Raw genomic sequence first — 72,089 nt, 5'->3', positions numbered from 1 at the left:
AGGCTGAAGAATAACGCTAGTGCCAGTACAGGAGAGGCAGAAAAAAGCGGTCGCCAAGGGTGCAATGGAAGGGAGGACGGCCGAGATATCGCTTTTGGCTGCATAGATTTGTGCCAAATTAAAGTGACCGGTTGATAACTGTGTGAGATCTCAAAACCTATGATTGTTGAATTTGTTCATGAACTGACATACTTTCAAGCTTTTTACAAATGTTGACAGCCCTTGAGATTTTCTTTTAATCCACCATCACACAATTGATTGAAGACTTCCCCATTTTAGCAGTGGCTGACATTCCTATTAATGTATTTAAAAGAAAGAGTGTTAAAATATATATGTATAAATGCCTGAGTACCAGACATGTAAAAAGAGCTCTTTAAAACACACATAAATACAATAAATATAAAAATAAAGTCTTTTCAGGCAAGCAATATCTTTATATATATATATATATTTTCTGTACTTTAAAAGAGTTACGGATGAAGCAAACACAGCGAAAACTGTATCTGAGTTTCAGCAAAGTTTTCAAGGTATTGCTATTGAACTTTACTGATTTATTTGAAAATTGACTTGAACTTCTATACTGTCAGACTGGAAATTCGCCGAAAGACCATAAACAAAAGGGCAATAAGAAAGACTGCATTTTTGTCACAGCTGTCATATGAGTCATGGATTTTCATGTGCTTTCAAAGTATCCGTGACTTTTGATATTTAGAGATTTTGCATGTGGGCTGGTAAACGTGATGGTTAAAGAGCTGAACCAATTTCTCTGAAAACCTTGAGTTCTGCCAAGTTAAACCCTAGACTGCACGGGAGGCTAATAGAGAGCAGGAGCTCAGCAACAACACTGTGGTTACACAAAGGATCAGACCAGTGAATTCTCACTGAGAGCTTTAATTCCTCCAGGGATAGAGAGATTTCTCTTTCCCCACAACATTTGCAGTTAGGTTGAATTTGCAAAGGCCAGCTCTGGCAAAACAAGGACTGAAACTAAATGGCTTCTCGCAGCAAAACGTAGCATATTAATTACTGGAGGAGGGAGAAAGAAAAAAGAAAAGAAAGGGAAAAAAAGACACGTTACCTATAACAAAAAAAGCAGTTCTTCACCTGCCTCCCTGCATCTGTCACGTCTCTCTCATGACACTTCCGTAAAATTGTAACCGTACTGAGTCAGACCAAAGATTTGTCTGGCTCAGTACCCTGTCTCCAACGCTGGCCAAAAGCAGATGCCCAGGGAAAATTATAAGCAAAAGATACAGCGATACTTCCTTGGAACACTCTTCCAACTTCCAGCAATTTGCAGTTTAGGGACTTTCTGGTTTTGTATTTAATAGTCTTAGTAGATTTTTCTGCCATGAATTTGCCCACACACTTTTTGAAGCTGTGTAATTTTTTCTTGAAGTTACTGTCACTGAAGATTAATCAGAGAATTCAGTACTAAACAATGATACTAAGTAAATACTCAAAAAGCACAGGCAAACTTGCCAAAGGAGTCGCCCTTGGTCCTGTGGTGAACGTTCCTTAAAAAAAAGGAATGGGGAGAAAGAAATCTTTCTATTGCTCCATCAGTTGCCTGGTCACACAACCAGTATGAAAAGGTGGTTGAGTATCTCAGGATACTCTAGACCTAATTATACACCAGAACTTCTATATATACAAAATATATGAATGAGAAATAAAGATGGAAAAAGAGTGTTTACAGTAAGAGATGCTGATAATAGCTATTACAGCATGGTGAGAGATTTCAGACAGACAGATGATGCTTTCCTTAAAAAGCAATGATCAGTCTATTCATCCTTTTCCAACTGCACTTGTTCAAGTAGAAGATGAGTTTTGCAAAAGGTCACCGAGTTTTCTTCCCTGCATTTCTTTTATTTTTTTTTTTTTAATTCAGCCAGGACACCCAAGGCTTCATTGATTCAGCCAAAAGTCTTAGGACCTGTTGTTTCTCCTTTGCCTTCTGTGCTATAAACAAAATAGCAGGAGCTGGGGTATGCTTGATCAAGCATACACTTTTGAAAACTCCAACTCTGAAAGGCCTTACGACAATAAATCAGTAATTTATCATAAGACTGATAAAAAAGGCCCTGTATCTTCCTCATAAAGCTCTCCCATTTTGTCAGAAGTGGAGTCCTGTGCATATGCATCTGTACATAAAAGTGTCATGTTTTCTGCTCTGACATGCCAAGTTCCCTGCGGTAGAGATTATGTGCTCCCCTAGCAAACATCTCAACTCTGATGTCAAACCAGTTAGAAACAAAATAAGATTAATTTTATTTTTTTTTTTTAAGGCAACATTTCATCTTCATAAACACAGGTAAGGAAAAAATCATGGCAATCAAAACAAAAAGCTGCAGAAAAGATTCTTATGGGCATTGGAGGAAATCTATTGTATAGGCCTTTAAAACCAGACTGATTACACTGAGCAAATTAAAATTCTGCATTGAAACTTAGTTTTTGAAAATGCCAGGGCAATTACATGCCCTTGATTTGCATGCACAATTATAGCATTCATGCATACAAAGGAATATTTGTAAGGGGAATTATTATAATGACAGACCAAAATAAAGCACGCGGTTGGGCACTGGGTATTATGAAAAAGCCAACCTCACACAGCTTCCTTATTCCCTGTATCTATTAGTCACTGTGGATACAACAAAACTCAGAAGTAATCATGTGCATTGAGCCAGACCTGTGGTGTGGAAGATGTCAACTGAAATTATTGCAATTCAATAAATTCGAAGTCCACTAAAAGTGGGGTCTTACACCAACAGGTAGTGCTGCCAGCTCTGCATATCTAAACTGCACTTTTCATACTAGGCTTTGGAAAGCCCTGCTGTCTTGCAGATGATGTTTCCTTGGGCTCCAGAACCCCACGGGCCTGAGACTGCAGCGTTGTGGTCCAGCTGGAAACCCATCATGGAGTAGTTTTGTCCAGCTTTGCCTGCCTCTGCCTTTCAAAAATCATTAGTTAAAATAAAGAAAGGATCTTCTTTTTTTTTAATGCTGCTTTCTGAATCTATTATTTATCTTTTGATCTGAATTACAATACATTAGTTTTCTGTTCCATATACAAATGCCTGAGACCCATATAGTGTCTTTAGTGCCTATATGATAGACAACCCCCCCCTGCTTCCCATTTAGTTTCTGCTCTTAAGGCTACTTCCCTTTAATGTTTTCTGGGTTTGTGTGGGGTGTGTTTTTTTAAAGTCCATATTTTCTATCTCATTTTCTATCAGTTCTTATTAGGTTAATTTTTACTTCTAACGTCCTTGATCACATCCCTTGAAGAGGAAAGATTTTTTCAATGACTCCTGCTTCAGTCTCATAAACCGTAGTGGCCCATGGGAATTCCACAGTGCCATCTACTGCAAGGTGCTAGAATAACTGATAATGCAGCACTTTTTTTTCCAGTTGATCTTACCTTCCTAACTTGTTCCGAGCTCTCTTTTCCTTCTGCACAGATCCCAGCACATTTTGTTACCATGCCAGTTTCTCTGGCTTTCTTTTGTGCTGTACTTGTGGTCATAGCATTGCACTACTTATTTCCAACCCTAATTTTACCATTCACATTATTTTTTTTTTTGTGGGTAGGTGTGGTAGAGCCACGTTGGTTTCTGAGGCATGACTATCCCCCCTTGCCAGATCACTGGCATCATCTTTCCTTCAAGAAGACCTCGAGAAAATTCCCTTCAGAGTCTGCCCATGATGATTGTTCACTGGCTAGAGGACGAGGTGAGAGATTCAAACCAAACAAAGCACTAACATCCTTCCGGAGGGAGCCAAATGTGCTGTCTCTGCAGCTTCTGCTGCCCTTGGAAGGAAGAGATCAGGAGAGAAAAATACACCGTTGCTCAGTTTGAGAGCAATAGAGCAGAGCCTGTGTTGACTGACAATTCGAGCATGGCCTGGCACAGCTCATTGCTTAGCAAGGATCAAAGCAACTAAGGTTCACAAGAGCAATACTTTTTCCTTTGACGCTGTGAGTTGTTCCATTAAGGTAAAATTTGGAAGCTCAACACTTAAGTGGGATATAAGTGGGCTGTGGAGGCCTTGGGTTAACACTCTGTGATGGTCTGATTTTCTGGCTTTGGTTTTGGCTCAGGGAAACTTTAGGGCGCAGTGAAACACAGTAAGAAATGTTTATCATTTAACACGATCACCAGCTGACAACGTAAACCCATATTTGGAATAAAGGTTTCTTCAGTATCGCAACAGTTTATTAGCTTTAATATGTGTTAGAATAAAAACAATATTAAAAAAATGAATATTTGATGCCATCAGACTCTACTACATGCAGGCAATTATTCTATCCTGCGTAGTTCTGCTGATGGGTAGATCGAGGGGGCTTCATCTTTGACCATGGAGTATGTAGCCAGAGAGGCACTTACCTAGCCCTTGCCTAGAGTCTGGCTAGATTGTATTAAACTGAATGGTCTTGACTGCAGCCACCAGTAACTGTAGTCTAAAAACCCCTGTAGAATAACAAAAAAGGAAAAGGAATGGAATGGAATGGAGAAAATATTAGGCTGCAAATCACAATATCCCTCCAAGCCAAAGTAAGGCATGTTTATTCCCCAGACCAGTTCTCACCTCAGATTTGATTGATTACTGTCACATTCTGACAAGATTTGAGAGGTAATAATGAATTACGCATATTATGCAAACACGGAAAAGAGAATGAAATATCATTATCTATTTATATGTGTCTTTAAATTATAGGCTTTTGTGTATGCTGGTCATATACAAATGTTTGAACATTAGTGTACGTTCAACAATTCCAGGCAGGAAGATTGCCTTCATTACTATAAATAGATCTGTAGCCTGTTAAGCACCGGCACAGTCATTAACAAGTTATGTTTATTCCCTGATCAGAAAATACATCTACCTAGCTATGCCAAAAAGACATCGATATTTCTAAAATTAGGTAGGGGAGGTCAGTAATCTTTTAATAGCACTGCTAAAAATTGGCATCCTAATTAAGTTATGAATTACAAAACGCTTTTCAAGCTGGAGCTACTTGCTCAAGGACTAAATAGATATATAAGGAGAAGTTCCTCACTGAGTCAATTCCTTTCTATATAAGTAATGCCCAGGAATCTTGAGTATGGATTGATCCCAGCTACGTAAGTGTCTCGAGAGCTGGTTAGCTGGTTAATAGGTGATCTAAGGAAAGGGTAATTGTAAGTGTGGTTTTACTTTATTTCTGGTGTCTGTTTTGTTAATCTTGGAGTAAGAAGAAATTCATTCTTTACTTTCGCTTGGGGTTTTTTTTGTTTGTTCCATGGAAAGGGCAGTCAGCAAACCACTGAGGAATTTCAGCAGAATTAGAGTATTCCTCAACAGGGGGGACAGGACCATAGCCGTAATGAAATACATTTCCAAGGAGTACTCGAAGTACTGAGGTGGTTCCTCGCTAAGCAGTATGGAGGCAAGTCTGGCAGTGCTGCTCTTAAGAATTGCTGTGGGAGTGGGGGCCTTACCAGGCTGCCCACACAGCGGGACAGCAGCTTCAGCACCTGAGGCTTGACGGTCACTCGGAGTTTTCTAGCACACACAGAGGAAACTGGACAGCGTGATGCTTTTTACCACAGTCCTAAACTGTTTTTTAAAGCATTTACAAAAATTACAGCGTCCTACCCCAAAACAAAGGATCCCCTTGGAGTGATGATGGTCCACCCCTGCAATTCACTCTAAATGACCAGAAAGGCAACTCAGGCTTCCTCCTCTGCAGAGGAGTGCAACTCTGCATTGGGTCGGGGGCTATTTTCCCATGCAGAAACGACCCCCTGGGCATTATAACATATGCTCAGTTCATATTTACCTGATCTATTAGAGGCAAAAGCAGTTCTGACAAGAACAGTAATTACAAGAATGTAATGTTCATTTCTACAGAAGGCACGGTGTCTGCATGTCTGGGAAGGGCCCAAGATGCTTACAGCATTTCTATTTTCCATGCTGTGGTGAATTTGGAACCTTTACACAGCTTAAGACAGAATAAATTTCACTCCAGCACAAATCTCTTGATCATTTCTCCTTCAAATGTGGGAAAACAACACTGAGAATGTGGAAAGTGTAGAGCACATCATAAATCCATGGACACAGGAACTCAGAAAGCTGCATAAGGCACATAAGGTCTGCTATAAAGGAAGCACTGTGCTTTCATATTATTTTCTGTTTAAAATCTACATGTGTGGTTTGGGACAAAGGTCTTTTAGTGTGGAAGAAAGAAGGTTCAGTGTTTTTCTTCTTTTTTTTTTTTTTTTTTTCCTAAAGAGAGGTACGTCTCTGGAGAGACAGTGGAGAGATGTGCTCCGGTCTCTAGCACACACTGCTGCAGAAAAGGTGAAATTTTTGAAACCACAGAAATAATACTGAGGAGAACTCAGCACCCAGGATATAGTTCATGTCTGAATAACCAACAGGTGTTTAAGCAAAGATACAAGTTTGCATGCTGGCTGTCATCTGGTGAGTTTCATTATGGGTTTCTGATCCTAAAATTGGGGTGTCTTGAGGAAGTCTTCCTCTGCCACCTGACCCTATCAGAAAGCATACAAGTTCTTTCCCCTCTCTCTTCTCAGGAAGGCAGAGTGATCCCAACAGACTCACTCTGTAGCTGCTTCTATCTCAGTAGCAGTGCTAGAAATGCCACCTGCATATTCCTACTGCTGCTTTGGAAGACAGATCTCTGACACTGAAGAAGAGTTTATATATCTGTGTTGCCTGGTTTCTTAGGGCATCTGACTCTCTGTTTCACAGAGCCTGGGGAACCTTCAGGTTTCCTTTTTGCGTCTTCATATGCTCAGCATGCCTGCCCTTTTCCTTGTCACAGATGAAATGCAGAATTAAAATCCCCAAAGGACTTTAAGTACACATAACCTGGACAATCTAAAAACAAATTGCAGATGAGTCATCTAATGGAAAAAGTCAAATCATCAACATCAGCTGTCACAATGAATGCTATCAACTCTGGTTTTGCTAGCATATGCTCTGTATTAGGGAGAGACATAGAACCTGAATTTTGGAATTCACATTCACTATGCCTATCAATGGCAGCAGAATTTAGGTGGGGCTCATCTCCTCTCACTTTCAACCTTGACGCAGCAGATTTCATTCTGTAGCCAAATGAGTCACGCCGAGCTCCCTTGATAAATAGTGAAAAGGAAGTGGCACCTTTAGAGCCCTGTTTTGGGTGTCTACCTTCAGATGGGATAGATTATGCTCTAGGCATCATGGATTATACTGATTTGATCCTGACTGTAAATGGAGGCCAGTGTGATCTGTTCAGATATGGTCTTCGACACTGCAGCCAGGTACACCCGGATGAGCTCGCCGTTTCATACTTGAAGCAAGGGAGACGTAGTTCTCATGGTGCTGCTGGCTGCAGACTCGCACTACTTCTACTAACTTTGTGGTAAAAACTAAATGAGAGGTAACTGGAGTTTCACGCATGATGAAGGCCAAGTTTTGCCCTCATTCACACCAGTCAAACCTCAGAGATGTTTCCCATGGAACAATCACCAATGGAAAAAAGTGGTCATGCAGTGGAAATGTAGTGGGACAACATTATGCTGGCAGGTTTCTAGCACCTTTCCTGAAAACATACGTCAGGATATATTCTCACCTACCCTGTGAAACTGCCAAAGGAGTATGAGTAGAACAGTTACAACCACAGTGTGGGGTGACTGAGCTGGAACATCGGAGACCCCACAGACCTCCACAAAGACAAAAGAGCCTGAAGCTCAGGTTGTTTTAGGAGCAATCTGGCCTGACTTCTTTGAAAGAAATCCTAAGCTTCACATTATCTGTGGCATCTTAAAACTTCTTTTCTTAATTCTGCCTAGCTTTCATTATATTACATTTTCCTCCTTTCCTTATATAAATTCACTTTTTGCTCATTCAAAGAAGTATTTCAAAAACTACACACCTAACAAGCTAGATTTCTAATCCAAATAAATCTGTACAATATACAGTATACATATTTGTTTGTAAATTTTTGTTAAATTGCTTGTTGGAAAGGAAAAGTAAGATAATATTTTCCTTATGGGAGGCTTGTTTAGGCACAATGAATTTCAAAAGTTATTATTATTGCTTTAGGAAAAAATGATTTTTGCTTGTGGCACAGACATACAGAAATGCCAGAGTGCAACTAGAACTAAAACTACGTGAAAGATTAATCAAATTCATGGACATCACAAAGACTGTGTCACTGTTCTTTATGCAGATATTCTACAGCACTGCAAATTGCAGAGCAGTGAGGTAGCTTGTATTTGGCTACTGCTGCTCCCGTGGGCTGCTGTGGGAGAACAATCGTTCTTCTCTGCTCCATAAACGTGGGTTTTGACAAATTGGGGGACTGTAGAAAATCCAGGTTCCCTATTCAGAGAGGTTTGTCCGTGCTGTCATTCATGCCTGATCATTTACGATTCAGAGTTACAGCCATCCCAACAGCATCTCCCATTGTGAGGGGATCTCCCTCAGTAGGGTCCACAGAGGATCGATGAGAAGCCCTCACAAACCTGGGATTTTGATACCAGTAGCAGCCATTGTACTACCTGATTCCAGGCACCTAGTTCCCCTGGGGTCCTTCGACAGCTGCTGCTGGAGATAGTTATGTCCCCCTTGCATCAGCCTCAGGAGAATCCTTGTCACCCTTGTCTATACAAGGAGTCCAGGGACACAGCTAACTCAGCCAGCTTGGCTCAGTTCCTAAAACTGGATGCTAAAACTGGATTCTCCTAAATAATTTCATGTGACTTCTCAGCAAGGAGAGGAATAAAAGCTGTTGCACACCAATTTTCTGGCGATCTACAAGGATCTGACTGTTCACCATAGTGACATTTCATCTCTGTTTCAAGAGGTTTGTAGCAGAGAATGATCCAGGAAGGCAAGACCTCACCCCAAATTCTACACGTCTCTGGATTCTGAAAAAAAGCACAGTGGTGGTGCAGATACCAGGATTAAATGGATTTATTCATCCTTGCTGATATTGGATTGGAAAGCACTTGTAGAAACCTTAAAGTTCACCAGTAAGATGATGGTGATGTTCAACTACAGGTAAAAAGCTATAGCCACAGAGCAGCTAATGAAAGCAGTAAGAGTACTTGGGCTATCAATCTCTTTATAATACCTGTGTCTACACACAGAAATTCGCCTACACATGTGCAGTACCTTCTGTGACAAAGTATCTTTAATCCTGCAGAAAGTCAACACGGGAGTCTGTGTCAGACAAATGTCATGGTCACACACGCATTCTAAATGCTAATGCAAGCTTTTACTGCATTGTGTGTAAAGAGGGAAACAAACAGATAGCATATTTAAAATTCTGCCTTAAAATCCAGGCAGATTCCAGCAGGCACCACAAACCTGTGTTAGCACTGCAAGCTGCAGGAGACAGGGGGTTGTATTGAAAAATTTTGTTCTACCATACCATGTAATAAACAGCTCTTTAAAAAACCTCTTCTGGTTACTGGCAGTGTAGGTAGGAGAGCTAACCTCCCACCTACTGGAACTCTCTCAAATCCATGGAAAGAATATCAGGATTTTACTTTGGAACTGGCTTTAAAAGCGTGCATATCTTACATAAAAATCAAAGAAGTTGCCTTTCTGTGAAACAAGAGTATATATATTGTCAAACTTTTCTGAATAGGGGTCCTTATTTTTCATTGAAATCATGCCCATCAAATATCTGAAGACATTTGTTCCCGTGATGAACTTTGTTATCCCTAGAATCCACAGTTAACCCCTACTGAGAATTGCTATATTTCCTATAAATTCTTAAAAGTAAATATATTTTTTCCTAAAACTGTTACCAGGTTATCATAGTCGACTGCCCTCTGCGGTTTTCCAAGGAATCTTTGGGATCCTGTATGGAAAAGTACGGTGTGTTACATATGGAAACATGTTTGCAGTACGTACTGGGCTTGGAAACTTCCATGGCTTGGAAACTTCATGACACTGAAGGATTTATTCTATCATCAATAGAAATATTAGATCTTTCTGAGAATCTTTCATGGATGTAGGCTCTTTGGATCTATAAAGAGAGTGAATTTTCATCTCAAACAAGTGTCCAGCATTAAAATCTCCATCTTGAAAGGACAGAGTGAGTTTTAATAGGCATTTCAGTGCCAAGACATGTCAGTCAAATTATTATTGGCTCTAGCTGCACTCTCACAAGCTGTTACATTCTTTACCTGCAGCAGAGTGGCACTCAAAAAGGTGCAAAATTCTTCTTTGCTTTTGAAAACACCAATGAAAGTTAAAAAAAAAACAACAAAAACAAACCAACAACCCAAACCCTCCAATCTAATTCACGCAACTGAAAACCACTGATCTTCATACAAGAAGGGTAGACCCACAAACTTCAGTAGGAGTATCCTTTGAGAGATAGAATTAAGTCCACAAAGCCAAAATATTTAATAATTAATGTGAAATCCATAAAAATATCTAATTCCTGACATAAACTGAAAGGAACATGAATTCTAGCCTTATTACTCCTGTTACCACACATGCAAGTGTGTGCATGCAGTATAGCGTTACATAAAGTTGCACAAGTTACAATAGTCTCATGCTTGCTTTTATCCCAGTTCCCAATTTTTTAAATCATAACTGCATCTTGCAAATCAAATCAATCTCACTGAAGTTTTACATGGTTCATATACTCCCAGGATGGGAATTTTCTTTAGAGAAAATGAATTACATTGAGAAGACGGGGGAAAGGGAGAGAAAGAGAGGGAAGGGGAAATCAGAATTGCTATTTGTAGATCACAATGTTTTGAAATGTGATCTGCCCTTTAGTCTAAGATTTCCCAGCTGCCCTGTCTTCTTTTTTTTTTTTTCCACTCCTTTTTCTGTTTTGTGAGGGAAGTGTTGAGACGGGAGGGAAAATCGTATGTACACAAAATAGCTTTGTCTAGAATCTCTGAAAGTGTATTAGGCCTTGCAGAAAAGAAGTCCTATATGAATTTGGGGAGTGGAGGCTAGGGGGTGTTTTGTGGGGAATCACACTGCTATGTAATTACAGATCTTGTATACGTATAAACAAACTCCACCTTAAGATCAGCAGAGAAAAGACTTGCTTACTTGTCTAATGGCCAAGAAAAATTAAACTAGAGCAGGCTATAAATAGAATGAAGAGGAAAACAGAAAAAAAAGCCCTGATGGCTGAGGGAAAACGTTCTTCCTTGCAAAAGGGTTAAAGCTCTGCTTACAAGTTTGCTAGACATGGTATAAGCCCCTTTTTCTTCAGACTTTGTAAGAGCCATCATGACACAGATCTTTCCTGTCGAGCTTCTAGATCACCCCTTGGGCATGCCTCCAAATGAGTGTCAAAAAGTTTCATTTCAAGACAAGGCTCAAAGTGCATTTCGGATAACTTGAAACGAGAAAGGCAAGAAATTCCACAAACAAAAACCCGCAACCATTCCTTGCCTGTGCCCTTTTTTCCAGGTCAGAAAAGTACAGCCTGTTACAGTTCCCAATCTTCCACAGCTCCAAACTCAGCTCACTGTGCTGACCCACGCTTGCTGTGACAGTCTCTAAGGGGTGATCTGCCACCTGAGAACTTCCAGACACAACTACATCATCTGCTCACAGCTCTCCCGACATAGAGCTGGAGCTGGAGCCAGGCGGCAGGAAGCACCTGTAAGTATTTTACATCCACCCGGGACAACACCTCCCAACTCGCAGACTTCTCATCTGGCCGAATACAGTCGGGGACCTACCCCCTCCTCCTCAGGTAGCCAGAACCCTGGCCAGGGTGCTCGTAAGCGGCCACAGCTCATGAGATGAAGGCATTTCCTCTCCGCCATAAAATGCATCATTTACTATCATAGCCTTTTTCTCCATCGGGAACGGCTGGCAACGGATATTTGCTCCTCTCACCCTTCCTCCTCTTCTCCCTCCCTTTTTCCACCACCCCCGCAGATGCTAAGCCCCGGGAGGTTTCACAGGAAGGAAGAAGGAGGTTGTACGTTGTCTGAGAAGGGTTTATAAGCTGCCCTTCTGGCACAGAACTAGAATCAGGACATTGTTTAGCTGCATGTTTGAAGTAGAGGAATAGGCACAAGGAAGCTGGATGCCATTGGGTGGTTCACAACAAGTAAATTAGTCTACAGTACATTAACGAGCACATCACCACAGCTGCTATTCTCTCTCCCTTCCTCTCGGACTTTGACTACGCCAGGTAATATTCTCACAGCTACAGCTCAATGCCAAATGTACTTTGGATTATTCCATGTTTACTGCATAACACAACCGTCTCTAGAGGCAGAGCTGGAGACAAGGCTACCTACACAGCTGAGGTCCGTTCTGGAAGTCAAGTCATCTAGTCAAGATAGGAGACAGAAGCAAAGGCTACCAACACTGTAGCTCCACCCAGAGACAGGATCAGAACCAGAGCTACAACACAGGCCTGGTGTCCCTCCTGGAAATCCAGTCAGCAACTCAGGACAGCAAGATACAGGCACATCTGCAACATCTCTCAGGCACTCGGGGGCCCCAGGACTGAACTTGATGGAGCTCGTGGACCAATGGGCAGGGGCTGCATGGATGGAGGCCCTGGGTAAGGCTGGTCAGGGCAACCAAGGGCTTTTGGTGCACTCTAATTACAGGTGACCACTGTAATTTGGCAACAGAGCCTGTAACACGAGGGAATTACCGTCCTTTAGTAATCTAGTAGTGCTCTGTCCCATCGCTCAACTCACCTCAGCACACAGAGTCTTAAAGGGATGGTCCCTCAAGGGATTGGTAAGGTCAGTAGATCCATACATTAAATTTCCAGATAGTAGTTGTCATGCAGATAGGTAGTGCTTGTCCAGCTACCTCCACCCCAGAATCCAGTAGGGCACATGAGAGAACCTAGCATCCCTACATAGACACTCAGATCAATAGGGAGGTACAGCATATTTCATGGCATCTCCAACACCTTGCCCTCTTTAACAATAAAGCTGTGAATGGAGTACAGAAATTTGCGGAAGTCTGGGAATAAAAGAAGCATTTAAATTTGGTTCCTCAACCCTTTATCCTGGTCTTCGAGATCAGCATATTTAACACCTTGACTGGCTGGCTCCTTGGAGCCAACTGGAGGAAAAGCATCACTTGCTTTTGTTTGGGTTCAGCTAGACCTCTTAGAAACATTTGTGGTTACATTAATCATTCAAAGAAGTGAGAGTGTTCTTTTTTTAAAACTCCGCGAGATAAGACCATCAGATGCTCCTGCAAGCCTATCTGAAGACACCGTATCTCTGCCTGAAGAGAGCCACTCTTAACCCTGTTTTCTGATGTAACAACTTTACCAACAGTACTGTCTCTCTGCTCTCCTGCAGCCTAAACATAGTTTTGCAGTCTAAATCCAAAGTTCCACTTCGGTACAACCAGGCATTTAAAGTTTTAATCTTAATCTTCATGTCTGAGAACAAAACTTGCCATTTCCAGTCAGAACCACCCTTGCTGTGAAGTGTTCCATTTTATAAACCCCAGTCCTTGAGGGCAAACAGCTAATTGTTCAAATGGTGTTGTGCAAATATTCTAGAGGTGAACAATCCCCCAAACACCTGCTGCTGTAGTTAATGCCTGTGCATTTACTTCTAGCCATAACATGCATACGTATAATCTATGTCTGTGAAGAGACATTACAGGAAAAGTTTGAAAAAGGCAGGAATGTTCAAGCCACCTCCTTCTAGCTTTTCTTTACCAAAAAGACAGAAAAAGCATGTGCAGATAAGTGTGATCTCAGACCAAATGGTGAGAGGATTTAATTCCTTTTAATATATTTGCATGTCAGAAGACACACATACATAATGGAGGGCTTCTGTTTTGTATGGAAAAATGGCCATGCAGTGACTGGACGGTAAATCACTTCCCAGCCTTGACAATTTTCTGCGAACAAGATTTAATGTAAGGCAGCCCACTGGCTGTGCTGCTTGCCTCCTGCACGGGCTGTAGAATCCCTCAGAAGCAGGGGGTGTCAAAACCAGCGTGGCAGCCCCTGCTCCACAGTAGGGCTAGTGACCGTTCCCATTTGCTGTCCTCCCCTCTGGCACCAACTTACTCACGTGCCCCACACCCTGTGAAAGCATCCCACAGGTGGCTTGGAGCAATAAGCCAGAGCAGAAACCAGTTCTTTCACAAGCTGAGATGGCAGTTTATGCCCAGAAGCAAAAGAACTGATAAACCTCATAATACTTTAACCTCACAAGTTAACTGCAGGTATTATTCCTATTCAAGTGCTTAATCCTATCCTGACTCTCAAACTGTTTGCCTCCATGTCCCACAGCAACAAATTCCACAGGTTGATTAGATGCCACTTTAAAGTTTACTGCCTTTCAAGTGCTTTAAACATGTAGTCTTCATTTTACACTGTTGATCCAACATGAAGAGATAAATGGAAGTGTCCGGTTAATTACAACCCAGTCAGCTCTCATCCTAGTAGAGTGAGAGCTGGCCAGGTAACCAAGAGCTCCTAGTGGCAAGGATGTTCTTAAACCGAGGAGGTAAGGGTTGAGGTTCCAACCACCTTCGATGGATGTGAGAAATGACAAGCAATGTGAGGCCAGGTTTTGTGAAGTAGCCTATCCTTGTTCCCAGAGAAATTTTATAACTCAGTTTAGTGGGAGCACAGTGATGTATTGGCAGAATCCTCACTTTAATTAGCACCTGAAATCCAGAAATTTAGTCCCTCTATCAAAAATAAGTTAGGATACTATCATAAATGTATTTTTCTGTCAGAGGCAAATCAGGTCTCACAATAACCAGTACAGCTGGACCTATTTGTCTAAGAAGGAGCATTGCAGTGGTGGTTTAAAAACTTAGAATCAGTATATCAAGTTCTTCATTACAACAACTCCTGCTCCTACTTTGCTCAGGTCAGGATGTTCACCTCGCATGAGTCTGCAGAAAAACACAAACATCCATTAGTATGCTTTTTAACATACATTTTAATGTCCAAAATATCAGTTCCATAAAACCGGAATTCTTAATGGGAACATGTTAATTTAGAACAACCTTGTCTCATGAAATCACTTCTAAATTTTGAATGGCATTTTCTGCAATGTTTAGTTTCAGTAATTTGACACTCACCTGGAATATAGATCAAAACCTTGTTTCATTGAAAAAATACTTATTTATTTAAATAAGTGGGGCTGCTCTGAGGCGACAGAAAGATTAAACTACAGCTCTTCCAATAGACTCACAGCCAGCAATCATCCAAGATAAACTGTAGGTATCTAAGCCTCAATAAAGCAGAACAAAGAACTCCAGTGGAGTGTTAGGCCTAGCCAGCCACTGTGTAGTCAGGACCTGCGGGGAGCCTGAAACAGATTAGAATTACACCATTTTAAAGCTTGGTAGAACTTCTTTTTTCCTTTGTGCAAAAAAAATTAACATAGAAATCCTCTCACCATGTGTCAGAGTTCAGACTGCTTGGGAAGGAAGAAAACTGAGGACCACACTGATACGAGACAGGAGAGAGACACACAAAGAGAGGCTGCCCAAATAACTTCAGTGTAGATGATAGCCTACTGATTGGGGCTGTCAGCTGGGATATAAAAAACTGGATTTAAACCTCTGCTAAGTCATTCTCTGCCAACGCACACAAGTGCCCTAAGTAGACCACTCTTAGCTGTCCCAAGGTGTCTTTGCACATGTGTGTGAAAATATTTTACAAGGTCTTTTAGCTTTCCTTGGCCTCGCCACTATACAAGTAAAGAACCTTTCTTGAACCTCAAACAATTTCATGGGATGAAGCACTCATCTTTCTGCTGCTGAAAGCTGTGCACTTTTAAAGTTCAACCTTCTGAAAGTTTTGACACAAGGAACTGGCTGTGTCAGTTCTGTAGGGGATTCTGCTATGCAAATGGGCACTGAAGTAATAAAATCATCAAAGCAATGCTAGCTATTCAACAATGAGCTGCCATTTGTTGCCAAAGAAACACTGTGTTGAATGAAATGCATTTAGAAAAACATTACTACAAAGGGAAAAGATGAGTAATCAACTTAGAGCAATGAGCCATAGAAGCTTGTTTTCTGAAATGTCTTCCGGACTGTCTCAAAACGTTAGACATGCTGACAGAGATACCAGAGAGGTTTTCTCTTACTTCTTATAGAGGTGGTTTCAATTTTAGATTCATCACCCCAAAACTATATCATCTTGGTCTACCTGTCAAGTTAAGTTTTTGAATGGAGGAGACTGAAAGTCTGAATGTCATGAGAGAACCTGAAAGAACTTCATTCCAACCAACACGCTCATGGTTATGCCTTTTTTTTTTTTTGTGTGTGTGTGAATGTCTTTCTCTAGTTCTTCCATATGACTTCCTCCCTCTTCCTTGAAGACAGAGAATCAAATCCTCCTCCTTGCACCATATAATACAGACAAAGAAACTCATATGAGTAGAGAAGGAAAATGACATTTCTGGAACAGAAGCTGAGCTCTCCAGAACAATCTCCAACCTTGAAGTCTCTTGTTTTATTAAATCCATAGACCTGAAATATAACATAGCCTAACTGACTTATGATGAGCCAAAAATTCAGCTTGCGCATAAGCAGCTTTCTTTACAGCATGCCACATTCTGCACTGAGGGTTGCAAAGTAATCTGCTGACAGTGTAGGCTAGTACAAAAGTAATACTTTTTCCAGCAGGAGCAAGAAGACAGCACAAAAGGAATTGTGCCTCCTTAAACCACGCATTTTTTTCCTTCAGGTGCTCCTGGAGTTACACAGCTTTGGTTTTGCGTAGGTTGAGAAAATATACTGGGAATCACATAGAAACACACTGTAGGCCCCATTAGCCTGCTGGGTGATTTTAATAACCTGCAAACCCTTGATTAGGAAAAAATTATCTCCTTACAAATGAAGTTAAGGAGATATACAAGCAAGTCTGGTCATATTGGCATTCCATACATCAGCATACAGATGTGATTTTGGTCATCTGCATGGAATAAATAAGTGTATGGGCAAATTGTCTATCCTGTACGGATAAGCAATGCCTACAGTGTCAACACCAAGAGGTCAAGAGACATGGAAGCTTGAATCCATCGTATTTGCCTTTTTTGTTTCAAGACTATAGGATGAGTTGCAAGTTTAACAAAGTACATTTTCAAGTAAAACATGGAGGCAAAGAGAAATCACAAGTGGGTATGAACTCCCACCTGGGCCTGGAGCTTTCTTCGTTAGCCAGTCAACAGACCGGGAAGGTAGAATAAAACAAACAAGACCTAATCCTCTTACCCTTTGTATCTTAACTGGCTGTGAAAATACAGACTGCAAAACACTCATCAAATATTAAAAACACTGACTCACAGCAAATCTTTTTCTTTCCTTTTCATTTTAATTTTTTTCATCTTGTTTCAAGCCTTCTTAGCTAATTTAGGTGTCAACCTACCTTGTAGAAATGCTGTCAGCTTTATGACATTGTTTCCATTGAGTGTGCACTTTTCCATTTTGGCGACTCTCCTTAATAAGAAGTGCCATCAGAATTAAAACACTTGAGGGTAGGATTATGTCTAAGTATATCCATTACGTTTGCTCAAGGAAAATAAACTGCTGTTGTCACTTGATAGGTACTTAATCTGTTACAACAGGATCTTTTTTTTTTTTTTTTTTCTGTAATTCTGCTTTTACTGACTGATGCATATTCTCCTATGACACTTTCCTGGAGAATTTTTCCTCTGGCCATATGTATTGGTCATCAGCAAAGAAAATAACATTCCAGGCATGCAGCTGGTTCTAACACATTGCAGGCACATCTGAGCCGTCACCAAGCCATCGTGTCTGTTCTGTAGTGCCATCATACCTCAAGGACCTGCTCTACCTGCTCCGAAGTAACCCAGATGCTAATCCAGACAGCTCAAAGGACAGATGAGTAGCCTATCAAAACGAAGCAAAACAAAAAGACACATTCATCTGACCAAATCTTATTGCCTAAATACTTTTGGTAGAGAGCATGCAAAAAGTCAAGCAATTCTAGATGTGACCTTTCTCCTGTACCTGGAGTGCATCTGAGTAAAAGGCTTTAGTATCACCTGCCGTTATGTACAACTACTAGTTGAATGCTACAGCCCAGGGAAAGGTTGTTGATAATATAGACACATTTGACAATGCCCAGAGAGGGATGACAGTTAGAATCATGGACCACAGGACAGCAGCAGGGCTAGATGGAGATCCACTATTCAGAGCTTTCACTGCTTTTATGTCACTCTCCAAAACCCTTCATTAGAGTTACCTTCATGCTTATCAGTGACGTGGGAAGTTTGCCGATATCCCGACAGTCCACTGAAAGCACTCCACTCCTTGCTCCTGTACTGAGCGGAGCCCAGCCCAAAATTCAGTTATGCCAAGCATCTCTGAATGGATTTAGGCAGCTGAGGGAGAGGTATTATTCCAATATTCTCATTACACTCACGCATACTTAGTGCTGCATGGTCAGCCTCAGGCATCCAAAAACTATGAGTAAGCACTCTGCTGCCACACAAAATGGCGAGATTTAGTTTCTCTGAAAACAGAAAACAATAACAGCGGGGTTTGTCCATGTACGGTTTTTAACTCCCACTGGATGCCTTGTGACATTTTGTTTTGCCAACTCCTGCAAATTTGTATAAAGTGATCTTTGGCCCCAGGATCCCCACATGAATTAATTATGAGCTCCTTCAGCCCCATGACAATTCTTCAGTGCCCAAAGAAATCTGCCCTTCGTGTCCACTACACATCTGTCGCTTCCACATCTGCAACAGATCTTCACCTTCTGACCAAACCTGGGAAGGGTAGTTTCCAGAAGATTTCTCTACATCACACTCAATGCTAAGGCAGAAGTAACTACTTGAGAGGTATTTTGTCCCATTTATTTCCTGGAATGGAAATTAAAGGAGGATGGTGAGGAGGGAAGAGAGAACCACAGTGTAAACTGACTCATTTTTCTGTATAGTGATGGACCCAGCTCAGCTGTCCTAAAATAGCGGGTAGTTTCTGTTCCACTCCCGTCCCAGGAAAATAACATTGGATGCTGTCTCTCCTTCAGATTCTTTGGTCGCCTGAGCAAAATGAATAGAGGAAGGGATGGCTTAGCCTCCTGCAGAAACCCGCACTGACTGCTCTTCCCCACAAGGCAGCCAGTCAGAAGCGTCCTGTGAAACAGCCAGCTGCAGGCTGCAGCTTGGCACGGCTACCTGACTGCTAGCAGCAGGGGTCAAAGCCGTATGATTAAGGTGAGAGGTTCACCAGCTGGCACCGCTGCTAGAATGAGCTCAGAGACCAGGGTGGCTCCAGATGGAAGTAGTTGCTGATGCTATTAATAAACCCTGTGCTTTCTGTCCAACCCTCCAGCTCCATTCTACTCCCCAAATATCCAACTAGACTAAAAAGTAGATTCGGGCTTCTTTGCACAACTCCAGCGACAGAAAGCGAGAGGAGCCAACCCTGCAGAATATTCTTGGCCCAAGGAGCTTTCCCGAATGGCCGAGGGAGGGCATCACGACCCAAGGCTCTCCCAGTCTGGGCATGACAGGCATGGCTGAGGAAGAGGCAAGTGCCTTGGGCTGATGCAAATTAATTTAGTCTTGTGGCTGCTCCAGTTCGCCCTGAGCCAAGCGGGGATCTGGCCTAGCTGGGAGTATCAGCATGTGGCATAAAGCCAGCTGTGCCATCCCCTTCCGTAGTGCTCCAGAGTTGGAATTCAGATTTTGTTTGGCTGGGTTGCTGTGCTCCAGCATTGCTAGGCCGGACATCTTTTTTAGATATTACTTTTTACATGTATGTTTTAAATAAATAGCCTGTATTTTAGGAGCACTTAGCCATAAGTATATAAACTGCTCTGAGGTTTACCCCATTGGAATTAGAATGAACCTAATTCATAATTCAGACATCAGGCTAGAAACAGCTCAGCTTCGCTCCACGGACCTATAGCTTGATGTCTGAACTGCCCACGAGACGCCCTCTAATCCCAATAGCTGTAACCTAACCTCAGAGTGGTTTCTAAACTTACTAAATAAATATACTTTTTAAAGAGGAATGCACCATATTTATTAGGGTTTTTGCTCCGTTCAGGCAGACTATCATTTTAGAGCTGTTCCTATGAGAGAGGCTGTGGAGAGACACAACTATATTCAAGAAAAATTTCAGAGCGTACTTCTTTTTTTTTTTGGAAAAAGGAAAAATCCAGCCGACTCTGTTTAACTGAATACAGAAAGTATCTGAAGATACAAATTCTTAAGCTATAGAGGGCTACCTCCCATAACCACTTACCCATGCAAGAACTCTTCTTGCATGGGTAGCCATACTGAATTCACTGTGACTGCCCACTTTGGAAGGTTACCAAAGAATGGGCCTAAGCTGTCTACTCTTGTGTTCATTCTTCAGTCAACATTTTTTTTGCATGCTCACACGCGGTACTCAAGTAAATAAAAAAAATATCTTCCCAGTTAAACTGGAGTGACCGCATTTGGTTTTTCATTAAAGTGTGCATTCAACCTTCACTCCCACTTTGTATCAAAGTCTTGTACTTTACCAAGAATTATTTTACAATCATCAATGTATGAAGACAGAAAAGCTGAATTTTCAAAATAACGTTTTTGTAAGAGGAAGGAACACATTAATAGCGTGAAAGTCTGGCTGTCTGATCAGATCATAGCTTTCAGATTTGATCTTCATTGATAATTTTTCAACTTCACTCAACACTTTGCATACTGGAAAAGGGCTGTGCAGCAGGGACTTTTCTGAATGCCTTAATACCACAAACTGTATCTGGTCAGTCTGTCTGCTCTCCATGTGTGCCTGGCTTCACAGCAAATAAATGCCAGAAATAGCATTCCTACAGGATTTCCAGTTCAAAAGCCACAAGAATGCTCTTTCTCATGGTATGGCACCATGCAATAAAATGGTGTCATCTGGAAAATTACAGTCTTGGAAACAAATGTTTTTCCCTCTTCACTGATTTAAATCATCTAAAAATAGATGGGTTGTCACATAACTTTTATATTTGTCAGGGGAGCCCCTCATTTCATCTTGTGACAGTACAAGAAACGTATCCCGTAACAAGACAGACGGATCTTCCTAGGGAATCCCCTAGGAATATCTTTTTTCTTTAATTGTACAAACTCTTCAGAAATAAAACCTGAAAATAATTCATCAAAGGTTGAGAAACCATTCAAGGTCACTCCAAGCAATGATTTCAGGGAGTATTTATACAGTACAAATTTAGGGGGAGAAGGAAGGAAATGTCACGGACTAAACTTCTCTTCAGTTCTTCTTTCTGTTTTCTTAAGTAAGACTTCTTAAAATTGACTCCATATAAAAACAGACTGTCACATTTGTTGTGTGAGAGAAACATCATCTTAATCTGTCTCCCTGATCAGCACAGCTGAGCCACTCTTGAATAATGTTTATCTTTTGACTTCAAAAAACAGGAAACCTAGCAGGTGAGAAGTCATGGAAGAATTTAACATAAGAAACCAAAGCTTCTCAATGTTCAACTGATCAAGGAAGAATCCTTTTGGTTTTTAACTAGGATAACAGCTCAATATTATTAGGATGGATTATTTATTGTTTAAGGAAGGTCACCAAACTATCAAATCCACTGGTATGTTCTTCCCTATCCATTATTTCTAACTTCCCTCCTCAAACTTCCCTTAAAAACAGCTTCTCAACACTTTTGTCACCATTTGAAGCCAGTGTAAGCACAGATGTTTATGAAGAGGTTTCAAAACATCACCTGCTCTCCCTAAAATCAACCAGTCATGGACCAGCAATAGTTCCAATCTCCATGTACTTGCTGACTTCTGCAGAAGCTCAAAGAAAAAGCCTGATCCCCATTTCGAGTGTGTCTTATTCCCATCTTTTTTTGACCATTTTTGCATGATCAGCAAAAAAAGCTTGAAATATAAACTACCTCATTACCAGTCTAGCTCTTTATTTCCATCTGACAGGATTCATGCTTTCACTATTAAGGGTTCAAGGGTTCAGGCCACACCGATGGTCTGAAGCTGCGCAGACACAGAAACTCTGGCAGTCTCTTGAATACTACATTTGCAATTCTATATATAATCTATATCACATCAAGGATCAGAGATTCCTTATAAGCAAAGTAAGCAATAAACTGCAGTGTCTGAATATGTCCTTGCAGTTTTCAGTGACTCACTTCTGAGAAATGTTAATGATGGAGAAAAGAAGAAGTTTACAGGTAGAGAGTAGAATATCAATTATCATGACTGGCATGCTAAATTTCAGGTAATGAAAGTGCATTGTAACAGTTAAAAAGAGTGTACATGAACTAAAGGCTGTATTGTTTTTCTTCTGCTGACGATCCTGTCATTACCCTCTTTCTACCCTACCAAACTGATACATGCAAGCAAAACTCCAATATACCTTACAAAACTTTTAGCCTCTCTTTCTCTTAGAAAAGGATGCTGGTTTTTTCATTCACACCTGGCTTTCTGATAGGAGCTCTATACTAGTTAGTAATAATATACACTACAAATTACCCTATAAACTCCAGAAGCAAAGGACATACTAAAAAGATTGATTTTTCTGAGTGGGAAAACCTGCCATTCCTCAGAGCAAAGGTCCTTTGCTGAAAGTGCTTCCTCACCCAGCCCCAATAATTAACATCTCCTGGACTGAAAAGAAAACACCTCTATTTGGCACACATAGAAGAGAGATTTGCATGCAAGCTTTTTTCCACATACTTTTGTTCAACAGCTGTATACAAGATCAGCCAGGACAGGCACATGACATGCTTTCACATGAAATACACATGTGAGCCATAAGCCTGCTAGAAATTCCCAGAACCACAACATTTCACTTGTCATAGTACTTGGCTTCATTCCTATGCCGATGGAGTATCAGCTTCAGAGCCTCACTAGGGAAAACAGGCATCTTATATTTTGGTTTCAGGCATTTGGTCACCCACATTAACAGCAATATTGTAGCCATGCTTTAACCATATATCATTATTTTTCTTCATCTTTACTTATGCTTTCTGAAAGGTTATCTGGTAATTATGAGCAGCAGACATATCCTTCTCTTACAGGTGACAGCAAAACAATGGCTGTTGACAGTTCCAACACAGGAAGAATTGCCCCAAAATCTGTATGGAAAGAAAGCTCTGATGACCAGATTTTAAAAAAGTAATTAAGCACCTGAATAAGCAGGCAGACACCTACCAGGATTTTTAAGTGACTAGAGTTTTAATCATCTAAAAGCTTTTAAAAATCTAGTTCCCTTTAAGAAATGGAAGATATCACTAAATAAACCTCAGAGCCTGGTTATTTTTCATGAATATTCTTTCTGTTTGACTATGTTCCTTCTCTGCAGACCATCTGTAATTGTGCCTCGGGGCATGTCCACTCATCTGGGAAAGCTTGAGGGCAATGAAGAATGAGCAAAAACTGTGTTGCCAAAAGCTTGTGAAGGTCAAAGCACTTTCACCACAGCTTCCCACCCTCCCAAGCCAAAACTCTAGAGTATTGGTGTGGCAGGACAACACTATTTGCAAAAGCAGTAGACTCAACTTCTCGGCCTCTCAGACCAGCATAGCTTTGGAGTAGAGGGCTAGGAATGACAGGGAGAAAAAGAAGAGACATTGAGCCATTCCCTGCTCCTTGACCTACAGCACGGAGCCCAGCCCCAGCTTACAAACTTGAAACCATCCACAGACTTTCATTGCCAGATACCACCTCATTTTTGAGCTCCTGCAAGGTTACCTCTTTCCTTTCTGCCTTTCAGTCACTGTCACCCAAGGGCTCACCATCCACGCAAGGCTGAAGTAGCAGCAGGACTGGTACCTAACTGATAGGAGGATGAAGCTCCAAGCTGACAGACAACATCAGCATCTCCTAGAGCGCAAAAAGGAAGAAACTGTGAGAAAGAAAAGAAGCTCTCTGCCACTCTGAGCTATTTTTATCACCAGAAGGAAATACCCACAGCAAAGTAAACATATCAGGTTGCATAAATCAGCACCAAAGAAGCTGTGTGTCCAGGTAGACCTTGAAGTGGATGGAATACCTTTGTGAGGGACCCTTCCATGAAGATCAAGAGTTGGATTCACTTGGGATTTTTCTGCTCAGAGCATGGAAGTATCTCAAATGTAGATGTTACATAGTGCCAGTCACAGAATGATATTGTGCTAGCTGGAATTTGTGAGCATTTCTGAGAGTAGCCACACACAAACATTTCTCCCAGTTGCAAACAGCTCCCTGCTAACAGACGTTAGCCTGAGGTCTTCCCACAGGGAAAAAAGGAACGTATGGTTTGCATTAGCATCAGGAAGGGAGATGCTGTTGTCCATATAAGTGTCTAAGCATTAAATGGTTAGACTGAGCTTGTATCTTTATTTTTATTCCAGGTCCACCATAATCAGCACAAGTCTCGCAGCACTGAATTGCCACTTCATTTCCTAATACAGGTTACTTTAACCATCATGACATGCCGTGACAGCACTGAGAACGCTCAAGCAGCTACTATTACTTGGAAAAAAATACATCAAAATGTATTTTAATTATGGGGTTTTTGCATCTATTTCACAAGAAAGGCTGTAGTCTGAGTTTTAGATTCTGTACAAACTAAGCATTCATATCGGAAGTATTGCTACTTCAGAAAATGCTGGACCCTATTTATTTGAAAGCAGGTCCCAGTCTACTCAAGAAAGTCAGTAGCGACCTTATCATAAGTCCCTATTGGATTGACATAATTTTGTCTTCATGCAGGCATTGTTGTTCAATAACTTGGTGCTTGCTACTGAATTTAAGATGAAATATATATTCAGCTCATGTCCACACACATCCTGCCAATGTGAAAAATCGTGTACTCTAGAAAAAAGCAGAAGGAAAGAGCATTAAGCAGCAGGAAGAATCCTGTACCAAAATAAATGTTTTGCTCATTAGGTTGTATTTTTGTTCATGTTACTGAAAAATGGAAACAGCAAAATGCAGCTTGTTGCAACACTTCCAAGCTTTCTGCGTAATTAGATCTCCTTGAAGAGAGGTATGCTAGTGAAGAAATGGTGAAATTTTCAGAAATCTGGAAATATGTTTAACCAGTGGTGGAGCTGTTTGTCTAAAGAATCTGAATTTATCAGAAATGTCAATCATTAGCTTATCATTTTGTAGATTTTAACTAATAATAACTGTTGCTATGGGCAGACAGAGTCCACCTCAGCTTTCAGTGATGACAGTGAAGGATTTGATGTCATTTAGTGAGAACATGACTGGGCCCTGAGGACCACATTGAGACGGTCTATAATCCACTTAAGTCCCTGTGCTCACTCAGTGGAGAAAGCCGAGCAGCTCTGAAGGAAGGCCTCTGAAGTATGGTTCAGAGGACTGAAGTCAGCTAAGGATGGAGACGTCGAAAAACAGCTGAGAGGAAAAACTAGGCACAGGCATTCGTGGGATTTAGGCTGCCTGATTATGCCCTTAGTGTGTAGGCACCTTGCCATTTAGTTTGCATGCATGTTTCTGCAGGCTGTTAGTTCTTGACAGAAGTCTTCTTTTAATTGTCTTCTTTTAAGGGTCAGGGACCTGTTTCGGAGCTGCAGTACCGGAGCTGTAGCCCTGCTCTTCCAGGTGCCTGTGTTGTCACTTGCTTCCTCACAGTTATAGAAAAGTTAAGCATTTTCCTAACTTAAAAACAAGAGAAGCGCGCACTCCCACACTCAGTGCAATGTCACTGACCACTTGAATGTTTTCTGAATATTTGCAATACACACTTTTTAAATTAAGAGTTCTTATAATTGCTTTTAATACATACTTGGATCCCTTCTTCTGTATATCTAAAAAAAGATCTTTTGGACTAAAAAATTGGGAACAAAGACAGACGAGGGAGGTTTTTAAAAGTAGAAAGCATAAAATGTAAACAAAATTTACATCACTGGAAAAAAAAGACAATTCTCTTAAGAACTGCAATGGAGACATTCATTGTTGGTCTCAGAACTCAACTGGCTAACCTTCAAGAAGGAAAAGAGACTCCAAATCTGGTAAAGTGACTCCTCATCCTGCATTCCCCCAACAAAATGCCCCCCTGAATTCAAAGGAATTTTTCCAAAGGAAGGAGCAGAGGAAGAGAAAGTTTGCCAGAGGTTACATAGGGAATTTGCAGCAGAGCCAGGAGTGGAGTTAGCTGCTTGCTAAGGAGTTCGATGCAGGTCCTATCCATTAGACCACAGCAATCTCCATATTTAGTTAGACCAAGAGTAAAAGCAGTCAAATAACATCCATCTCCTCACTTTCCTAAAGGCGCTGAGATTTCCAGATGAAAAATATAACATGTGCTCAAAACATTACTTGCCATTGTTTTCAGAGATGAAGCTGTGCCTGTTTCTGCCCCAGGTAAGGATTAAAAACACAGTACGCCATTGTTTCGGCTGCATTGTATTTTACCGCGTTTTACGCGTGCCTTTTTGCTGCGCTAGGTACACCTCCTGTCTTCTCCTCGCGCTGCCACAGATCTGTAATGGAAAGCAGAAGCCATAATCTGACAGCCTATGGCCCGCCTTAGCCTAATGATCTCCAGTGGCTTGTGCCACTAAATCTTTAGAGCCAGCCAATAGTAAATACTAGGGAGAGGGATTTAGGTAATAGAGGGATTAGGGAGAGGGATACTAGGCAATTTAAGGCTGCGTGAACATGGTCGCAAGTGATGATCTGAAAGAAAAAGTTAAAAAGTATGTCTCCCGCTGCGGTGAAGATAGCTGTTGAGTCCTGAACTCGTGCCATCACTTTGAAACAAAACTAAGTCAGTGACAGCAATAAAAAAGGGGTTAAAAAGAGCTAAGCTCTTCCAAACCTGTATGTAACTTTAAACCAAATATTAACAGAAAAAACCCCTGGCATTTAAGTTGGCACTTAACTCTAGTTAATGAGGAGTTCAGATTTCTATTCTAACCCTCTTTTTCTGTTGCTTGTAATTTTCTCAAATAAACTCCATTTTGGGCTGAAATTTTCCATGCTTGAGATTTTTTTTGGAAAGTTTATACAAAATCAGTTGAACAGTTTATTTATGTTAGTACTGAAAACAAAAAAAGCCACACAAAAAAATTTTCCGTGTATGTTCTGATCAGATATTTTCTGCTCAATGAACTCAAAATCAGCTACGGTAAGGAATTTCCAAATTTTGCTTGTATGTATCATTGATCTCAATAAGTTTAGGAAAAAAAACCAATACCAAACAAACACAAAATCCTCAAGCCAAATCTGGACATTAACAAATTTAGTGTTATAAGTCTTCCAAATTTTCATTTTCAGGATGTAACTTAAGTATTTTCTGTCTTTCAAGATGTAGTGGGAAAATTTATAAATACTTAAGAGTGGCATCATCACCATTAGCCTAATGATGCTCATTGGATATGTTCACACAGCTCTGAAAGGAAGTTTTAGAAGTGTCTATTAGCATAATATGCTCTATATCCTGCTTCTATGGGTATATCATGGACTGCATATTTTTTTCAACCAATTGAGTTAAACTTATCTGAGAGTGTGCTAACCTGCCTTGTGGACCTAGGCAAGCTGAATTCCACTTGTAGGGGCTGTGCTTTGGCTGCACCAGTCTGCAAGCTGTTTTGTAAGTCCATAAATCTAGTCTTAATTACCTTAACGCCACTGATGTCAATGGGAAAAGATAAGGTCCAGTAGTACAAGTTCTCTGAAGTCCTACTCTCAGAAGCAGCAAGTCTTCCCATGTGTCAATAATTCATCCGTTAAGATTGTGTACAAAGTCAGTGTATACACACTTCAGTGTGGTCCTTTTTGGAGAAGCAAGTAAGTTTCTCGGTCTAATTCCTCAAAATATCTAAACATGTGCATAACTATATATACATATTTATATGCATGTATACATATTTATATAAAGTATATACGTTAATGGGCTAAACATACTTCATTGAAAGTAGTTGTTTCCTTGCTGACATGAGGTCAAGAAAAAGATGCCAAAACATCGTCTAGCAGAGATTTTGGTATGGCAAAACACAAGACACTAGCTATGCAAAACACTTTGAATATGTGTGACATTTCTTAATGTAGACAACCAACCAAAGCAAGAGAAATCAATTTCCCTGCTGGCAATGTGTAATATCCTTTGCTTTATTCACCACTAAAAATTTTGTTATTAATGGCTGGGTATGCTCAGCATGCTTGTGAAGAATGTATTTCAATCCCTCTGATGAACGATCTATACATAGCCTAAATAGCTTATTTCCACTGAGAAATCTTGCTAGTTGGTAACAACAGGGGAAAAAAAAAAGAAAAAAGAAGGGTAAAAAAAAAAAAGAAGGGTAAAAAAAAAAAAGAAGAGGTCATTACTTGCAACCTCCAGCAGTCAGGAAGAATTCAATTCCTTTCTATTGTACTTTCTTACTGCAGGAGAAAAAAATCACAAACATTATTCTCATGAATGAAAATTCTGTACTTCTTTGTAGACTAGTCTGTATGAAGCTTCTCTCTTTCTCTCATACGCACCGTGATTAAAGCCTCATTTTACCAGTGGGAATATTGAACAGAAATATCACACTGGACACAATTCACAAATGAAGTTACTGGGTCACGGTTAGACAGAGCACATCAGTGGCACTATTTCTGCTGTATAAACTCACAACCTTGGCACTAGTTCAGCTAAATAGTTAAGCACACATGCAGCATAAGCGCAGGCATTTTTGCTCAACTTTTCTGCCTGTGCTGATATTTTGTTGTTTTTAACTAGGAGTCTTATTACAGTATGTCTCTGAGCAGTTTGGAAGAAGAGAAAATGGGGAATGGTGCTGCCTTTGGGTAACCTGCTTTCACAGTACTAGTAAGTAAATGATGTTTGGCAAGATCTGATGTGAGGGAAATGTATTAACTCAAAACACAAAAAGCTCCTGTAAAAAAATCCATATCAACATATTTTGCTGCCTTCAGAGAAAAAAAGAAAAAAACAGGCAGACTGTCTGAACCACAGACTCCCCTCAGTCTCTGAAGCCCACAGACGCACACTTTGTACAAATATATGATCTTATATACAGACACACAGATACTCCCCCCCTTCCCCTACTACATTGCTGCCATACTTACTCACAAAGGCGGTATGTAGGCTGTACATAGTAAATACAGACACTATAACGTATCTTGGCACACACGATATTGAGTGTTGGCACAGACACACATGAGGATGTGCACATTATTCCTGAAGCCAAGAAGTGAATAACACATTAAAAAGAAGCAAAAAACCACCATATTCTCTTTACATTAATACTACTTGACACTTCCAACGGGACCTCGAATCCAAGAAACCAAAGCTTTCTCCAAACACAACGAACACTTGAAATCGCTCATGGTTTCTTGATAAGCACCGCTAGCCCCATTGTACAGACAGGAAAGCCGAGGAGCATGGAAGTCAGAGTAACTGGTTTCCCTCTCAGCGCAAGCAAGGCAACGGCAGGGCTGGAAAGAGAAGATTACACTCCGAATTCTTCATTCACACTCATCCCTAGAAGACAGTCTCACATGACTAGCTGTACGCAGATCTGAAGCAGTGCGAGGCACAAGGGTTACCTGCTACGTCCCAGAGCATACCCAAACAGGTGGTAAACAGCACGGGCAGTGGCAGCAGTAGTGAGTAGGACGGCACAGGAATTTTGCCAATGAATTGGCCAGTCCCGCATCCACAAAGCTTCCTTTATTCTGCAATTCCTCCCACTCTATATCAGCTTCTAGCACGGGCTGAATTGGAAGAGGAAACCGCTCTTAAAGGGTTGGGAGAAGCTCAAAGGATCAGGGAGGGGGACGGGAAAGGAATGCACGCTACATGGAGGGACCACTTTGTTCAACTCTGCCCATCTGAACTGCACGGCTTCCTGACAGCTCCCAGCAACTCGCCTCGGCTGTCTCCCCTCACACTGCACTGGAAGCACCAGCTTCTATTCATCCACTTTTCTTCTCACATGTCCTTATTAAGTCTTCCATGGTAGAAGATGTGGCATTTTTAGTACCTAGGAGAAATACGTATGACTATAAAAAAATCAAGCATTAGCAACAGCACCAAGACTTTTAATAAATAGCATTTCCCAGCAACAAAACATGAACAATTTTCTTTCTCTCTTGATCAGTTTTATTCTGTATCACTATTTACAGGTTGTAAAATACAGTCATATATCTAAATGGGTGTTTAAAATTCTTTATTGACCTGCTCCGGTTGATATCAGCAAGTCCTTCTTTACTTCACCTCCTTTCCTGCCAAAGATTCTCCGCATTGCAGCCTGAATCAGGGGTGTGAGAGGTAAAACTGCTAGCTCAGCGTTTTCTGCAATGACAGAAACAGTGTGCTGGTAGCAAAGACGATATTAGAAGATCAGGAGCTCAGGTGGAAGAGGGTTAGTATTTTTCACGGTGGACAATTGCCTTGTGTTTCTTGTGCCGTATTGAAAAGTAATAAAATTCAGTACACAGTACTTATTTGCAACAAGCCATTCTGCTTTCAGAAGAGGAAAGCTTTTTTCCCCTTCCATCCTTTTTAGGGATATATATCTATGCATGTACCAGTGAGGTGGCTGTACATCTAGCGGTGGCAGTGGTGGTGTGTTATCAAAATGTGGTGCCTGTACACGTAGTGATATGTAAATTACTTCATTCTGGAGGTGAGGAACGGCTGCCTAACTTGGAGCATGTGAATGGTCCCACATGGAGCAGGTGCTGCTGGTGGGCCACCGCGCTACTACACAATTCCCTTCATACTGTGGTAGTTCCACAGCGATAAAGATTGGTCCCCACCCCTGGTATAATATCTAGTCTACCTGAAAGGATTACATGTCTGTTCGGGTGTGAGACAAAGCATAAATTGGGTACTGTGGCACCAGTTCACTTAAGCAAAAAGAAATTTGCTGCTGAAGTCACTTTTTATTGGTGGGTTTCTACAGTACTTAACTAAAACTGAGTAAGCCAGCTATCATCTAAAGCTCCAAACATGATAAATAAACAGTACATGGATGCCAAACTTTATGAGCGGTTGGTTTATTAAAGTTAACTTGCTTGTTCACAAGATGTAAAGTTCAGCACATGCCTAGGTCTCTGCAGGACCAGGACTAAGCTGCTGCATTTCGATCAAAGCTGAGGGGTCAGCGTGGGCCACAGCAGTTACTGAGATCCAGGAACAATAAGGAGATCTTCTGTCACTTGGGGATCCTCACTGAAGTCAGTGCTCCTATGCCATCAGATGCAGATTTAGCCCAGAAGAACCCTGACACTGGGATAAGACCACCCCCACAAGAATGTCTATTAAGTCAACGTTGGTTTTAGTTTGTTCAGGGATGGAAATCTATAGTGTCAGAGAGAGCCCCGATGTCCCTTGGTGGAACAGGCGGTTAATTCCACATTACAAGAGGTCTGCTTGGAGACTTGAGGTCAAAAGGGCTCCTAAAAGGATTTTGTCTCATAAATGCTGAATGTTTAAGTTATGATTAAGTCATGTTTACCCGTTAATTGTGCAGTAAATAAAGCTGTGGCTTTAACCTCCCAGTCATAGCATGGCAGCGTGTTAATTAGGACTGAGAGACTGGCAGCCTGCCAAAGTTAGGCTGTATGGGAGGTTGAGAGGTACAATTTGGTTATCAGTTATGTTGACATGTGCTGAGCGTTATGTGGTCACACTGCATACCCAACAGATCTAGCGCTAGCTCTCCCGGTTATGAAAGGGCTGCTGTTTGAAATATTTGGCTCTCAGTCAAAGTCTCTGAGTCTGAAGATCAAGAGTTGGGTTTTTTTTTTTTCCCCTCTCGTTTCTATTAGTTTTTATAGATCCACTTTCCCACTTAGAGGGGGGTTGCAGAGGGAGAAACAGACTGACTCATATAACAACAGTGCATGAGGCAAGGTTGTGGGGAGAGGGAAAAGAAAGGGTGTAAAGATTTGACTTGCAGCTCTGCATATATTTACTCTTTTCCCACTATTTCTAACCTCAGCCATTTAACAATACTTGGAGCTCAGTCCTAAGATGGGACTTGAAACTTTCCCACGGGTTGAACCTCCTTGGATTCAGAAATCTGCACATGAGCCATCGCTAAACATTTACCAAAGCTGTCTACTTTCAAGCTTCCAAGATGTTCCTAGGGCTTTAAACAGAGATATAGGATAAAGAGATGGAAGGGACAGATAATTAGGAAGTGTGAGGAGGAGAAAGGTGAGGGAAAAAAAAGTTGGTTGTTCATAGAAACACTCTTGCAAAAATGCTTCCTAGACAGAAAACAGAAATCTAAAGAGTGTCATGTGAACACTGTCATTTGCATCTGCATCTCAAATTTCTACCACTCATGTAAGTACCTTTTCTTTGCACCTCTATTCCGTCTCCACAGTGCATTTCACACATGAACTTGTGAGGACACTAACACATAAAAATCCTATGATCTGTTACAGTAGTAAGTCAGTTCTTCAGTCCTGGTTCAACCAACCCAACTCACAATCAAACTGCACAATCAAAATCTAAGGAAATTCTGAAATAAAAAGGAAGATATGTCAGTGACTGAGAAATTATTATCTGGTGGGGAGAAGTTGATGGATCTTGAAACAATTCAATGTTTTGTTGTTTGTGGGTTTTTTTCCGGTAGTGTAGAATTTTTTAAAAAGAAACCATAGTACTTGAGATGCTACAGTCTTGCAAACACAGCTCTAGACTAGAACCCAGGAACTACAGATTTAGTTCTCTCTTCTGATTCACTCTGTCGCTTTCTGCCTGTTGCTCCCATATTTTTGTCTGTCAGCAATATGTGTTGTAATAACAACCAATATTTTATTATAAGCTTGTCAAAGCACAGATTACCTCTTGCTATGTTGTTTGCAGAACAAGCACAATGAAAACACCGAATCCAACTACAGCAGAGAGTGCTTTTTCCATAAACACATGGTCAGAAAACACAGCTCATCTAATGTTTATTCTCTACTTACATGAAAATAATAGATTTGCTTTCTCATTCCTGCAACAAAGAATTATCATTTTATGCCCGCTGATTGAAGAGTAATGAATGGGATTCTACCCAGATGATCCTCAAGCAACAAAAAAATGTGGATGTAACTTGTTGCAGAATGAAAGCCATCATGTAACTTACAAAGAGTTTCCACCCAAGCTGATTCTCCAGAAACCTATAAAATTCACGCAAAAATGCTCACTACGCCATTCAGATGAGAAATCAACATTGGGTATATGGTAATATCAGCAACACCAGAACGACATAGACAGATTTCCAATTCATTCAACATGGAAATTAACCAAAGGGCAGTTAAACACCTTGCCTGGTCACACAGCAGGTTATTGGCATAGATTAAATTAGAATAGAAAATTCTCCGATACTTGTATTTATCTTTAATCCATTCAGTTCTGTTGGCCAAGAAATTGCAAACTGGATGCAAGGCAATTACTTTTACGTTTCTCACTTTTTAATCAGCCATAACAGGGGCATTTTGTTCTCTTTCAAGATAAGCTTGAAATCAAGGACAATCTCTCTTGCTATTGTTTGTCTGTTAAGGATACAATTTTTGGAAGACAAATTCCACGGACTATTTTGGCATTGCACATTACTGCGGGATCCATGCAAAGAATGAAAATCAATTTCTCATTCCCCAAGGGTGTCTCCACACATGGGCATACTAAATTAAAAGGCTTGAAGCAAAAGGTCCCTTTTACTTCATCTTGGTACAACTCTTATTACTTGAAAGAGATTTTTTTAAATACCTCACGCTTACATGCAGTTATGCATGAGGGTTGCAGACACAACTTTAATTGGTCCCCAGGACCTTGCTTTGAAGTGATGACTCACAAAGAGTATTTTGTCAAGCCAACTGTGCCGTAAAAATATTAAGTGTGGCTTAAAACAGTAAAGGTTTTATTATCCTGTTCACTTCCTGTCATGAAGCATTGCATTAAATTGTACTTTTAAGGGATTAATGACCTATTTGCTTCATTCCATGCTGCATTTGTGGTTATAAAAGCTATTAAAAGCCATGTTATCAACACCAGTGTTAATGAAGATATTGGAAAATCAGTCAAGCACAAATATATTCTAATCCATAGTATTAATCCAATTGCCTTTCCCTGGGAGATTTTTTAGTGTTCCCTGGGGACCTTGCAGCATTGTGGCCATTTTGTGGGCACAGCCAGGAAAGTTAAACACTTGAGAAAGAGAAAACAGGGACGCAAAATCTGAACCTATGTTATATAAGTCTAAAGCCCTCTCACTTATGAAGGGCTGTACGGAAGCATAGAAAATGTCCACATCAACACAGAGAATAAATAGCATGACGTGTCATTACCACAGCTGAAAACAAATTCAAAACTATGAGAAACATTCAGGATTTTTGGTTTTGTTATTTTGAACGGACACACTAGAAGACTGAAAATTAATCTAATTTATTCAGTAAGAAACAGGTTTGCAAAATAAGCTTTGTAAAACAATGATGAATTCTTAAAGTTCTTGTTTATAAATAGAACCGAGTAGATTGATTACTTTTCTTTTTGGCAAATAGATTATTCACAGAACCATGTAGTTCTGGGGAGGCTGAAACCATTCATGAAGTTGTGCTGAATTTCACAAATACTTTTGACTAAAAAAGATTAAAATGTAGGAAAGCTGTAAAGTTTTGCACTGACGCTCATTGAAACATTTCAAAGTTTTATTTTAAAACAATCTTTTTCACTTTTAAAAAAGCAGAATCTGATAAAAAGAAGTTAAAAGTAAAACATTTCAGGCAGACCTAAAACTGGATCACATTTTCAGTATCACAACAAACCAAAAAGCCCATTACTTGTATAGCTTAACACATACCTTTTTTTTCAGCTATCAAATTGTCAACCGTAACAAAACTGCAACAGACTGCTTCATACTGACATACTGATTGCCACCTCAGTGAATCTCACACCAAGTTGCCACCACCCACAGTAATACAGACACTAGGAAATTAGTACAGTACACTCAGAAACCAATACACTGATGAGGCATCAGTGAAAAACACTCTATGTTCAACACCAGCAGAAACTGCACAGCAGAGGAAAAGAGGGTCAGGAAGAAAAAAAAAAAAAAAAGAAAAACCAAGAAAAGTAGAAACCAGAAAAAAAAACCCCAAGTCCTGTCCTGTTTTCTTGTACACTGATACAGGAGGATAGGTCACTCAGTCATTGACGCCCTCCGTATGTGGTGACTTTTACCTCTACACCCTCAAGTGCTTTACTGGGAGAGGGGCTGTCACAAATGGGTGCTCCAAGGCTCAGCAGCTTTCTTAACCCCACACAGCCACTCAGAGAGAGAACCTACACGAGAACCCAGCTTAGCCAATTCCCAGTCTGGTCCCTCATCAATGGACCTATTATCTACACAATGCAGTTTTTAACATCTTATATGAAAGACCCATACATATTAAGACGCATGGCACTCAATTTATTTACCTCAGAAAGGTGAAGAGATTCAAAAATTCTGACTAGTGAGTAATTTGTGCCAAAGTAAGGAAATAAATGTGAGCTTTTCTTCCTTCTAGGTTATCTTGTTATTTTTACTGACAGCATGCACAGTTACCGATGGAAGAAAAACTGAATGTGACTCTGCAAAATATTGAAAAACGTTTGAAGACACCGCTCTCACGAGCTGAATTGTAAAAGGCGCCACCTCTAACCCAAAGGATATATTCAGTAGATCATTGTTTATGCATTGCAAATTAGGTGAGTTCTTTCTTTACTTCACCATTTCATTGTAAAAGCACTAGAGCTGCAGAGAAACTTATGATAAGTTTTCCTTTGTGTCTGTGCTGAGAAAGCAAGTGGGGGCACGTCACTGGTCTCTCTCTTGTGAATGAACAGGGCAGGAGCGTGTGAGCACCCACGGGGGGAACCCTCTCCCCTTTGGGACACCAAAAGCTGGGAGAAACGGAGGTTTCTCTGTCTCCACTTTGGCTGCTATCATCCTCGCATGCAACCTAGTTATCCCAACATGAGTAAAAGCTGACCTAGAAGACACCGTGGACAATGAAAGCCTCTGCTCCTCTGCTAAGATTTCTTCTATTCTTCACTCTTTCCTTTTGGGACATTTCCATAGGATCTGTTATCTTTCAGCATAAGTGACACTCCTCTCTCACGAGAGAAGAGCAACATGTAAACATAGGTACACCCCCAACAATCCCGTTACTTTAACAGAGTGGCTCCACCATACATAAGATCTAGCAGCCAAATTCATTGCAGTGAACAAGGAAAGGCTTGCGAACTCTTGGTTTTATGTAGGTGTTTGATTTTACTCTACAAGTAATGGGCATAGGCTACTTAAGAATGCCTGCACAGGCTCAAAACTTTGTTTAATATTCCATTAGCACCAAAAAATGAGCGTGAAGCATTTTCAAAACTATTTCCAAGGTTAACATTTCCAAGGTGGTGCAGTTTACTCTCAGCTTTGTGTGGCTTAAGAACGGGTTGATACCTGAGTGGTATTAGAAGCATAGGTACGTCAACTGAACCAGTTACTTACTTTTTGTACTTCCCTTTTATTCCTGATTCTTCCCCTCTTTTAACCTCTTTTTTATTCCTCTTTCTCGCTCTTTTAGTTTTTCTCTTTCTTTTTTTTCTCTGATTACCTTGGTGATCAAAGACCATTGCTCATCTATTTCTCCCTCCTTTCTGGACAGTCATTGTGCCCTCTTACTGCATATTTCAGAACACAGAAAAAATCTCTAGTTGACTCGGACCAAGAAGTTTGGGATATGAAGGTTGTCCATCATGCAATCGTATCCATAGGAAGCATTGACTGCCAAAGAGGAGCAGCCTTCAGTAGGCAGCACAGTTACCAGCACATTGAACACACAGAGCCATACCCATTTCCAAAGCTTGGACGTAGACCATCCATCAAGCGACACCAAATATTATTGATGCAAATGTTGATACAGGTTGACAGTAATTTGCCAGAAATTTTGGCTCTGTATAATTTGAGTTGACTGTACACAACTCTGAAAACTATTGGAAACAGAAATCTATATATACATTACAGGTTTAAAACAAAGCCAACAGTTTATCAGGGAATGCTCTGCATTAAGGAGCTTTCAGAGACGTTAAAGAAAGGCTTTTGTCTCAAATTTCTAGGGAGAAACTAGGGATTTTTTTTAATATATATAAGTTGTTTTCTATACATTTTGTATGCTGTATCCCTAAAAATCCCAAATGACCATGAACTTCTAAAGTTTTCAATCATGACATAGGTGGGGAGAGGGACGAAAAATACATGCCCACAGCCACACACACACTTTGGGAAATGCATATAGAGCATAAGCTGTAGCACTGAAAAATCCATACCAGATCAGCTCATGTAGTGTCAATGAAACTAAAGCACATTGAGATTTATTATTTGATTAAAAGCACTTGGGGAGCAAATGCTTGTATCTAACATTACATTTCTCAATTACTCTGATATATTTGATATTTATAAAAATGAAATAATTCTACATACAGGGAGAATAGCGGTAAATATAGGCTAATATAATACTGGCTGTTGATTCTGATTGACAGCTGTGAAGTAAGGCCACATATGGTGGTTGAAGTTTAAAAGGATTTTAAAATTAGAAGTAGCGTTTCTGAGCCTAGCGCTGAAAAACCCTGACATTTGCAGTGCTGGGAGCAGGCTGTGAGAGGGATTTCTATCCTGGTTTCCCACCCAGAAGAATATATTTACTGTTCAAACATTTTGAGGCAGGCACCCATGGAAATCAATGGGAACTCTGCCATTGGTTTTAATGGGAGCAGAATCTGTCCCTATGTGTAAATATGCAGCAATATTTTTTTTCCTCTGACTGTTAAAAACCACCATCACAACTGGATGGAACCTGGTTTTAAACACTCAGACATGGGGCCTCTTTACCGCAGGAGTCTCCAACGATGTCCATCCTTAACACCACACCAGCTGCCAGCTGAAGGCTCTGAAATGCTGATTTTAATCAAAATCTTTCCTTTCAAATCTAGCTTACAGTTTACTCACAGCGCAAAAGTGCTTCTCAGCACTGGAATTTTCAGGATGCGATGCTGAGCCAAATACTGCAGGCACAGCTTGCTCATAAGACAGCAATCTTGTGGCCCACCTTGGAGGCTGTAATAGGGCTACTGTACTCAGCCTCCCACCCTTGGTGAAGCCCACTAATAACATCTGTTTTATAGCATTCACTCCTGCAACCTGCTAGTTCCTTGGCTCTACTGCTGTCATAGAGAGGATGTGCTTTACTATGCTGCAGGTCTGGTGGAAAGTTGTCAGACTTCAAGCCAAATGTAAAAGCAGCCAGTGCTGAATAAATGACTTGAAGTGCTTTCTCCAGGGACCCCTTCCAGGTCCCAGATAGGCAGATTTGGCCAGTGTTTGTAGACAGTCTTGCTCAGAGGCAAATTAAAAATCAAAATACAGACACCGTTTGAAAAACATCGAAAGCTAGACTCAAACATCCACCATGTATTAAGACATTCTTATATAAAAATAACCACAAGGTTGCAAATTCATACTTTCCTACTTGGTGAGACCAACTGCAACCAGGAATAAACCTGGAAATGTGTGGGGCAGACTGCGGCACTGCCTTCAGAGAAAGCATAGAACTGGAGGCGGAAAGCTGGAGCGAGAAAAACAAGACGCTGTGAACCAGGCGATTGAATCGAGCAGTGGGTGGCACGCAGGGTAGGACCCTCACCTGTACCAGCACTGCCCACGGGAGCTGCCCCGCTCAAGTCAATGGAAGCAAAGTAAGACCCTTGCCAACTAAATACCCAAGTTTTAACTGGGTAAGTCCATGGTATACTCAAAATCTGACTCACAAACACAAACTAAGTGCGCTCCTCACCCATCGCACTGACTCTGCCGTGGCTGAAGCCCCCGCTGCAGATGAGGAATCTGGATGCCAGCCCTCGGTACCACGACAGCCGTAAGCCATGCTGCTTCTGCTGCGCGGGGCTGAGAAACGGGAGGTGGAGGTTTGCCGGCAGACTGGCAGGATCCCGAGACTTGGGTCAGGAGCAGACGCAAGGTAGGGCTTCTCTGCCCAGTCCGAACCGACAGGACAAAGATTTCCAATTGCCATGTGGTTTGACAGGGCAGACCAATGCCTTCTGTTCCAATGGGGAGCCATTAGCAAATGCTAAGTCTCTTATGTCGTTATTGGGTTTCTGTACATCCAGACCATGAAGAAAGCCCGCACTGCGGCTGGCAGGCTTGGCTGCATGAATGGCTGTGCTGACACAGCCGAGGGGACAGGGCACCACAGAATGAGTGCAGAAGAGTTGTAAGGTGGGAAAAGTGGAGAGGTGAAAAACTTCAAGCCGGTTTTGCTGCTAGACTTTATCTCAGAGAGCTACGACCTCAGACAAAACTAGCTAGCCATCTTTCAAACCGTCAGCCCCTTCACATGCCCCTTTTTCTTGGCAGTCTCTTTTTAAGATTCTCTGACCGGGTTTATAGCATGGCTATGTAAGCGATTATTGGCACAACCAAGTGGGTAGTGTGCTGTGATACAGAGGCAGGAACATGCGGTAAGGACGGCCACCAAAATCTTGATACTGTCAGACCACAGCCTGTGGTTGCACACACATGGTTTTGGCAGCAACCCTGGCTTCTGCAGACCACACTCTCGAGCACCCAGTCATGCCCCAGCATCACATCGTTTCTTGTGCTGGCAGCCCGGCACTTTCCAAGTCTGAACTGACTCATAACACCGTGGGAATGGTGGCAGTCAGGGATGACTTCGAAGCAACCGTGCAATCCTTACTGCAGAAGCATGTTTATAGCTATCACTGTCCACAATACAGAAAGAGTAAGCTCAGCATATATCTCCATGAACCTCCTTTTGCATCCTTCTTCTCTCCTTCACTGGTCATCCTGCCCTATAGCAGGATCATATATCATAAGTCCTCTCTCTTCTCACAAACCTAGTTATCATTGCAAATCTTTAGAGATCCAGGAATTGATAATTTTGCCTCTTCATGTTACTCCTCTTGCTGTATTTGACTCCTCTTGCTATATGGGACATCCAAAATTACTGTGAAAACTTACAGGGCTCCCGTAAGTGCCATTTATGACAGTACCACTGTCTTTATGCTGACTGCGGTTCAGGCATAGCTTGGTCATCAGCTTATCATCGCAAATCCATGCCACAGTCAAAACAGAACATCCTGCCAGTCAGCGCTCTGTCAGCAACACCATCAGATTCTTCTTATGCAGCTTATTCTCTATTTGATCCCAGTCATGGTGATTACTTTCAGCTACATGTGGCTAGCTCTTCTCTTGCACAAAAGTCCCGTGATGTCCTTGCTGAGTTACAGAAACACCCAAAGAGCCTCTCTAATGAAGCTGCTGCTACCTTCTCAATGTGCTGGCTTCCACTGTATGTGCTAGAGCTATGTATCTGCTGAGAATCTACTATCATGATGATGCTTGGGATACCTTTCATTTTGTCTGCACTGTTCTTCAATATTTGCATCCACTCATCAATCTTTTTTTGCATGTGTTACTGTCCCAATGATGCAGAAGCAGCAAAACAGAGAAGCCTATGCTTCCATTAAAATAAAGTCCATCCTTACATCCATATCTTAACAGAATCTCTCTAAAACACTTTACATCTCAAGATTAAAATCTTAAATAGGTTATTGCAGGATGTACTGTTTGTACAGTTTTCATAAATGCTCTCGTATTAACTGGATTTGGGAATAATTTGAATTGTGTTAAAAATGCTAGTGAAGAAAAAAAAATAATCCCCTAAGCAATAACGAGAAGATCAGAATTTAGGGCATGTTTCCAAATTGATATTTAACATAATCTTCAGCCAACTCAAATCCCCCGTGAGACAATATTTGCCTGCTTTAAAATGTTTGCTGACGCACCAAAAAGTTAAATTCTGCCAAGCAACATCACAGCTTTACTATGATGTAGTGGTGGCAGGAGACGTTGTTTGCAGCAACTTACTTTAATTATCGTCTTCATGAGGAAACTGTGAAAACATGAGTTAGGAGACAAAAGGAAGAAATAGCCTGGAATTAACTGCATTCTCCAGCTGTTTAAGCACCACAGAGTTCTCTATGGTAGGCAAGCACTTTGAGCTGTTTAAGAGCCCAAATTCCTACTTTAAAAAATAACATCAATCTTGTTTCATTTATATTCATCAGGCAATGATAGTGCTCTTTGAACTGTATCTGAGTGTTTTTGTCAGTGGGTAAGTGAAGAGTAAATTTCTGTAACCATTGGGGAAGGAGATGGAAAGAAATAATCTCTTTCACAATTGAAGCAAGAAAGTGAACATAGTTTTCCTGTGCTGCCCCAGTTAACCACACACTGTTACTAGATACCAAGTAATTAGTCAAAGTGGTGGTATTTTTATCTTTTTTGAAAGTTTTTCTAAATGTGGAAAAATAAAGCAAAGCTTCTCAAGCCCTTTAATGCATAAAAGAGCCTGAGAGCCCCGGAAGATGCAAGGAGAATTTCTTAACATGCTCACTCACAGACAAATTGCTTTAAAAGGTTACACATGAAAGTCCTTTCTTCAAGAAACCGATAGGACCTAGTGTCAGTTCTGGGATACCTTTACTGTTGAAAAGAGCTGCCAATGTTTATTATTTCACATCCAGTTTGTTGTCATAAACAGTTCAAAAGAACATGATTAGCTTCACATTAAAGAGACTCCACCAGCAAGCCAGTAAGGGAACAGAGAGCGCCAGGGACACCAGAGCCTGGGGCTTTGCTCTTGGCCCGTCGGGAATGTTTTCAAATCACACGGCATCAGACAGAAGAAGTGCTGGAGGCAAAAGCAGAATAAACTTAAAAGTTAAACAGAGTGTGACCATGCGTATGTGTGTTATTATTGTGTCTTACTGGAGTGCTGTTATCGCAAGCCTATAATGACATCATGATAAAACCGCAGGCAAACGCATCATATTTTTGTAAGTGATCTCTAGTCTCTGGAATATTTTGACTAGAAGGGAAAGCAAAGTTGATCTCCCATCTTCCACAGCTAACAAGAAATGACCTTCTCTGAATTTTCTTTGAAGACTGTACAGTCTAGTAATAAACATGTTTCATGCAATACATGTATCTTTAGTTGAGGAAAATCAGAGTCCTACCTTTAAATATAAGAGGTGAAATGGAAGCGTAGGGCAGAGAGAACAGACACAGTTAAAGCCAGGATACAGTCACAACACTGCTAACACAAGCGCCAAAAATGCCAATAACGTATTGCCCTGGGAACGTGGGATTTGAGATAAATTACTACTGTTACTGAAAAGCCTAAGAAAAGATATTTCCATCATGATCAAGAGCTGCATAAACATACAATTAAAATAAGCCTCCGCTCACTGAAGCTTTTTATTTCATACAAATAATCTTTTAACAGAGTCAAAACCATGTATTTATTCTAGATAAGAGATGCCCTGCTATTGCAAAAGCAGATTCTGCACTTGGTATAGCACTTACTATAGCAACACCTAGCAACATCTTCTCCCCCCAACCATGGGGAAGTCTACATCTGTGTTGGAATAGGTTAGATAGCTACTTAAATATTTACTAAAGGAAATGTATTATATATGTTTATAGAATGCATGGTATGCTTCTCAAAAGCAGTACACTAAAGCTGTGGAATAAGTGTGTCGGGTTTATCCTAGGTGTGTAAGTTTTAGTTTTTGAAATGTTCTTAAACAATGCAAAGTATGACATTTTTGTAGCATTTGACAAATGGGAGTTTGTGTCAAAACCACATTTGGAATTGTAAGTTTGTGTGCGGCAGAGTACATGCATCATTAAGAAGTCGTTACATCCATCTTACCTAGGGTGTAGATCCATCTAAAATTTGAGAATTTGCAAGTTATATTTCAGATGATAAGATTATTTTAGCTTCTCTGTGGTTTTATGTGCTGGAAGTGTTAAGTTTGTAATTAGGCATTCAAAATCAGCTCGAGTGAGAGGTACTATGTGGAAATGGATCTCTTTTAGATTAAACTTCCCATGAAGTTGAAGGGAAAACTTTGCATTGGTAACAGTGTAAGAAAGATTTTTGGAGCAAGGGCCTGGATGAATGTGTATGCAGACTCATTTATACACATACACAGAGACCAAATGCAATGAAGCCACAATCTTCCTCCAGACTCTCACCAGCTGGACAGCTGAAGGTGTCTCGGACTTTGACACAAAAGGTACCCTGGTGCCACGGCCGAGCACAGCTGGTTGAAACGCATGCAAAGAAGGGAGCTTTAACGCCTAACTTCACTGGGCTGCTTCCACCAAGGCAGATTAATTCCCATCTGAGCCTGCTGAGTAACAGTTCTTCATACAAAAAACCCCCTGAACGCTATGCAACCCATTTGACCCAGCACAGATTAAACTATCAGCTACCTGGAACAAGTCCAGTGCTAAACACTTACAGGGGTATAGGAAAGGAAATACATCTTTGCCTCCTCCATCCAGCCACCTCTTACTGCTTTAAAAAAACACTCTGGTAGAAATCAATATGATTCAGCCTGAGACTTCTGCTGTGGGTACTCCGTCCTGGCTCCTTATTCATACAGCTCATCTGCAAACCATGGAGACCTGTGATGGCAAAGCCTGGGAAATGGCTTTTCTGAGGTCACCAAAAAAATACTCTGCAATATTCTACAACCCTGCCAGGTCTTCGTAGCAAACTATCAGCTAAATAATTTTCACAGTTGTTGGCAGTTCTGGGATTCCATCGGTGTCATAACACAACATCAGACCTGGTATTTGTTCTGCAGATTTCAGTCACAAACTAATAGATTATTCCTTCCAACAGAATGGTAGTTTTAAGTGAATAATGCTAAAAAGTGCAGTAAAGAACTTTGGGTCTGAAATATTCCCTAACAGCTACTGCTGTCAGAAAATAATGGAGAGAGAGAGAAGTGCAAGGCTGCCCCCTCTTCCCAAAATCACCTATAACATGCAAGGAATTTCCCTGCCACAGAAAGCGCATTTCATAAAACAAACTCTGGCTTAAAGGAAGGACAAAAATGGGTGGACACACAAAAGCAGTGTGCATCCAAACCCAAAAGTCTGTTTATCACTGTTGTACAGATATAGACCCTTTATTTCCAGGTACTTTTGTTTCTCTGTCTGTCTCTTCCTTTGAGTATGCACTCCCTCTCTGTTGCTTAGCTTAATGCTTAACTAAATCAACGCCGAGTGGTTTTCCTGCGTCATGCTATTCTTGTTTACTGATCACTGTTCAATAGCTCTTAATGGACAGTACGTATACAATGTATTTTGCCATCTCTTATCTAGAATACATTGCACAAAAACTGTGGAGATTTGAACAGGAAGACCTGCACTTCCACACTGGAAGTGATGCAAGTGCCTCACTATTTCTGTCCAGATAACATGGCTTGAGGGAAACTCAGTTTAATTTGTTCCATTGAGCAAATTGTGCTTTCAAAGTTACAAAGCATTCAAAAGAGGAAGAGACAGAAAGCTGCTTAGTAAAATTTACAGAAACGGCTCAGAGCAATTGACTATAACTTCTAGATGCCTAAATAGAAACACTTTCAGAAAGCACTTAAGCGCTGAACTTACAAAACATCAGAATCCATTCTGAAGTGCCTGAAATTTAATGCTGCAATGCTTAAGGCATCGTAGACCATGCTGAAAAACCTTTGCCCCTTTTTTTCTAAGTCTATGTCTGTGTCTACGGAGTTGCCATTGCTGTACATACCTGTGAACACTGCAATTACCAGTGCACTCTGTACCCCAATTCACATTTTCATTGCACCAGGACATTTTCTTTACCTTTGCCTTCATTAACTTTTAAAGCACAAGTGCATTCTAATTCTGATAAAAAAGACAGCTAGACTTTAGTATTACTATGCATGCTCCATGCTTGCTACAGAGGGTGGAACTCAAATCCCAAACTTGCTGCCTCTGAAGAAAATCTGTTAAGACCTCCCACAGAAATCAGGAAAGAATTAATGGGCTGCTGAGTTCCTAATATGTCCCACCCTACGGCACCTGAAGGAAGTAGGTGTTATACTGGCAGGGAAGAGCTTGACAGGTTGAGTATCCAGCTATTAATGGTGACTAACTGAGAGGCCTGAAGCCAAGGGAGACTGTTCCCAATTAAAGCTTCCCTTTGGTGAAGAAGGCCTGGCAGAAAATGAGTGATTTTTCTGGCTGCCGGTGACTTAGGGGTTCCTGATCCCAGGTGGGATGGAAGTATTTGCCTTTTTTTTTTTTTTTTTTTAATTTCTATTGACCATTGGAGGGGTAAGGAGTCTGCTGAGTGCTGGGCCCAGAAGGGGTGAAAGAGTTTATGTTCTTCTATGTTTATTTTGGACTTCAGGGACCACATAGAGAGTGGAACTTTTTATGCAACGCAGCTGGCAGAAGATCTCTCTGATTTGAAGGTGTTGGAGGGTAGATGGATCACCCAAAAATCCAGAAGGAAACAATGTCAGAGTTACTATTGCATTATGCTGCTTGGAAAGGGGATGTTCTAGGGGCATTATGGCCACACTGGTCAACAACAATCACTCCTCAAAATCACAGACAGCCTTTACAAATAGTCTTGAACAGCTGGTTCAACCCACTCTGACCAACTGCCTAATGAAACTACAGTGCCAGTAAAGCCCATGCCCAGTTCCCCACAGATGGGTACAATTATACCAGGTTGATGGACAGAGAGACGCTCTGGTTTCATAAGCTGTTTTGCAAATACGCAGAGAACACAGCATTAACAAGATTCATTTGAACACCCTAGTAGCTGAAATAGATTTAGAGAAAAAAACAAGGAAATTAATACATAGGAAATGCAAGCTTGAACACGCCGATTTGGGGGTGTTATAAGTAGACAGCTTGGGGTAAATATTTTATTTTCTGAAAAAACACAGTTTGATTATCCCAAATAAAGCCTGACAAAAAAATTTTGGCTTAAGCAAATAACAAAAACTAGCTACACATACAAACCGAAGAGGGAAAGGACTATGTTTACTGGGAAATTTGCCAAGGCATAAGAGATTTGGGTTCAAGTCCATCCTCTTCCTCAAAGATTTCAACTCACTACTTGGGACACACCCTTATCTTTCCTATAAAGATGTAGCCCTGAGGTGGTTTGCTGTCAAACAGTTCCTGGAGCTGTTTCACCTTGCATGGAATATTAGCCAAAGTTCCAATCCTTGTGGAAATAAATCTTTTGTATTTGTATATATTGACAATGTAAAACAGGAATGATGCCTGTCTGTTCCACATGACCATACTCTGCATTTTATTGGGTTTGGCATTATTATGGCATGAGAGAGAAGGATCCAAATGCCTACATACAAATTTTGGTTGTGGGGTTTTTTTTTAGGGGACATTGTGGAAACAAACAAACAAACAACTCATAGCACCATGATCTAAAGTAAAACATTTCAACCTCCCATACCACATTTCTTGGTACAAGAAAATGTAGACTAGGACACACGACAGTGCTTTGCTATTCAAAGTCATGACATATCAGCAACGCTTTCTCAGTGACTCCCCAACAGCATAATTGGAGAGATGTTCACCTTCTCCCCAGATATTCTTAGGAAAACATCACTCTCCTGACTACTTCAGAGCCAGTATATTTTGAAGACTTGTGTTAACAGAGATGGACAACTTCACATAGAAAGTCAGCGCAAAAAACACAGATGGGGCATATCAGAGATCATACTGTAACAAGATTCTCCAAGTCTTCAGTCTATGCCTCTTCTTTCACCAGCCAATTGTACAGTTAACATCTTTCAGATTCTTTCAGAATTATCTAATTCACTGAAACATGTGCTTAATTCAAAGCTGGTTCTTTTTATTAACATCAAAAGGCTTTGGATCAGGCCCTGTTAAAGAAAAGTCTTTCTACAAGCCTATTGTGCATTTGCTATTAGGTACACAATAGGGCTTCTGTGATCCCTCTCCCTGCCTCACCTATCATTATACATACGTTAGCAGATAACATGTCATTAAAGAGGCATAAATGTCAGTCAGAGAGTCATCCAGAAAAGCTGAAGGAAGGTTTCTAGGTCTGCCAAGTAGTAGTTCTGATAAGGGATCACCTGCCCAAGCAGTGCATTCCTACCTCGCCACTAACATTTTCTTCCAAATACACAGATGCCTTGCCACAAATTATTGTGGTTGAAAGGGTTTGAGTTGCAGGGGGAGAGATGGGAAGAAGGAAAAAGGAGCTGTTGTTTTAAAACCATTTAAAACTTCTTCTGCCTGCTTCTGCATTTGAAAATTGCTTATGCCTGGAGGTTAGAGAATGGCTGTTCCTAAGCATCTGTTTTCTGACTTTATCTCCACCCCTACCACCCAAAATCATGTTTTTATGGGCTTCAGAGCAGTTGTCATCAATCGATAATTTACAACTGCAAAATACACATTCTCAAATGACACAGCTCTGGTCTTCACAGTAAATCAAGGCCCTACCTGTAAAAGGGCAAAATTTCCCTTACAACCAACTAAAAAGGCAGGACAATGTGATCCAAGGAATGTATACTATCCCTAGTAGAAAAATAAAATTGTAATAAAAATAGTCAAAGATCAAAACAGAGCCCTTCTAACACCATCTCCCAAACCACTGTTCAGTTACAAGTTTTTTAACCTCAGTGAATAGTGTGAATCTTGAAATTAGTCTAAGTTCCAAAAGAGATTAAGTAATGCCACTTTTTACATTTCAGACCTTGCATAGCTGAAGTTGTATCCTTGAAGAGCTACAGATAAGATTTCCCTACCCTTACACTGCATAAATCCCTTATATTGTGAATACTTACTAAGTACAAGAAAGTACGCAAAATTCTACAGAATCATTTTTCAAAGCATGACCAATAAAAGCAAACCAGAAAGTTTACAGGCTAAGTCATTTTGAAGATGTAATAAATTAAAATTAGGAAGATTCTTGGAATGAGGATTTTGGGTTTTTCTAATTATAGAAGGTGAATGGAGAAAAATGATATCTTTCCTTGGAAAACATCTGAGGAAAAAACAGCACACAGAAGACATGGATGGATCTGTGTATCCTTGCATAAGCCAATGGGGTGTCACAAAGGGGAGGAATGGGAAGATCAAAGCCTACATAGCAGTTAATTTTAATTTTGAAGTGTAATATTCCCAGAAATTCCCTACAGTAGGGGTTCTTTATCACTTGACTTGCACTTGTTTACAGGAATCTTGAACAAGAAGGGTTGGGTATAACTCCAAAAGAGACAGGCAGCTTCCAGCACAGACGAGGTTGACATTTGTATCAGACATCTGATTTCTGCAGTGATTTGTGGATCGACAGTGTCTCATAAGTGAAAGCTGAGTTACTGTACAGTAGAAGCAGTGCGTTAAAGGTTTGTCCTGGGAAAGGAATTTAGGACTTGCAGTACAACATAAGCTATTATACAATCAGCTTAGCCTCATCCAAAAGTGCTACCAGTTTGGGGTGCTAATGGAGGATAATATCACGATCAGGGCAAATGTGGGGCAGCATTATAGCAGCCTGTTGGCAGAAGAATGACAGAGCTGTGGCTGGGTAAAATCTTCATAGGCAAAAGATGGTGAGTCAGAGTAAACTACTTTAATTTCTGAAAATTATTTAGAAAGGGTGTCTTATCACAAGGCACACCCTTAAAAACATCTGGAAAATATCAGAGAGTGGAAAATCAACAACAGATCAAATAATCATAAATTTCAGCTGGAAAAATGGAGTGAGGGAAGGAGGATTCAGAAAGTTTGCATTGACTGCTGAATCTTAAATAGTGGTATAAGCACCAACAAACAGGAGGTAACTTTGCTCGGGTGCTGAACATCTTTCTCTCCTTCTGAAGCATATATGAGTTGAAGATGTGCAGCGCATCATGTAACTGGATACTGTAAAACTGGACACCATCTAATCTGCCTTCCACTAGAAAAATGCAGTAATTGCAGTGATTCCTTTTCTTTTGTAAGAGACAGTTTGTATTTCAGAAACAAAACATGTTTCACTCTTCTAAATACAATACAGAAACTGAAACTTACTTTAGAAAATACTGATATTCATAGGACGTAACAACATATGTTTACTGGTAATGTCAATGCTTTTAGAAAAAAATCCACATACCACATATAATTGGGATAGCAATTTTAAAGCTGTGAATGCACGACCCCTATCAGTTCACAAAATCCAGACTCCTTTTCCAAATTCCACTCTCCTTTTGGAGAAGAAAAGACAGAGATTACACTAAAATAGGCTCTAAGTTGATTAGACAGAAGACATACTCCGAGAATGGCAGTGTTACTATTGTAGAGAAAGACGTTTAAACTTTCTGTATCTTCCAGCATTTGTTCTGGTTCCTAAGACTTACTGTGGGGATGGGGAGCCACCCTTTGGTCATTATTGTAAATGCAAAATCAATATAACCTACCACAGATGCTGACGGTTTCTGCCCTCTGAGGGTTCTTGGTAACCATCGATAAATTTATTGGTCATACTGACAGATACCCCAAGGATCGTCTCTGGTCTAACACCATTTACAGTATGTATCTTACCTTACAGGGACAATAGGGATAAGTAATCTTTGCTTGTGTAGGGCTTTGAGCATTTTACGTGCTAAATGTTGTCATTACACTCTGTGCCTTCTGTTCTCTATCACATTACTGACGCAGATCAACTTCCACAAACTGACTGTCTGTAGCATCATTTCCCACTAAAATGAGGATTAAATGAAACAAAGCATTTGTAGCTTTGTAGACTTCTCTTCCAAGAGACCAAAACTGAATAAATGAAAATTCAACCTGAATTACAAATTACTTTACTTTTTCATCGTGGTGATTGACAGTCACAGATCAGTGTGAGAAGCAGACTTAACAAATACAGAAGACCAACAAACTGCTACATATAATTTCAGCAAAACAGGCTGGACATTGATGTAGAAAGGCAAATCCTCAAAGAATGGAAAACACAGATATTAAGCCCAAGAAAGGTCAACCGACAGGGCAGAAAGGGAAACCTATAGAAACCGGCCAGGGAGATTAAAGTTAAGCCCCACACAACTCTTATTTCACATTGCAAACCACAAACCTTTCCCGGAAAGGAAGAAACTCTTATACCCTTTCTTAGCCTTGATATGAGCAACCTTCTTAAACGCTTCTCTGTTTTATGAGAAGGGACTAAGTTCCCAGAGTTTTCCATTTACTCCTCCCTCAGGACTTTGGAAGTTATTTTTCTTTCTTTTGATTTGGGATCATCCTCTACCATAGTCAGCTTTTGCTGGTCAGTATCAAGTGGAATCGGTCCATGAGACAGAGAAGATGAATAATGGTATGTAAGCACTGGATAACCCAGACACAGCAGGAAAGCAGCAGTTCTGAATTTGGATACAGACATAAGAACACCAAGACTAAGAAACTTAGATGAACTACAGGCTATTAGGTGACCAAAAAAAAAAAAAAAAGAAAGAAAATAACAGACTGGAAACAGCCATCAGTTCAAAATAAAGGTAATTAGCAGAGACCAAAATGAGATTACTAGCTGCCTTCTATCCTGCCACTTGTCATGAAGCAGTTTGAATAACCAAGTAAACAGTTACAACGAGAATATATGTGCTTCTTCACATGCTCAACATGCCTTACAAATACTACACTACTACACCAGACAAACCATTTGTGTTCCCACAAGACGAACATTCCTACTCACGTGTTACACTTGTGGATGAAGATGCAAGAAGGTGGAGTGATCTCTCCAAGTCCACGTGGTAAGTTAGAAGCGCGCTCAGGATAACACAGGAATTTCCAGTTGATCAGACTGCAAGGCCCCTTGGTCTACACTTGTGTCATTGTCATTCAAAAGAAGCTTATTTGACCTTAATGACCTATTTTCCTCCCACCACCAAAGAAAAGAGAGCACACTGAATCACTGAACAACAGTTCCATTGGCTAAACAGCAGCTTTTTAATTATTCTCTGTTAGTGACTCTCAACCAGTCTTCCTTGCCGCAAAGGGCAGAAGCTGCCCAACAGTGCCTTATATGAAATATTAAAGTGATAGAAAGAAAACGAAAAGGGCATGAGACAGTCATTAGAGTGTTTGGGTTTCTTCCTGAGGTATGGGGGCCACCCATATTGCATACTTTTCTGTAATGAATTTTGTTTAAAAAATATATATTTATGTCAGCCTGTAGTAATACAGTCCATTTAGATTATTACAGTCTGGTGCTACCACTAAATTCAACACCAGTTTTGATTTGTGATCATGGTACTGTTAGAGGTCAGTATATGAGGAATTTGCACCATGGATTAACAAAAGTGTCTGACTGTATTTACAGTCTGAGCCATCTTTCTCTCCTACATTTGAGCAGGCTCTCCAGATTTTCAAGGTGGTCACTTGATCTCTGGAAGCTGAAACCAACATGTAGATAAATCCAGTGTGGAAAGGCCTCTTGTGAAAAAGAGTAATCACACCTAAAAGATGATGTCATAGCTTTTGGAATTATGACTGCACTAAGAAATGAGTGGGTTTGAAAGGACTTGATTAGATATACCACACACTGCAAAACTGGGAGTGATGGGTTTTCACAGTTAATTTGCTAGGCAAGAGAATACTGCTACTCAGATGGGACTCCCTCCACCAGTAATGATCTGAGTTGACTTATGGATGACTGTAGGTTACTGAATCAGGAGCTGAAAAGAAATGAAGGAAAGCAAGTAACATAATGTGACTGAGATAATTTATCACCAGGCAATCACAGACTGCTTACATTTATTCTAAAACACTTTTGAAAGAAGAATCTTATGAAAGTCACCTTATTTCTTCAACGCAGAAGAGCCATTGTTTGGTCTGATACTGCTGTCAAAACACAGCAGCTGCTCAACGCATGGTGTTTTCAAAGGAATAAACACTAACACATAGACATGGACTTAACTAATTAAATTCATGCATACAGCTGAATGGTAGACACTAGTTTGGGCTGAAGCATAACATACTCTTCCAGGCTGCAAAAATTCCACCCAAAAGGTAACTCTTGGGACATCCAAAATACCTCGCTTCATGTCTGCCTGTGTCCTAAAAGTGTTCAAACCCAAATGCCCTCATTCTGGACAGGTTTCCTGGGATTTTCTGTTTGGGTTGCTATGCGTGATCGGAAGCACCAAATTATGCACCTAAGCACTGAATGCATGAGTGGTAATTGGCAAGGCACTTCAAGTCTGAGAGCTCTTTTAGTCAGCACTGACTTCATTCAAACCATGGAAAAGCAGGGAGTTAAAAGGACCTTGAGGGAATCATTGCTGCCTCCTCCTCCTCTCTACAGCAGGCACCTATCTTCAAAAGAAGATTCAGATTCCTGAGTTTCAATGAAGAAAAAAAACCAATCATCTCCACATATTAGGAACCTGTTTAGGCGAATTAAATCTCTTGTCTTCTCATGTGGAGAAACAGCTGGTGCAGAACCAGCATCCCTGCAACGTATTCAGCACATGTCTAATCTGGTTATCTCTTCCCTAAAGGCAGACGCAGTGAAACCTGCCCATGGTGACCAAGACCTTCTCTGTTTCTTGTTGCGAGGACACACATTCCATACCCGGGCAGGTGCCTTGAGAAGACACTTATGAACTTGTCATCTACAAAAAGAAAAGGGGCCAATCATGACTATAATTCTCTCAGGCAATAGGCATGAACTAGGGAGAAGGTCCTTGGAATACAAAGAAGTATTCATGGTGACCATCTTACAGTGCTCTTGGTAGAGACTAACAACTGTGGGTGGCAAATTTGAGGTAATCTCCATCAAGCTCCTGGTAACACAAGAAAGAGCCAGCATCCATGTGCAGCTGCTTTGGGTGGTGTTGGCAGGAAGTCATTTACACAAATCGACCCTTCCGTTCCAAGTGATGGATGTCCTGGATGACTGTTATCAAGCAGGATGTGCCTGGTGCAGAATCACCATTGCATGTGCTCATGCACATTTTCCTAATATGCAGCTTGTTGCCAACTATAATTTGATCTTTAACACTCAGTACTACAGAATACAACAAGGTAACTAAAACTTATCTTTCTGAAGATGACCAAACTTCTCAATTTGAATTTAGAGCCTTTTTACCTCTATCTTAATGGTAGCAATAAATGCTGCCAACTTCCACTAAAGGAGCATCTAGTATCCAATCAGCAACCGTAAGCCTCTAGGCAATTCCTCCCAGTCCCTGGCAAAGCATTTCATTACAAATAATACAGGGGAAATTCTTATTTCTTGATGGTACCCCAATTGCCAGCACCTTTGAGAATCTCACTTTTTACTGTAGAAGATATAGAGATGTGATAGTATAAACAATTTTAAACATTGTGCATTTGACAGGACGTAGTTTGAGTAAAAACTGCATTTTAAAAGAAATAATTCCCTTTGTAATTTTTATCATACTTATTATTTACTTTATTGAATTATTTCCCCTTTCACCATGTATACTTCTTGCTCATCTTCTACACTGTCTATTAAGATGGAGAATAAAACTACACTGATCAGTTTTGCCTTTGGAATTCCTTTATCAGTTACCAACACAATAATTTTATGTTTCAGTTGCAAACAATACCTGGTGAAATTTTAATCCAAAACAATAAAATTTTTAAACTGAAATCTTAAAAATGTTTCTGGAAGCATTTCTCTTAATATTGGATTTTGCAACTTTTTTAAAGAACAGAATCAGTATTTTATGTCTGTTATGCAAACACATTACATTCTGAAAATGGAATTATTAGAGGGAGCAATATTTCTTCCAAGAATGATTAATGAGCTGAAAAGAAAAACCTGATGCTGTTACACTTGTTGCACATCAGGCAAATACATAGAACAGATCAGCATGTTTTGTCCAAAGGCTGGAAAGCGTCTTAGTGACTCCCAACTGTCCGTAAATATATTATACTTAAGAAAAACACGGTGCTCCAAGCTTGTAGATAGAGTAATATCCCTACTCAATATATAGACTCCATCGTTGTGGAGAGTGCAAGTCAAGTTAAGACCCGATTTTGATGTGTTCTCTTTGAGGTAGAGCCATTCTTTGGTAGCAATGTTGTAAGACTGCACAGTTAACACATCCTCACTTTGGCTGGATTTTTGGTTTGGTCCAAGTTCATGAATACAACCCCCTACCAGATATATAGTTTCTTCAACAGATAGCATCTGTTGTTTGCGAACATGAACATCACAAAGTTCAAAGTTGGTCCAGGAATCAGAAGTGGGACAGTACTGCAAAATGTTCATATTCCTATCTGAAACAGAGGAGAGATATTTACAAATAAATAAATATATTAGAAGGTATTCATGGAGGAGGATTCTTCCTCCCTACAAACTGTATCAACCATTATTACAGATTGCTAATGTATTACAGTGCAAAAGCATAGCAGACCAGGGAAGAAATACTGATTATTGAGAACTGCAACTCTGTGCCCTTGACGATAAAGTTTGAATGTTCTGTTCCTTTGCAGAGGGAAAAATTAAGCTACTTCTGGCACATTACATGATGTAAATGGTCTGGGGATGCAGATTTTAGCAGAATAATCCTTTTAACTTCTGCTTTTAATTTTGTCTATGATTGATATGTAAGAATTTTTTATGAAAAGGGAAATGAAGCAATATTCTGCTCTCCACTGATCACAGATGAATCAAATTATCATGAAGACAGTACGCTTCATTAATGGCTGTCAGGTGATGATTTATCATCCAAGCTTAACTTTGATACTTTGCATTTTATTCTATAAATCAATTGAATAAAATTCATAAAGCTAGTTACATTTTGGCAAGTGGCATGGATGACCTAAGGGCACATGTTCAGTACTTTATAAAGAGAGAAACTCTCATTGTCAAAATCATTTAAGAACCAGGAACTCGGTGCTCCAGCATCAGACAGAGGCACGGAAAAAAGCTGAAGCCATATATCTATACTTCGGTTACAACTCAGTGGAGGCATGTGTTTGCAGTACTGTTATTCTACGAAATTGTTACAATACCACCCTGATTTATGGTGCAGTGAAGACCCTGGCTGTGTCCAAGGCTTCACTAAATTAACACAGAATGCACAAGACTCATTAGCTAGTAAATTCAGCTTCAGTCTCTGGAGACCTGAGCTTAAATCTGAACTCAAGTGACAAGCGGCAACAAGTTGCAGACTCCAGCCTGGTCATTTAATAAAATCTGCTCCGTATTACAAGTCTATCCTGCATGACGATCTCCAGATGAGCTCCCAAGTGGAGCAGCACATGGTGACATACTGATAAATTATTTAAGGAACAGGTATAAATAGCCATAAATATAACGGGATTGTCATGAATGAAGTGCATTAGCAGCATGATTAAGGAGGTGCTGCCATAGCATCTGCCTGCACTCTGATGATTTTCAGTCACTGTTTATTACTTTACATTGCCTTCTTGAACACCTAATCCACTTTAAATAAAGGAAAAAAAGAGGGAAAATATCATGGCAATACTCTATGAAATTGCTGATCAAAGCTCTACATACAGATATCTTCGTCTACAAGCAATGTATCATTCTCTGACTCACTGTGGGAGGGAAAAATCCCAATTAAGTTTCTATGTCTATTTATAGCAGTAATCTTCCCAAGTGAAAAGTGCTATGGTTTGAGAGGGGGCATATGAAATGGAAGTCTATCATGATATGGCCCTCATTTGCTCAGTCAGAGCCTGGGTCTTTTATGTCCACTGAAACAAAACAAAAACAAATACAAAACATGAACATTATAGTGCCTGACATGGAGTTTCTATCAGGATCTATGTTCACAAGTGAGAGCTGAGAACTGGAAGGAGGGTCTTTATCCAAGAAGTGTCATTATAATTTACAGTGGAAAATTCCAGATCCTACCACCTTTTGGAAAGTGCAGTCTCAGTAGAAAGCTCTACACAGATCAAAAAAATAGCCCACAAAATCTACCAAAACTGAGGTATATGCAGAAAAACTAAAAATAAAATAAAATAAAAGTAAAATAAAATAAAGTAAAAATTTACATATTAATTGCTGCATGTGTTTTATGTAGTGAATGTAGTGAAATAGCAAATGAACCTCAGTGTCTCTCAGATAGTTAGGCCTTGACACTCTCCGACATCTGCATAACTTGGAAGTGAATCACCAGCGTAATTGCAGCAATTCTGGTTTCTAAGTCGGATAGCTGTCCTAAGCCAAGGGGTCACAGAAAACCTGATTCCAGACCCTTGTTCACAAAAGGATCTTTAATTATAGCAAGCACATGCATTTGCTGTCCTGAATGGTCTTGGACTTAAACATAAGCCTAAATGTGCTACTTATTCACTGCTCACAACTTTCTACTGTTTGACTATCCTGTTTCCATTAAAAACAGCTTTTAGGAAAAGATCTAGGAACAGACAGAGGCCTGAAGGTCAGTGGCAATCCCCCGAGGTGAAGAAGAAGCAAGAGGTAACACACTGACTATCCTCCTTCAGCTGAAACCAGAGGTAATAAGTACTGAATAAGGAGCTCGACACAGGGCAGCAATCCTGACCACACACGCTTTGTTAATGAATTTTAAGGGAATAGGATCTGCATCAGCAACATGCAGATCTTCCTATCCATGACACCAAGAGCAGGCAGCCTGAAGAAAGAACAGCACAAGTGCCAGAAAAGGAACTTGCAAAGCGCAGGGGATGTCAGAGAAAAGCTGGTACTCCTGTAATTTTGTAGCGCTATTAACCAAACCAGAGGTTTTTCTTCTTACCTCTTCTTTCTCTTTTGCTAGATAAGAACGACAAAACCTAACTCCAGTCTCTAGAGACAAGTCTTCCCATCACTCCGTTTCAGTCCCTCCTCTTTGTTCTCTGCTCTCTTGTCTCAAATGATGTTTCCCCTTGGGTCTGACTTTTCAGCACGGCAAGTGTCGCGTGCCAGACATCCTTCAGTCCCAGTGCCGCACATCAGGGAGCACAGTGCACCCCAACAGGTCCTTTAGTGGGGATGACCAGAGGACTGGGACTACGGAGCACCCCACAGTGTGGCCCTCCATACGGACACAGGCATGCCGATGTCTTGTCTTCCATGGTGAAGCCACCAGGTTCTGGGTGGTCAGAATGGACTTGACAAAATGCTTTTGAAGGTTATCGTTACCACAAGGACCATGAGGGGTGGAAGTGTGTCTTTTACAAACCTTATAATGATTCAGAGCTAAAATCTGCTCAGACTCTAGAAGAGACAGTTTGTTCTAATGTCAGTTTAGCTTTGCTTGCAGTACTCCGTAAAAGCTGATCCCTATTCTAATTTTATTCTCCATTTGGAAAAAAAAAATTAAAACTACTGTGGTCAAATGAAGTGGGCAAAGGCCTTAGAGATAGGAATTTAAATTTAGGAAATCCTGGTAAATACTGAACATCTGACGTGAAAAAAACCTGACTTTTAAAACTCTGAGAAAATGATATTCCTCCCAGAGAATGGCACTATGTGCTTAAGGAACAAATGGGAGCTTTATATAAGTGGCTTGCTTTTCCATGGGATAAAGTAATTGTCAGGAGAGAATGCAACTTCAAATCCTTCCCTCTGTACAGTATCATCAAAAAACAGGGTATAGAAAGGAAGTAAGTTCAAAACGTTGGTTCCTCCTTAAGCTTTTGATTAATTATTCAATTAAGTTATTTCAGCACTGAAAATCATACCTACAGCTTGAACTTGCCTGTGAAACACTGAAATGCTATAGTGAAAGGACCATGACATCTATTAATATATGAGAAGTACTAATGCAGGCAGATACTTTCTTCATATTTCTCATTCTGACAGTCTAAAACAGGTATTTAAAAAGTAAACAAAGTGTATCTGTTGAGACCTCTCTTTCTACTGTGTGATAAAAATCTAAAAAAAGGAGGGCTAAGCTGGGTGCTGAAGTACCCATCAGTCTGTCCCCTCTGAAAAAAAAAAAAATATGATTCCTCTATGACAGAGCTAATTTTTTTGTTTCATTTGTCAATTATTTTCTACCAGTGATTTATTTCCACATGTTTTAGTGAGTATTATGCTGCTTTCTACATCAGTTCAAAAGATTTCCTGAAAAAAAGAGACAAAATTATCTGGGCCTTAGAAGCAATCAGGTTAAAAGAAAAAAGTAAAGCAAGGTTTCTACCTCGTGTAGTGTATCCTCCAATAACGTAGATCTTGCCCTTGCATTCGCAAGCTGAGAATTCTGCAAGAGGGTTTGGCATGGATGCCACAAAATTCCACCAGTCATTTTCTGGGTTATAGCACTCCACGTTGGAAAGGGATTGACCGCCGACGGCATAGAGCTTTCCATTTACAGCCAAAAGCTTAAAATTGGACCTGAAAGAAAAGATTGCAGCATTGAAATGGGTTGCATAGATGTACAGAAAAATATAGGAAAGTTAGTTCTTCCTATCCAGGCTCCAACAAACTCATCATCACTTACAACTTGTACCATCACTTCATGTATTACAGCATCTGAACTCTTCTGTGCAAGGCCAAAATTCTGTAATTATACTGTAATTACTTAGGACAGTAACCAGTGACATTCTAGATGTTAATGATGTTGATGCTGAGACTGATGAATATTTTATTTTGGATTTCAATCTGTCACAGTTTGAGCTTTAAGTGTTTAGTTAACTAATGTGTTCAGTAGACATCTTATTTTTACTAGGCTTTTAGTAAGGTACCTTTAGTAGAGAAAAACGTATTATATATATACAGAGTCAAGGACATTATTTTAGTTAAAATTGCAGAAATTTCAAACAAGACTTGATGAATGCCTAAGAATCTATACTTGTCTTAGTCTGTAATATAGGAACTCTTTAATAACCCTAATAAATAGAAATTTAAAGCAGTAAACATTGAATCATGTTCTGCAAAAGAAGGAAGAGAGAATCTCCTATAACTTATTCAACATTAAACTACTAAATACATCCTCCATCCCACTGAAGCAAGATATATCTGTAAATTAATGCTCCGCCCATAGCTGAACAAAATCCATCACACTCCACAGGCAATGCCCTATTTTATTATTTTTTATTCTATTCCATTATGCTGCTTGCTATATTTCACGCATGGCAAAGGGCAACTTTATAATTACTGAAGCACAAGAAACCTTCTGTCTTACACTTTTAAGATAATACAGGCAGAAACATATGGTCTATGGATTTTAAAGGTACAAGTCTGTAGGAAGAAATTGGAGAACTTGAAGATAGAGGGCTTGATGCTCAGCTATTCCTTCCAGCTATGGAAGCTGGTCTAATAAAAGATGAGCTCTTCCTCTCCTCAGAAACAGTCTCATTGCCTAGAAAGGTTGTTCCTTCTCTACTACTAAGCCAAATTGAGATTTTACCATGCAGTATCCCAATTAACTAGATGTGTGAACGTCACTGGAGTGCACCAGCTCAGCACAAAGCCAAATGGGGAACTGCGTTACGTCTGTAAAACCGAACTGATGCTTTAGACTTGCGTTGGCCTGCAGAGCAGTAAAGTGAGTTTCAGTCTGCATGAATCCAAGATTCAAAACTTACCGCTAAGTAGTTTTGCAGGGTTTTGTCTGGACAAAATGAACCCTGCTTAGCAGCAGACTGCCCTGCAATTTCTTTTTATTAAATATATTTGGAAAAAGAATTTGTTTCCAGATGGAATCATTTTGTTCTTGTCATTCTGATATAGCTCTGGAAACTAAAATGCTCCTTTGAAGGAATTAATTGCTTTTTATTCATTTTTTGCTGACATTTACGATTAGGTCACTCTGTTCATCTCCTCTCTACAGCAATTATGTTTTCCATCTTAGAGAATCCAGAATAACATGGCAATCAATAGCGCGTATGAAATGAGGATAATTACTTGCAAAACATTATGATTTTCAAAGCAATGTACCTGCTCTAAAGGTTATGGTTCCACATAAATCCACAAATTAACAAAGGGACAAAACCCCAAAATGTAAATGCATCTTCCAAGCAAGTAACTCTGTGCCCATGATGGAGGTGGCACAGGATTTTTGGCTTATAAAATGAGTTCACACACACACAGATAGCGTTTCCCTGTTCTAAGGTCTTCTAGCCACTTTTTAAACATGCTAAAAGTTCTGCCAGAGAGCACATGAATTAACTAAACAACTGTATAGTGTCTGAACATTAAAGGATTCAGGTTTCCTAATTCACACGTGCTTCTCTAGTTAGCCTGTAATTGTAGCCTCTTACTATTTTATCTAAATGGAGGTAATTTATCCAGTTTTTGCTTGATGGCCTTCATATCACTGAATTGTTTCTTGCAGCACAGGGAAAACTATCCGGTGAAAGATGTACAGCACATCTTTCAACTTCAGTCATTCTAGAAGGTGGCCACGTACATTTGTGTCAGTCATTTACCCACTTCCAACACTTGTTAAAATGGATGACATTCTGTGGAAGTATCTCAGATTCATGGAACACATTAACTGTAAGATTCATTTTACTCAAAAGCAGCTGTATCCATCAGCATACTTTATATGAAAGTTGGGACAATGGCTCAATATGTTATGAAAAACTTCTCCCATTCACCTTTCCATGCCAATAACAGCAGGTGTTTTTATGGAGAGTGAACATTAGGAAATATTTAGTGTATTTTTACACTCTTTTAATGTGTTGGAGCAGCTGGAAACAAGGAAAGCAAACACCGAGCAACCAGCCAGCTCTCCACAACTAACAACTGTTCCATGGACTACAGCTTGGAAACAACAGAGCTGAACAGTCCATCAGATTCAACTGCAACAAAACTCCACTCACACCCGTGAGTTACCTAAACTTGGGGGATCAAAAGTACTTTCCAAATGCCAGGCCTGGAGCGTACCCTTCTTGCTGGGACAGGACTGGGTATGAGCTGTCTTCTGATGTCCCTTGTTTCCTCTGAAAGGAACCCCAGGAACACAAGCAAGAGCGAGCTGTGGAGTTTTACCACAGTTCCAAATACAATTTTCATTCAGTAAAGACAAGTCCAAAGCACTACATGCACAAAGGAAGAAAAATACAATGCACAAATGCAAAGGATCTAGGGGTCAGAGTGCCCAGCTTTCTGAATACAAGACAACATTCAACATCTTGCAAAAAACCTTACATCGTTCTGGATTGCATTAACAGCCATACATATATCTGTAGGAGACCACTAACTATGAAGGTGGCTACGAAGAGGACAGCAAGCATTCTTCTTGTTCACTGGCAGATATCATTCATTCAGTACACAACAAGAAAAAGTTAGCGTAGCTATTAGAGAGGACTTCCTGATCAGAGGGGTGGCTAAATGTGGGAACGAGTTACCTGGGAGGAAGGAGGTTGGAATCTACATTGCTGGAGGGTTTTAAGATCAAGTTAGACGTTTTAAGATCAAGTTTTAGGATCAAGTATTCGCAAGGTAAGCTTGGTCCTGGCGTAGAACAGGAGGCCTGGACTAACTAACCTGTGGTTCCTTCCTGCCAAATGATCAACTTTAACCTTAAAATTTCTCACAAATCAGATTACTTCTTTATTCTAGAGTTAAAGCATTTACAACAGAGATGAAGAATCATGAAAGCACAGTTATGAAGGCAATTCCAAAGCATTTTACATTTTTTGCATGAACCACATTTTTATATTCCTTATACGAGTCTGCAGAGCATACTGCATCCAACATTTAGCTTTGGAAGGGTGTGAGACATTTGTGATAAATATGACATGAATATTTCTAACTTAAACATTTCTGAAAAGTCTATTTTCTCTCAACACAGAGGAATTTTGAGTGAAAAAAAATATTTAAAAATGTGGAGAGAAGGTCTCATAAACTACTACCATTCCCCAGGAGCATCCTCTCCTATATTCCTGTAAGAGTCCTCAGAGTGGCAGCAATTCAAGCACAGATTGCTCACAAAACCCATGTTCCACGTGCATGTGTATAATCCCAGCCAGGGGCTTACAAGGGTCTTCCAAGCCTGGAAGATTTACCTGCCATGAGTAGGAGGTTCTGAAGGAAAATAAAAGTGGAATATACAGCTGTAGCTGGCACATGCAGTAGAAATCCTGTGAGTATATTACTTTTAAATAGCAAATTTCAACTGACAGCATCAATTTAAAGAAAAGTATGGCAAAGTATTCAAGGGCCTTACTTGAACAGTTCCCAATGCACTTTGTTACCTTCTTGTCCCCAAAGACCTCAAGTGGTCTTGGGCAACCTTTACATGAAGTTTCTTCCATGAAAAAGTCCAAGTCATTCTCTGAAGACACTATTCCAAGTACAGCAATATATCTAGAACGAAAAGATCTAGAAACTGTGATCTATTTTGGACTATTTGTGACCAGCACTAGACTTAAGCCTCAGATGATGAGAAACTCCAGGCTCAGTCACAGGCTTCCTATATGAGCCCGAGTAAATTATTTTACCTCCCTTGTGTATGCATAAATAGGAAAAAACACTTTATCAAGCTTATGTGGGCATCACAAGAATAATATACAGGAGTTACCTATTGTGAACAAATTTGAAACTACAGTAATAAGACCTCTACGTCTAGAAAGAAAGCTAACAGCTATAACCTAAACCAGAATGACTGCTAAGTATTCAATATACATCTGATGGCTTTTGTCTTCTACTTAAAAGTAAACTGGGACTATTTCATCTATGCATGTGTAGAGAATCCCAGCATCCTGGGATTCTATATTACAATGATGGAAATAATTAAAGATAAAAATATAATAGAATTTACAAGGTTTGTTAGAGGGCAGAGAACTTCTTGTATTAATAGCAAATCAGCACAATTATTCCCGTAACTTCTCAGCCTTCCCTTGAGGCCAACATATGCATCCATTCATATAGGCCAAATCCAGATACTCTGTTGTCTGAAGTCAAACCAACTTCAACGGGAGCTAGAACCCTCCCTCAAGGTATGTAAAAAATTCACCCATGGGATGTAATTATATCAGCTGATATAAATTAATTTGGCAGACAGTCACTCACATGACTGTAATTCCTGAGCAGCACGCTGGGCAACTGCCCTGCTTATTTTACTACAGCATAACAAACTAAAAATACAATGCTGAGCAAACTGCAGATCTAACTGCAGCACATCTGGGCAGCAGACAGGCATCAATGCTGTTCGTGTTGAATGCAAAATCCTGATCCTAAAAATCTCCCTGCCCTTGGTTCCTACGGCACAGGCCACCCCTTCCTGTGTTCTAGCCACAAAATGTCAAGCAGGTATCAGAGAGCTGAAATGTTATGTCAGATAGAAAAAGTAATAATTAATAACTTCAGAGTTGAGAGTCCGTGAAGATGTTAGTCAAAAACATGTTTTGTGAAGGGGTCAGCAGAATTTCCATGAAGAAAACTTCCCCTGATTATCATTCAGAGAGCAACATACTCACTTGCTGCTACCTTGCAGTCTAGGGGAAGACGTTAATTCTGGGTTCTTTTTGGCCTGCAATAACTACCATGAAATGTAAGAATAGAGACTATTCCAAAAATATCCATTCGCATGATACTTTTCTGCAGTAAATGGCCAATGTAAAATTCTGTGCTAAGGAATACCTTGCTGTCACCTGTGATGGGCCTCAAGATTAAGTTGGTATGGCAGTGCAGAAGAAAATAGCAATATAAGCATAAAATATCCACATGTTTATTTCAGATATAATGATTATATATCCTAGAAAAAAGGGAAAGGGGGGTAGGGGACTGGGGAAGGCTGATCTAGAGTTTGAACAGCCAGGTCATAAGGTAAAAAAAAGGCCTTAAAAAAACATTTTTTAAAAAGCCGTTATTCGCCATGCTGCAGAATCATCACACGCAGTAACATCTCTCTTGCCATACACATCTACAAACCTAGGCCAAAACCTCGTAACTTGATCAACATGGGACTTCTATGTTTAAGTTAACTTCCATAGGAGATGCTGTGTGGGCTGACCCTATCATCCTTTTCTACCAAGGTCAATGTGCTCTCAGTTGCACTCACGTAGGCAAGACTGCCGAAGAGAGGCCAGCTAAAACATCTCAGTTCTCACAGGTGCTCGGTGAAGACTGCTTATAGCCTCAGTCTCTAAGGAATATATCTGTAGGAAAAGGTGTTTGCAGTGTTTAAAAGCTAAACACTCATTTTACAGATGAAGTTTTGCACATCACCGTTCCAAGAAGCCAAAAATACTGAAAAAAATTGTTCCTGATCAATTCCGATGACTGATTATGGAGGTAATAATTTCAGTGAAATTCTCACAACAATACAAGAAGTGGAAAAAAAAGTGAAATGGGGAAGAACTAATTTTAGGTCAAACCCCTGTTTTGAGGGGTTTTAGGGAGCAAGAGCTAAATAGAGACTGCAGTTTTACTACCCAGATACAAAGCATTTATGCCAATGGTGTAGGTCTCTGCAAGCTCTTTGAGTTTACCAGATGGAGAAGAGAATTTCCATTCTACAGTGAATTTTGCTCTTCCTACTTGTTCTTCTTCAGACAGAGAAGGTAAAAATTTAAAGCTTTTTCTAAAATGGAAACAATGAGGAAGTTCATGTTGGATAACAGAAACATTTTGTTTCAGTGAAGTGAAAGGCTTTGTTTTGATAACTCCACAGCATGATTAAGGTAGAGCAGCCACAACCTTAGCCAGGGAGATGGCCTCTCTTCTGTGGTCCCCCTCAAGGCTAGCTCTCAATTATTCTTTCAAATGTAAATTATGCAAGTGTTTCTGAATACTAACTTAAACATCAATGTCAAATAAACAGTTCAAAAGGATAAAGGAAAAAAGCAAAATGGTCAAAATGATGAATGATTCCCAGACCCAATATTCTCATAAAGTGAGAAATTTCTCACAATCTTCCTGACATTTTTCTGCTGAATATTTCACTGAAATGCAGGCATACAAAACATTCGGATTTTTATGAAAGGACAAACCAATGAAAAACTGGTCCAACCAAATCACTAATTTTTTTCAGCCATCTCCAGCTCTGATAGAGCGTACACCCCCACTAAGAGCAGAAAAACTTGTTGCTTACAGTACCGGAGTTAAAGTGCACCACAAAGAAAGTAGAAGAATTTTATCTTTTTTTTTTTTTTTTTAAATCTTTGTTATTTCAAAGAGAATTTCTGCTACCAGCGAGATAGCTATTTGGGGAGGCCAGCTCCTTGCATACCACGATTTAAAGGAAAAGCGGGATCCCGCCGTCACTTCACACCGAGGTGAGCGACCACACGTGGCGGAGGGCCATAGCACGGTCCTCCTCTGCCGACGCCGAGCTCGCGTCCTCCCACAGCTGAGCCCTTAACCACCGGCGTTTACGCAACAAAGTCCCGTCCCCCTCACCCTACCCTTCCCTTCCCTTCCCACGGCAGCTCCCCGCGCCACGCAGAGGGGGCCCCCGCGCCAGACAGAGAGGCAGCAGCGTCGCGCCGCGGCGGGACGACTCTCGCCGGCAAAGAGCAGGTTTGCCAGGCCCGTCCGGCAGGGCGCCGCCAAGCCATCGCCAAGCACCGCCGTCCTTCCCGGCGCACGATGCGAGAGACGCGGGCGACTGACGGCACGGAGGCGGGTCTGAATCACTCCTCGTAACGCCGAGTCCGGTCACCGCCAGGGGACCCGACGGGGTCTACGTGGACAACACAGACGGACACGCGTGTATTGCGGGGAGCGAGGGTTACCTCTTCTGGTTCATCGAAGCCAGCTGACTCCATTCGTTTAGGCAAGGGTTGTAACAATGGGCGGCCGAAATCTCCTGGCTGGTGATCCTGTAGCCCCCGACGATGAAGAGGTAGTTGTCCAGCATCGCCGACCCGTAGCCTCGGACGTTCACCAGGTCGGGGGGCAGGTTGTTGGCCAGGGGCAGCCACCTCTGCGCTTCCTCGTCGTACCTCAGCATCGACCAGGGGGCTTCCCCCTGAGGGTGACGGGCCGGCGGCAGGCCCGGGGAGGAGGAGGAGGAGGAGGTGCCCACGAAGTCCCCGATGGCGACGAGGGCGGCGTTGCCCCTCATCCGCCTCTCCTTCAGGTGCTGCCGCAGAGCGTGGGGCAGGAGGAGGTGCGGCCGGGCGTCGGGCCTCCGCAGCACCTGATGGTACCGGGCGGCCATGAAGTCCAGGCAGGCGTCGTGCAGGTCCTGCAGACCGTAGACCTGGGCCAGGCGGTGCAGCTCGAAGCAGTTGCCCAGCCTCACCCGGGAGAGCAGCAGGCGGAGCAAGGGGGTGACCTGCAGGTAGGAAGCAGCCTCCACCAGCTCCTCCAGCAAGGGGGGCTGCTCCTCATCGTCCCCCTCCTCCTCCTCCTCCTCCCCCAGCCTGGCCAGGCGGGAGGTGTTGATGAAGTCCAGCACCAGCTCCAGCCCCGGAGCGCTCAGCCCCCCGCGCAGCAGCTGCTCCTCCCGGCCCTGCTCTGCCTCCCGCATGCCCGAGCGGTAGAGGGCTCGGAAATAGTCGCTCTGCTCGATCAGCTTCCTCTTACACACCGCGTACCGCTTGTCCCCCAGCCGGATCTGCACCACCTCCTCCTTCCCCACGGCCCCTTCTTCCTCTTCCCCCTCCTCCTCCTCCTCTTCCTCCCGCCGCCGCCGCTGCTCCGCCAGGGACATGGCTCACCCCCTCCCCTGGCCGCGCTTCAGCCCGGCCGCGGGCCCCTCCTCCTCCTCCTCCTCCTCCTCCTCCTCCTCTTCCTCCTCCTCTTCGTCCTCCGCCCCGGCTGCCGGGCCGTGAGGGAGGCAGGGAGGAAGGCGCTGCCGCGGCTCTGTCGCTGCAAGGAGAGAAGAAGGGGAAAAGAAATAAATAAATACCCCCCCAAACCAAACCCACAGAGAGGAAAGAACAAAAAAAAAGCCCTAAAAAGGCAATGTTGAGCGCTCAGGCGACGGCCGGGCCTCCCCCCCTGCAGGGAGCGGGGGGTATATCGGCGCCACAGGGCAGCCGGCCGGTCCCTGCGAGGGGAGGGGGGACATTTTTAAGGTCATTTTTAAGCTCCTGTGCCTGTGAGGGAGGCGATCCGAAGGGCGAGTGTCCCGCTCCGGGCAGCGATGCGATCGCCCCCCCCGTCCCCAGCTCTGAGCTGGGCCGGGATGGCTCTAAGCTCTTGCCGTAAATGTTCTCCTCATGGAGAGGGGGAATGTTCTCGAACGGCACACGCAGGAAAAAAAAAAAAAACAACAAAAAACACAAATATGGTGCGTGTACGTGTATCGGTGCATGGCCGGAGAGGAGGGGGGAGCGCTGCGCTGGGCCCGGTGCCGCGGCGTCCTGACACGCTGGTGTTCACCAAGAAAACCAACAAAAAGGATCACGGTGTACGTCTAGTGCAGCAGTGGGGTTGAGGAACGGCAAGTACAGTTCTGCTACGACCTTCCTTCGGTGCCTCAGCCCCTCGTTCGGCGTATAAAGACACTACATAACCTGTTCTGCTCCTCTTGCTTTTCTATTTCAGCAAAGTTCCTGGAATAGGACGTCTATGTTATTCGTAAGAGCGATCTACGCACCAGGGCCCCGAGTTTGTGCAACATAAACAAGGAAGGAGCAAATTAACAACTGGGCGTGGAAAAAGTGACTGTTCTGCTGCTTGCCTCCTTATATTCTTGAAATGTAATGACACTCTCTTTAAAAAAACAAACACCTGCTGAAACAGACGAGGAAGTTTGCCATCCTGTGTATTCCTATATGATGATGCTTAATAGAAAGACTTTAAAAATATATTTTTTATGTTTATAAAGATATTTCCTTCACTTCGTGTACTGCAGATCATAGAAAATCTTTCCCTTTAGCAGTAATGTGACTCATCTCCAGCTACTGCAGATTGCTTAGTTTTCAGGCAACTCCCTATTTCCACTACTCAGAAGGGATCATTTCCCCCAACTATTAAAACTCTTCAGAGTGGTACTAGACTGTTTCTTTTCTCTCTCTTTTTTTTTTTTTTTTAAGGAACACAGGGTTGTTTGCTTTTTAGCATTTCCTCTGTGAAATGATCCTCTCTCACTGATTTGATCTTCAGCTTCTTAACTCTAGCTCATACAGATGACATGAATGTCAATCTCAGAGTTACAGGTGTTCTCGTCTACCGACTTTTATAAAAGCATTTGTTGAGGTGAGGTAGATTTCTGTGCATTTTTGTTTTCCACCTCACTTCAAAACATTTTCATCATCTTGCTTTCAAAAGGCCCATTTCCTATTTTGAAACCCTTTTATATAGAATGTCAACCAGTTCCAAAGAGTTCTCTTCAGCAGCCTCAGTCCCTAGCTAGGTCACTATCACCTCTTGTTTTCTCTTTCCTACTAATGGTTTTATGTTCCTCTTTCATTCTCCCTCAAGATTAAACTAATTTTCAAATTCCACTTTCCTTCCTTCTGTTCTTGATGAACCACTGCATCATTTGGCTTTTCGAGTTTGTCACACGTAGCCGAAGCTTGAGTTTGAGCACTGGCTGTCTTTTTCTCTGCCTCAGGTTCAGCCTTGAAAGGATCATCACGTACAACAAGTGTCTTACCACTTCGGGAGGAGTCCAACCCACATTTCCTTCTTGTACTTTAATTCCCATAGGCAGACATTTCAAGAAACTGTAATCATTCACACTCCAGAGGTAAACAGAGAGCTCGTGTTTGTCGTGGCCATTAAGCTCCCCTGTTGGAATACAGTATGACTGCCAACACGGTGGTATGATTGCCATCTTTAGACATCTGTTTTGGAGTCTTGCATGCTTCATGTATCTGTAAGTTAGCTCCTAATTGGGGAGTGATTTTTTCCATGTAGTCAGTTACAATAAGTTCTGTTCCCTCAGAGTGTTGACACAGCAGCCTGGATAGATGGCATATTTCTTCTGTTGCCTTATGTGCCTTCCTGCTCCCTATGTGCCTGCACCTGCCACTCTGCCAAGGATTTCAAGTCCGTCTTCCTCACAGTCCGTGAGGTTTTTAATAGACTGGAGCAGTTCTATCATGTACTAATAAGTATTTTCCTCCTGCCAGCAAACTTTCGAGAGCACCGACTTCTGTAGCTTTCATTAGGAGCTGTCACACGCACAAGGGGTCAGCAGTACTCTTTGTTGAATGGCCACTTTTGCAAAAAGCCTAAATCTGTTTCCTTAACCAATTGTTTTTACTAGGCTGATTGTCAGCTATCTGTGCTTTATCCAGGCTTAGGACTGGGCAATTGCGTTAAGTCAGAGCATGCTGACAGGGCAGTTCCCTTGTTTTTTTACTATGCTAATCGGTCAGTCTGTATGGTGTGCTTATATAGTACTTACACTGCAAATGCACCAAGGCGAGGACTACCTTTTTGTTCCGTGTTTGTAGAGGTAATTTCATCTGTCTCCCAGTGCACAGCTATACTGTTTTATGCTAAGATCAAGAACACATATTATTATACTGGAATCAAAGAAAAGGTCTTGCTGTTTTACCAGCAATCATCTTTGTTGATCTTAAGAGAGTAAGAAATGTGTTTTCCAGAGTTAAAAATGGAACTCTAGTGCTAGAGCTACAAAGTCAAAATCTGTAGTTAAGAGCCATAAAAGACTTGCATGATCTTTGAAACAAATATGAAATGCCATCTATCACTATTCAAGAACACGCTGAAGCGTGAAACAAGACAAAAACAAGTTTGCATCGTGGTAGATATTAAACGAGTGTGTGATAAAAGAACATACCCTGAAGAACAAGATGTTTACATAGAGAGAAAGGCAAGGGTAACTATGCTCAGCTTTTCAATACCTGGCTTTTAGAGTTTGGCTTCTGGAGCAAAATCTTCAAGCTGTTTTAGATAGTTCAGGTCTCTCTTTACAGTGCCTGAGAGACAAATTTATCTCAAGGAAAAGGATTCTTAAGTGCCAACAAATGGAGCGGGAAGGCATCAGAGAGCGTCAATAAGGGCTGTCTCTCACTCTAGAGTTGAGATGGCCATTTCTGCTTGGGATTCAGTCTAGACACTTTTTCCTGTGCTGGGTGCCTGAATTATTTTCTTGTAGTTAATGCCTGAATTATTTCCAAGGCTGAAGAGAGATCACTCTTTTCTTTTAGAAAGACTTGGAAATGGAAGAAGCTCTTTTATACAGCAGCCACATTGTAATAGACCATTCAACCATGATATGGAAAACCTAAGCTTCTGACCCTTTCTCTGCCTGGGCATACGTTTCTATAGCCCTCTGACTTTTCCAGCATAGCAAAAGCAAGGAAACACAGGGAGTCAGGAGCAGCTATTGCTACAAAGATGGGGAAAAGCAAAGCCAGAGATAACTAGACAGAAGTAGCTCTCTTTCTGTTTTGCGTGGAACTCGGCTCATGCTTCCTGACTGGCAAGGGATGTGTACAGGGCTGGTGCAAGCCTGCTCTGTGTGCTAAGCCTGAAGCCTGCTTACACTTTAGATTCACTTCAACTATTTAACGCTGCTTAGATTTACTTAGAAAACCACGGCCACTTGTTTTTCCTCCGTGAACCACTCAGTGGCTTCGTGTGGTAGGCTGGATGGGTCTCCAGACTGGTAAGGTCACAAGACACGGCAAAGCTGGGGTAACAGAAGTACCAGTGACTAGGAATCAGAATGACAAATGCTTTTCTTGGCAGGAAACCTGGTTGACATATACGTGAAATATAGCCTGAATTTCTTTGTGGGTCTAACCCCAGATCACACAAAAAATCTGCAGCAGAGGAGGAAAAAACCCTTAAGCACCAGTACAGTGCCTAAAGGAAGACTGCAGTGGTTTTGTGTTTGTTTTAGGCAAACCTTCTCTTGATTCAACACAGAGACACTGGATAATACATGAGAACCAGACAGTAACACCAACCTGATTGCTCTAAGGACCACATAGAGGGAAAAAAACAAAGGAAAAATTGAATACCTTTCAGCCTTATTAATCTAAAATGTGAACTGGAACCGAATCAGGGGATATTTAAAATATACATGCTATCTAATATAAAATATAAAGTGCCACATTCTTCCCTCTGAGACGCCAGGGAATTGTACTGTACTGCCAGGGAACTGTGTATTGAGTAATAGTGGAACTACTCAAGAGAGGAATTAGTCTTTTGGAAAGGATTCACCAACTGCTGCCATTGTTTAGTATTTTCCTTGTCACAGGATACAGAGTAAGCCTCTGTGGAACATAGGAAATATCCTGCAGTATTTCAGCATTAAAAATATCAGTGTTCTAAAGGATCTTGGCATTTCTGAGAGGAACTGACTGGAGCATAATTTTATTTCAGCTGAAATCTCTATCATTTGTGAAGGATGAGCTGCTAAATAAAGGTAATTTCTTTTTTCAGATTTGCAGCCAAACAAAGCACTTCTTACCCAATGCCATTAGCAATGCTATTCCAAAAAAAAAAAGCACTCCTATTTCTAATAGCATTTGTTTAGACTTTATTCTGTATTATTTTCCGTTTAACTTTTCTGCTTTTGATGTACTATTTAATATTTATTCCTTGCAACAACTGTATGTTGTAACACTACTGAAAAAATACTTGTAGTGGTATTTTTCTGGAATACTTATTATTTATTATCCAGTACTTAACTTATCCCTGCTTTAGTCAAATTTAATGAGTGATTGATACTAACGTGTGTGCTACTGAGCTCTCTCTGGGCAGCAAAAAGGCTGTTCCAATAGTGTGCGTGCTAGCGGGCGTTGAGAAAGTTCAGTCACCAGACAGCAGAATGGAGGCATGAGCGTGTAAATCGATACAATGGCATTCAATCTGTTCCATTTTTTATGCCAAAGACCCAGTAAGGAATTGCCTTGAAACTCTCTCAGGTGAAATAAGTGTTCCCCGACAAAACCTGAATGGGGGTCAGGCAGCTGGAGTGCGCTGCCTGCTGCTGAACCTCCTGCGAGGGATGTTTGTTTGCACAAACACATTGTGCATCCCCAGCCAGAATTTTCTTGTGTAGCTCTGTCTAGATGAGAGTAAACTGGGTGCTTTTAAAACAGCATGTATTTTTAAATTCTGGTGCAGACAGGCAGAGCTGAATTTTAGTACATAATAACTAGGTAAGATGAATGGTAATCCACATGGAAGACTTTCACTAAGTATCCAGCTGTATAAAATACATCACAATATTGAAACTCCATCCCCTTTGCCTAGTTTCAAGTCTGTCATAAATCAGCATTCATTCATTAGTGTTTGCTAAACATTGTGCCTTTTGTCATAAACCTTGGCTCAAGTTTATATGTATGCCAGTAGATTTATATTTGTATAAATCTAATCTGCCTAAGACTTCTGTTGCTCTTTGTTTGAACACACAGATTCCAGCCTTCATGCAGAGGTTTTACCAGA

General features: G+C 41.0%; 1 protein-coding gene across 1 annotated transcript; it reads right to left on the bottom strand.

Moving 5' to 3' along the window:
• Window positions 1–53,376: 53,376 nt before the first annotated feature.
• Window positions 53,377–66,420, bottom strand: KLHL42 (kelch-like family member 42). The gene is made up of 3 exons (XM_010575317.1): window positions 65,498–66,420; window positions 58,012–58,205; window positions 53,377–54,148 (listed from the first exon to the last, which is right to left on the bottom strand). The coding sequence occupies exons 1-3, from the start codon at window positions 66,418–66,420 to the stop codon at window positions 53,697–53,699; spliced, it is 1,569 nt and encodes a 522-aa protein (XP_010573619.1). The 3' UTR covers window positions 53,377–53,696.
• Between the last annotated feature and the right edge of the window lie 5,669 nt (window positions 66,421–72,089).

Source organism: Haliaeetus leucocephalus, unplaced genomic scaffold (genome assembly GCF_000737465.1).
Source record: "Haliaeetus leucocephalus isolate CR32 unplaced genomic scaffold, Haliaeetus_leucocephalus-4.0 Scaffold473, whole genome shotgun sequence".
Classification (NCBI taxonomy): Eukaryota; Metazoa; Chordata; class Aves; order Accipitriformes; family Accipitridae; genus Haliaeetus; species Haliaeetus leucocephalus.
This window is presented reverse-complemented; position numbering and strand designations above follow the sequence as displayed.

Excerpts from the sequence above, each read along its gene's own strand:
- KLHL42 (XM_010575317.1), bottom strand. The coding sequence starts at position 66,420 with ATGTCCCTGGCGGAGCAGCGGCGGCGGCGGGAGGAAGAGGAGGAGGAG. Across the intron at positions 58,206-65,497 it reads GCTTCGATGAACCAGAAGAG|GTCCAATTTTAAGCTTTTGG; the intron begins GTAACCCTCGCT and ends CTTTTCTTTCAG. Across the intron at positions 54,149-58,011 it reads TGGAGGATACACTACACGAG|ATAGGAATATGAACATTTTG; the intron begins GTAGAAACCTTG and ends CCTCTGTTTCAG.